This window comes from Choloepus didactylus, chromosome X (assembly GCF_015220235.1).
Source record: "Choloepus didactylus isolate mChoDid1 chromosome X, mChoDid1.pri, whole genome shotgun sequence".
Taxonomy (NCBI): Eukaryota; Metazoa; Chordata; class Mammalia; order Pilosa; family Megalonychidae; genus Choloepus; species Choloepus didactylus.
In genome coordinates, this window is record NC_051334.1 from 117,793,309 (window position 1) to 117,865,397 (window position 72,089).

Sequence of the window (72,089 nt, forward strand, 5' to 3'; positions counted from 1 at the left end):
CTGGGCCCTTCTTTTTCTTTTTCTTTTTTCTAAAATCTGTTTCTCCTTTTTTTAAATTACTATTCTAAGTAGCCCATTACAGAAATCCTCAAAGACTTGCAATTTGGGCCCAGGCAAGAGCAGAGCTAAGACAGCTCTGAGAGACAAAGCAATAAGTCTAGTGGGGGAGCCAATTAGCTGAAGACCATAAATTCCCCAAGAAAAGGGGGGTGTTGCACAGTTCCAGTGGCAGCCCTCTTTTGGGGAACTCAGACCCCAGGGGCTAGAATTCAGAAATCAGCTTCAGTCAGCCATGCCCCCAACAGGGGCAGGGTAACCGGGAGAACTAAAGGCTCCATACCTCCTCACACTGGTGGGGGAGCTGTGGGCTGGCAAGCACCACCTGCTGGACAGCATAGAAAAAGCACAAAGTCTAAAGGCCTCACAGCAATGTCTCATTCTCCAGGAAACTCCATACCCTCCTCCTGAGACCTGGGCCTCTCTAGACTGGGAAAACCTGACTGCGGTTGACCATATCTGAGGAAACCCTCACACAAAAAGGCTACATAGACACAGGGCAAGAAATTGAAAAACAAGAGGTGAAAAACTCTGATCAACTAAATAGAACCTAAGTTACAGGCCTAGAATAAGCTGAACTGAACACCAAAGTTTAGAGAACAAAGCCAACCAACAGGAAAATCCTAGGTAAAAGAGTTAAAAAGAGCTCCAGAATAAATTAATCAAGAAAGTCAGATGCCTAGACAGCTCAAGATAATGAGCCATACTAAGAAACATGAAAATATGGATCAGCCAAAGGAACAAACTAATAGCTCAACCGAGATACAGGAGTTGAGGCAACTAACACTAAATCAATTCAATGAACTGAAGGAAGAACTAATTAAAGATGTTCAAACAAATCTCCTAAATAAATTCAAAAATCAAGTCAATGAATTGAGGGAAGATAAAGCAAAAGACATGAAGGATATAAGGAAGACACTGGATGACCATACAGAAGAAGTCATAAATTTGAAAAAACAAATGGCAGAACTTATGGGAATGAAGGGCATAATGAGGGAGATGAAAAAGACAATGGAGGAATACAACAGTATATTTGAACAGGCAGAAGAAAGGATCAGTGAATTGGAAGGTCAGACATTTGGATTCATACAAACAAAAGATCAGATGATGAAAAGAGTGGAAAAATATGAGCAGGGTCTTAGGAAACTGAGTGACAATATGAAGCACACAAACACACATGTTATGGGTGTCCCAGAGGCAGAAGAGAGGGGAAAAGAGCAGAAAGAATAATAGAAGAAATAGTCACTGAAAATTTCCAAACTCATAAAAGACAGAAAATTACAAATTCAAGAAGAACAGCATACCCCAAAAAGAATAAATGCCAATAGACCTACTCCAAGACACTTACTGATCAGATTGTCCAATGTCAAAGACAAAGAGAGAAGTCTGAAAGCAGCAAGAGAAAAGAAATTCATCACACACAAGGGAAGCTTGATAAGACTAGGTACAGATTTCTCCACAGAAACCATGGAGGTGATAAGACAGTGGTTTGATATATTTAAGATACTGAAAGAGAAAAACTGCCAACCAAGAATTCTGTATCTGGCAAAACTGTCCTTCACAAATGAAGGAGAGATTAAAATATTTTCAGACAAACAGACACTGAGAGAGTTTGTGAATAAGAGACCAGTGCTACAAGAAATATTAAAGGGAGTGCTACAGCCTGATAGGAAAAGACAGGAGAGAGAGGTTTGGAGAAGAGTGTAGAAATGAAAACTATCAGGAAGGGGAAAAGGAGAGAGAGGGAAAAAATAAGACATGACATATAAAATCCAAAAGACAAAATGGTAGAAGAAAGTACTGCCCTTTTAGTAATAATACTAAATGTTAATGGATTAAACTTCCCCATAAAAAGACACATACTGGCAGAATGGATTAAAAAACAGGACCCATCTACATGCTGTCTACAAGGAACTCACTTTAGACACAAGACAAAAACAGGCTGAAAGTGAAAGGTTGGAAAAAGATATTTCATGCACACAGCAACCAGAAAAAAAGTGGGAGTAGCTATATTAATGTCAGACAAATTAGACTTCAAATGTAAAACAATTAAAAGAGACAAAGAAGGACACTATATATTAATAAAAGGGACAATTCATCAAGAAAACATAGCAATCATAAATATTTATGCACCAAGCCACAGTGCCCCAGAATTCATGAGGCAAACACTGAGAACACTGAAAGGAGAAATAGATACCTCTACAATAATAGTTGGGGAGTTCAATATACCACTCTCATCTATGGATACAACATCTAGACAGAGGATCAATAAGGAAACAGAGATGTTGAATTGTATGATAAATGAATTAGACTTGACAGACATTTATGGAACACTACACCCCACAACAGCAGGATACATGTTTTTCTCAAGTGCTCATGGGACATTCTCTATGACAGACAACATGTTGGGTCACAAATCAATGCTTAACACATTTAAAAATATTGAGATTATAAAAAACACTTTCTCATATCATAACAGAATGAAGTTGTAAACAAATAACAGGCAGTTGATTGGAAAATTCACAAATATATGGGGACTAAACAACACACTCTTAGAAAACCAGAGGGTAAAGAAAGAAATCACAAGAAAATTAGTAAATATCTCAAGGCAAATGACAATGAAAACACAACATATCAAAACTTATGGGATGCAGCAAAGGTGGTGCTGAGAGGGAAATTTATTGCCCCAAATGCCTATATTAAAAGAGAACAGAGAGCAAAAATTGAGGAATTAACTGTCCACGTGGTGGAACTACAGAAAGAACAGCAAACTAACCCCAAAGTCAACAGAAGGAAAGAAATAACAAAGATTGGTGAAAAAATAAATGAAGTTGTGTACAGGAAAACAATAGAGAGAATCAACAAAACCAGAAGTTGGTTCTTGAAGAGCATCAACATTGATGGACCCCTAGCTAGGCTAACAAAAAAAAAAAGAGAATGGATGCAAACAAATCCAATCAGAAATGGAAAAGGAAACATAACTACTCACCCTGCAGAAATAAAGGAGATAATGAGAAGACACTTTGAGCAACTATATGCTAATAAACTAGACAACTTACATGAAATGGACAACTTCCTAGAAAAGCGTAAACAACCAACATTGACTCGAGAAGAAATAGATGACCTCAACAAACCAATCACAAGTAAAGAGATTCAGTCATCAAAAAGTTCCCAAAATAGAAAAGCCCAAGACCAGATGGTTTCACATGTGAATTCTACAAAACACTCAAAAAAGAATTAGTACCAATTCTGCTGAAACTCTTCAAAAGAATTGAAGAGGTGGGAAAGCTATTCAACTCATTCTATGAAGCCAATATCACCCTAATACCAAAATCAGACAAAGATACTACAAAAAAAGAATATTATAGACCAATCTCTTTAATGAATACAGATGCAAAAATCCTCAACAAAATAATTGCAAATTGAATCCAGCAGCACATTAAAGAAACTATATACCATGACCAGGTGGGGTTTATTCCAGGTAGGAAATGCTGGGTCAACACAAGAAAATCAACTAATGTAATACACCACATCAATAAATCAAAGCAGAAGAAACACATGATCATCTCAATTGATGCAGAAGAGGCATTTGACAAAATTCAACATCCTTTCTTGTTTAAAACACTTCAAAGGACAGGAATAGAAGGGAATTTTCTCAATATGATAAAGGCGATATATGAAAAACCCACAGCTAACATAGTGCTCAATGGGGAGAGACTGAAAGCTTTCCCTCTAAGGTCAGGAACAAGACAGGGATGCCCACTGTCACCATTGTTATTCAACACTATGCTGGAAGTTCTAGCTAGAGTAATTAGGCAAGAAAAAGAAATAAAAGGCATCCAAATTGGAGAGGAAGAAGTAAAACTTTCACTCCTTGCAGATGACATGATTCTATACGTAGAAAATTCAGAAGAATCTACAGCAAAGCTCCTAGAACTAATCAAGGAATACAGCAAAGTGGCAGGCTACAAGATCAACATGCAGAAATCTGTAGTGTTCGTATACACAAGTAATGTGCAACAAGGGGAAGAAATCAATAAAAAACTTCCATTTACAATAGCAATCAAAAGAATCAAGTATTGGTTCACCAAGAATCAAGGAATACACTTAATGAAGTTTAAGAAAACTACAAAGTAAACTACCAGAAACTGCTAAAAGAAATCAAACAGGACCTGAAAAAATGGAAGAACATACCATGTTCATGTATTGGAAGAGAAAATATAATTAAGATGTCAATTCTACCTAAACTGATTTATAGATTCAATGTAATACCAATTAAAATCCCAACAACTTACTTTGCAGAAATAGAAAAACGTATAGCCAAATTTATTTTTAAGGCCAAGTAGCCCCGTATAGCCTAAAATATCTTGAAAAAGAGGAACAAATTAGAAGATCTCACACTACCTGATTTTGAAGCATATTACAAAGCTACAGTGCTCAAGACAGCATGGTTACTGGCATAAGGAAAGACATACTGACCAATGGAATCAAATTGAATGCTCAGAAATAGACTCTTGCATCTACTGACAATTGATCTTTCATAAGGCAGTCATGCCAAAGAAACTGGGACAGAGCAGCCTCTTCAATAAATGGTGTTTGGAGAACTGGATATCCATTTCCAAAAGAATGAAGGAGGATTCCTATCTCACACCTTATACAAAAATTAACTTGAAATGGATCAAGGCTCTAACCAATAGCACTAAGACCATAAGACTCTTAGAAGAAAATGAAGGGCATTTTCTTAAAGATCTTGTGATAGGAGGTGGTTTCCTAGACCTTATCCCCAAAGCATAAGCAACCAAAGAACAAACAGACAAATGGGATTGCCTCAAAATCAACCACTTTTGTATATGAAAGGACTTTGTTAAAAAATTAAAAAGGCAGCCTACACAGTGGGAGACAATATTTGGAAACCACATATCAGATAAGGGTTTAATATAGCAAATATATAAAGCAATCCTACAGCTCAACAACAGAAAGACAAACAACTCAATTAAAAAATGGACAAAAGACATGGACAGACACTTTTCTGAAGAGGAAAGACAAATGGCTCAAATACATATGAAAAAATGCTCAACTTCACTGGCTATTAGAGAAATGCAAATCAAAACCACAATGAGATGTCATCTCACACCTACAAGAGTGGCCATTATAAAAAAAACCCCAGAAAATTACGAATGATGGAGAAGATGTGGAGGGACAGGCACACTTATTCACTGTTGGTGGCAATGTAGAATGGTGCAACCACTCTGGAAGACAATGTGACAGTTCCTAAGGAAGCTAAGTATAGATTTGCCATATGACCCAGCTATTCCATTACTAGGTATATACTCAAAGGAACTGAAATTTAAGACATGAATGGACATTTGTAAACTGATGTTTATAATTGCATTATTCACAATAACCAAGAGATGGAAACAGTCCAAATGTCCGTCAACAGACGAGTGGATAAACAAACTGTGGTACATACACACAATGGAATATTATGCAGGTACAAGACAGAACAAAGACATGGAACATATAATAATGTGGATGAACCTTGAGGACGTTATGTTGAGTGCAGTTAGCCAGAAACAGAGGGACAAATATTGTATGGTCTCACTAATATGATCTAACATTAATGAGCAAACTTTGAGAATTAGAAGCTGATAACACAGGCTACCAGGAGACAGAAAGAGGGTAGAAATCAGGCATTTGATGCTGAAGTACTACAGAATATTCAGCAGGACTGATTGTATAGAAACAGAAGTAGCATAATACTGTGTGATAGTGGCACAATATTGTAAGTACACTGAACAAAGATGTCCATGAGTAAAGCTGAAAGAGTTGGGCTAGGGACATGAATGACACCTGAGGTAAAGATAGAAGATAAATACTGGCACTGTTTAACTTAGCAAAAACTGGAGTGGTCAATGATTGTGACTAAATGTACAAATATAAAACTGTTTTTGCATGTGGGAGAACAAATGAATGTCAATCATTCAGAGTGTAGGAAAGAGGATGGTAGTGGGCAAAAAGTATAATCAAAGCAAACTGGAATCTATGGTCAACAGTAACATTGTAATATGATTCCATTAAATGTAACAAAGGCAATATACCAAAGTTAAATGAGTATGAGAGGGGGATATAAGGAAGGGATATGGGATTTTTGGTAGTGGTGGTGTTGTTTGACCCTACTATTCTATTGTATTGTATCATATTTTATTTTTCTTTTTATTATCTTTTTTATTATTCATTAAAAAAACTTTTTTTTCATAGTAATCAATACATTCAAATGCTGCCATGGTGATAAATGCACAACTATATGATGATACAGTGAACAACTGTGGATAATTATATGGTATGTGAGTATAGCTTTATAAAATGTATGAAAAAATATAAACAGCGATAAAAGTGCTGGAGAAAACATGGAGAGAGGGATGTATGTATTTATTGTTGGTTAAGAGGCAGAATGGTGTAGCCTTTCTGGAGGACAGTGGGATGGTTCCACACAAAGCTAAATATGTGGGTGCTATAAGGTCCTGCAACCTCATTAGGGGGCATTTACTTGAAGGATCTGAGAGCAGGGACATGAATGGACATTTGCACACTGGTGTTTATGGAGACAGTATGCATGATTTGCAATGGATGGAGGTGGCCTTAGGGTACATCAACTGAGGAACAGAATGGTGAACTGTTGTGTGTGCATACAATGGAATATTGAGCTACTGCAAGGAGGAGTGAAGCTGTGAGACACGCAAGGAGGTGAATGGAACCTGTAGACAGTGTTTTGAGTGAAATACGCCAGAAACAAAGGCAAACACTATAATGCCTCACCAATATGGACTAACCACAATGTATAAACTCAGAATTGAATCTTAGAGCACAGCCTAACAGGGAAATGATTATTGTAATGGTCCCTAGATTGTAAGCTCTTATAGCAGTCGAATCTATTCCTGAATTGTAATGGCTATCTCCAAACTCTGAGATGCTGATCCCTTAGGGTATAACCTGATTGGTCTTTGGAACACTGGGTATCTGTGTTACACTGAAACTCAGAGCTAGAACTCAGCAAATGTGAATATCAGTATTAGCACATATAGCAACTGTTAAGAAAGCTGAAAAAGAGCCCGGACTTCAATTAGAGATATGAATGAAGATGTGGTTAGGACTAGGGCAAATTGAGCCAAAGGGTAAAGGACAATACTGACTGTGTTTTAAAACATTAAATTCCATGTGAGACCAAGGGAAGAGATGTTTAGTTGGTACAAGATCTATATTTCCTAAACAATTTATCTCATATAGTTTGTTCAAATACAATAATTACATAGAACTTTTAATAGGAAGTGAGACTTGGTAGGTTTGCATTGGTTAGGGTGAAATAAAGACACATCCCAAAGTAATTTGGACAGAGAATAAAAATACATATGAAGGGCCTCCCTGAGGAGCTGGGGGAAAATGCAGAAGTGTTGGACTTCCTCACCTGGATTGTTGCTGATTTTCTCACAAACACTGGGGACTGACAGCTTGACATGCTGAGCCCTCTGTCTTGGGGCTTGCCCCTATGAAGCTTGTTACTGCAAAGGAGAGGCTAAACCTGCTTATAATTGTGCCTAAGAGTCTGCCCGAGTGCCTCTTTGTTGCTCAGATGTGGCCCTCTCTCTCTAACTAAGCCACCTTGGCAAGTGATCTCATTGCCCTCCCCCCCCTACATGGGACCTGACTCCCAGGGGTGTTAAATCTCCCTGGCAACGCAGGATATGACTCCCAGGGATGAATTTGGACCCAGCATCATGGGACTGAGAACATCTTCTTGACCAAAAGGGGGATGTGAAATGAAACAAAATAAAGTTTCAGTGGCTGAGAGATTTCAAATGGAGTCAAGAGGTCACTCTGGTGGACATTCTTACGCACTATAGAGACAACACTTTTTAGGTTTTAATGCATTGAAATAGCTAGCAGTAAATACCTAAAACTATCAAACTACAACCCAGAACCCTTGAATCTTGAAGACAATTATATAACAATGTAGATTACAAGGGGTGACAGTGTGATTGTGAAAACCTTGTGGATCACACGCCCTTTATCCAGTGTATGGATGGGTGAGTAGAAAAATGGGGACAAAAAGCTAAATGAAAAATAGGGTGGGGGTGTGTTTTGGGTATTCTTCTTTACTTTTATTTTTTATTCTTATTTTCACTTTTTCTGGTACAAGGAAAATGTTCAAAAAATAGATTGTGGTGATGAATACACAATTAGATGACAGTACTGTGAACAATTGATGGTATACTTTGGATGATTGTATGGTATGTGAATATATCTCAGTAAAATTGAATTTAAAAAAAAAGAATGTGGCTACAGGAGATGGGTGGAAACTGGCTGGCAGATGGGAGTCCAAGGGATCTGGGTAAGAGAAACTAAAGGGAGTGTACCATTTCCAGACAGAGAGTATGGTTCAATTAATTGTAAATCCTTTCCCTCAATGTCTGCTTCCTACATTTAATGAAGATTTAGGGAAGTGAACATCAACTCAGTTTCACTCCTGTCAGTGATCCTGGTTCTACCTGCTTTGTGGACCAGTGACAGACGTGGGGGCATTTTCCTTCTTGCTAATGCCTGTGCCAATTCAGCGTGTAAAGGGGCTATTAACAGCCCTAGGAACAAATGTGGTCCTTCCCCAATCAGTACTAAACCTGGATGACCACAGACCCATGGAGTTTCCAATCGCTTTTCTCTCAGCTATATATTTATGTTTTATATAAATGTAGGTATATGTGAATGTTTTCAGTATAGCTCTATATAGCATATAAAATTGCATATATATTTATAGAATATATATAAATACCAATATATTTTTGTATGTTTGCATATATATATATGCAAAAAGCTGGAGGAAAATAATTGTTACCTGTATTGCAGACATGGGGTTTGGAGTTAATATCCTTGACATATAAAGATCACTTAGCAAATAGAGAAACTGGCCAAGGAATTACAACAGAGAATGCACATGAAAAGCCATGTAAATATCCAATAAAAATTTGATAATGTGCCCAACCACAAAACAAATGAAAATTCAGAGATATCATAATAAGACAAAGAGGTAAGGGACAATATAATATGTCAAGAGTGAACACAATTTTGTAAAAGAATTGTATTGTTCATATATATTTGAATATTTTGAATGTTTTGATATATGAGGGTGCATTAAAGGGAAACAATCTGTAAAATACATACCAAGTGATTAATGGTGAATGGAGAGTGAATTGCCTAAAGAGTTCTACTGAAAATTCATAAAATTTATTGGATCATTCGACTCTCAAACAACTCTCTGTGGTATATCAAGAGAAAGCGTTAAATCACATTTTTTATAGTATGTGTTTTGCTTTAACAACATAAATCAGTTTGAAACCTCCAAGGGTTTGCTGGATAAATGTTGAAGGCCAAGTAAAAGCCTCAGGGCAAAGACATTTTTTCTCCTTGACTCAACTTTCTGTTCTTAGTTGCCGACAAATGAGGAAAGGACAAGAGAGATGGTGCTAATAAAATACTTAGAATACTTTCTGATACACCCATTAAAGACACCTTTTCTCCTTTGGTTTTTTCAAATGTCTCTAAAATATTCTTAAGATAATTACATATGTCATAAAGCAGCAATTATTATGAAGACCAGTGATTATTTTTAAATAATACCAGTTGATGGAAGATAAGATCATAAGACATCAATAAGATCATTAAGCCCCCCAAAAGATGTACTGTATTCAGGTTGCATAAATTCAAATTGGAATATTACAGTATCCTAGCACTGTTCAAAGGTCTTTACATGGATGGTATCTCATTTAATCCTCATTATGAAAAGCCTATGAAGGAGGTACACTTCTTATCTCCCATTTTACACAAGTGGAAACTGAGGCAAACAGAAGTCAAGTTTACTTACCCACGGTACTAAATGCCTGTCATCTGTTCCCAGATGAAGAGATCTGAAAATAAGTGATTCCAAATAGTTTATTTTCTGAAGTCCCAAGGAAAATGTAATTTTTGTTATTATTTCTGTTTGCTTATTTTTTTTCCTTCAAAGATAGGGTCCCTATACTTCCCATTTTACACAAAAAGAGAATGAATTACTGAGTTGAAGTGAAAGATCTAAAGTCACCAACCTGGTGAGTGGAATTACTGGAATTAGAACCCATGAAGTCTGTTAAGAGGAAGAAATTATCATGTGTTAAATCACCTCAGCCCATGGGGGTAAGAGTTAGGGAAAGGCCCTGCAGGCCTTGCATCAGTGGCCATCACTCTGGTGGACATTCTTATGCACTATATAGATAACACCTCTTAGGTTTTAATGTATTGGAATAGCTAGAAGTAAATACCTGAAACTACCAAACTCCAACCCAGCAGTCTGGACTCCTGAAGACAATTATATAATAATGTAGATTACAAGGGGTGACAGTGTGATTGTGAAGACCTTGTGGATCACACCCCCTTTATCTAGTGTATGGATGAGTAGAAAAATGGGGATAAAAACTAAAGGACAAATGGGGTGGGATGGGGGGATGATTTGGGTGTTCTTTTTTCACTTTTATTTTTTATTCTTGTTCTGGTTCTTTCTGATGTAAGGAAAATGTTCAGAGATAGATTGTGGTGATGAACGCATAACTATGTTATCATACTGTGGAGAGCGGATTGTATACCATGGATGATTATATGGTGTGTGAATGTATTTCAATAAAACTGAATTTAATAAAAAAAAAAGCAATGATAATCACAATGTACGATTTATTACACATTATTTGTAAAGTCAGCAGTATTATTGGAATAAAAGAGAGGGCATGAAGACTTCATTCTGTAATTCTTTGGTGTCCTGGCCACCTGATCTAAGGCTTTCAGAACTGCAATTCTGAATTTGATCAGCAGGTAGCACCTTTCCTCTGCATCTCTCCTGTGCTCTGTTTTCTTTTTTAATTGAAAAGACGTAATTTTTTCAAAGAGAAAACAAATAGTAATTTAAAAATTAGTTTATGCAAAACGGCTGCTCCGCAACACGGCGACAGGGGTTTCCCCTCAGCCGCCGCCGCAGCTGCTGGCCAAGCTCCGCCGCGCCCGCGACCCGCGCCCACCATGCAGTTTATGTTGCTTTTTAGTCGTCAGGGAAAGCTTCGACTGCAGAAATGGTATGTCCCGCTGTCAGACAAAGAGAAGAAAAAAATCACAAGGGAACTTGTTCAAACTGTCTTAGCGCGTAAACCTAAAATGTGCAGCTTTCTTGAGTGGCGAGATCTAGTCTTTTGTATACAATGAACTAATTACCTTGGAAATAATTCATCGTTACGTGGAATTACTTGACAAATATTTTAGCAGTGTGTGTGAACTTGATATCATCTTTAATTTTGAGAAGGCTTATTTTATTTTGGATGAGTTTCTCTTGGGAGGGGAAATTCAGGAAACATCCAAGAAAAATGTCCTCAAGGCCATTGAGCAGGCAGATCTCCTGCAGGAGGAAGCTGAAACCCCACGTAGTGTTCTTGAAGAAATTGGACTGACATAACTCTCCTCCCTTGTTGATGACTTCTTGTGGCATTTCACACGCTGTAGCTGTTCACTGCCTTCATGTTCATGTTACCTAATGGTGTAAGATGTTTGTCAGTATTACTGTGTGCTAAGCTGCTTCGTTCAGACCTACACAAAAATACTTCTTTTAAAAAGGGAACTTTGGTTACTCAAGTAAGAAAATACGGGACTTAAATATGAATTGGAATGATACAGGAAAGAAAGATACCTTTTCTGGATAATTGAAAGTTTGAATGCCCGTTTCTCTTAATCTGATTCTGTGTATGAAAATGACACCAACAATCAATGCGCATTTATTACATTACTGTATTTGACAAAGGAAACTGTTAAACCATGAAACCTGGTTTTATGAAACCAAAGCGGTGAAATATTTCAGTATATATGAGAATAAAGGGAATTGACATGTTACATAACGAATGCAAATTTAACTCTATGTTGAGACTTTCTAAAACAAATTTATACCAAAGACTCCTGTTGGAAGCTACATACCTTAAAACACAAAGGGAATACAGATCTTAAATGACTTAATTAGAATGATGCTGTTTTACACAAAAAATTATTTCTTGGCATTCTGAACCTGGGATGAGAAACATAGAATCGACTGTTTCATAATAAAGAGCACATTCTTTTTTAAGGCCAACGCACATTTGACTACTGAGATGAATTTTTTGTGGTCATAATGATTTAGTCACTTAGTTGCATTGTTTTGATGCCCCAAATAAAGTGGGAATGTTGCTTTATCAGGACTTCTTCATAACAGTATCTTAACAGAAAACGTGTGGGTCTCTTCACAAAGCACTGCATAAGTCATTGTTTAACGCACGATTACTCTTTCTGTAGTGCTTGTTAAAGCCACATTTATTTTGCACCCCTATTGTTTCCCTCCACTTAGAACTACTGCAAATTTTATGGTTATCTTCCTTCCCTTCCATGGTACTGCCTGGCTATCAAGTCTTAGAGAAACAAAGACACCTTTCATAGAAAAATGAGAGTTAAATAAATGAAGTAAAATGGCATTAGCGGGCCCTATATTTTTAAAAGCTGTATAATTGTGTCAGTATCACTTTTATACATACTCATACGTATTTAAACATGTCTTCACAGTTTACACTTTCACTTGTATATGCCAGGCTAGATTAAGCTTTGTTGTAATCGTGACCAATATCCAGGCCACATGATCATTGTGTTATCACATCACCAACTAGTTTTAATAAATGTTAAATGTACACCAAAAAAAAAAAATTAGTTTATGTAACAGTATGTATAGTGTGATGCCAAGTCTGTATGAGAAGTTCCTCTGAATATTAAAAAACTAAAGGATATGTATTCCGTTTTCACATACTGTTAACCTCAGGTCTGTATTTCATTGGATTCTGCCTTCCCTCCTCTCCCTCTCCCGCCCCTGACCCATTTCTCATCAGCATGGGTGAGGTGTCTACACTGTAGAGAGGGCCCCTCAGAGAAGCAGGCTGTTCACCCTCCTTTATCTCACTCCCGTAAAGGCTTCCCGGACCTTGTCTGTTATCCCCTCTCCAGGCCACTATAGAAACAGCTGCCTAGCAACAGAGATTCAGAGTCAAGGTACTTCCAATTCCAAATCCCCTTTTATTTCCATGATACCACAATACCTAAGCCATAAATCTCACATTTAAGAAATTACATTTTCCTGATATCCAGAATCAAACTAAAAATGTTTATCTTAATTTCTGTGTGATCTTAGTAAAGCCATTGAACCTCTCTGGACCTCAATTTCCTCAACTCTGAAGATAAAGAAGTTAGACTTGGGCATCGAAATGCCTTTAACCTCTTTTTTTTTTTTTTTTTTTTTTTACATTCTAGGTATTTCAGAATCTATGACTCAAAAGCATTAGGCATAGTACTTCTTTCAATGTAATCCCTGCTATAAAATCTTAAAATACAAATTTAAAAATCTGCCCCAAATTCATCAATCTTTTCAATTTAGAATGTCACAGATAGAGCTAACATAGCACAGTTATGGAAAAAATGAAATATGATCAGGATGTAAAAAAGAAAATGATCAGGCAGTGGAATCATAGTTTTATTTTTTAAGCTGAGGAAAGACCCAATCAAAATCCTATTAAATATGGCAATTGTTCTAATTCCTCTCTTTTCTGTTTAACTTAGCTATCATATTTTTCATATCTTTTTTGCAAATTATGATTTTAATACATGGTGACACAATACAAACAATGTTGCAGTAATCACTGTTGGATGTATATCTTTGTAGACTGATGGTTTTGTTTCTATTTGACAGATTCCCTGGAGCAGGACTTCTGGATCAAAGTGTAAGTACATTACTAATTTAGCAGATATTGTCACATTGCTTTGGTGCTAGGAAGGCAATAATAATTTATGTTTCCACCAGCAATGTATGAGAGCACCCTTTTTCCTGCAGTTCTATAAGAAAAAGTATTTGCTCTTCTTAATTAAGGTCAGTCTGATGTGTATGTGATTGTTCCTGTTATTTTGCATTTTCTTTAGTACTAGGGAGTTTAAGCATCTTTTCATATGTTGGCCATTTGGATGTGCTCTTTGTGACTTGTCTATCCATGTCCTTATGCACATTTTTGCACTGAGTGATTTCATTAATTCTGATCAATCTATAATAGTTCTTTGTATATTATCAGTATCAGCCCTTAGCTTTCATCTGTGTGTTGCAAAAATTTTTTCATCTCTGTCATTGTCTATTGACTGTTTATGGTGTCTTTTTGCATGTAATTAATTATTTTTAATTTAGTTAAATACACCTATCTTCTTATTTTTCAGCTTTTTGGTCTCTTTTAATTTGGAATATCTCCCTCCCCCCTGTGTTGTAAATGATGTCTCCTAAGTTTTTACACAGATTTATATTGTTTCATTTTGTACAATTATGCCTTTAATACATCAGAAATATAATCTTTTTACCTTTATATTGTAGTAACATGTATACAACTCAAAGCTTCCCATTTTACCCACTTTCAAGTGTACAATTCATTGGTATTAATTACATTCACCATATTGTGCTACTATCACTAAACATCCATTACCCAAACTATTCATCATCTCAAACTGAAATTCTGCATCCATTAAGCAATAGTTCCCCCTTTCCCTCAACCACTGGCTCCTGGTAACCTCTAATCTCCTCTCTGTCTATATGAATTTGCTTATTCTAGGTATTTCAGGTAAGGGAGAGCATGTAGTATTTGACTTTTTGCGTCTGGCTTATTTCATTCAACATGATGTCTTTAAGGTTCATCCATGTTGTAGCATGTATCAGAACTTCATTTCTTTTTATTGCTGAATAATATGCCACTGTATGTATATACCACACTTTGTGTATCCATTCATCTGTTGATGGACCCTTGGTTGCTTCCACTTTTTGACTATTGTGTATAATGCTGCTATAAACATTGTTGCACAAATATCTGTTCGAGTCCCTGTTTTCAGTTCTTTTAAGTATACACCAAGAAGTGGGATTGTTGGACCACATACTAATTCTATGTTTGACTTTTCTGATAAACCAACTAACAGAAATTTACTTTATAATATGGTGTGAGGAACGGTCCAAATGTATTTCCTTCCAGATGGATATCCAGTTGTGTCAGCACCATATATTAAATAAACTACTCTAAACCACTTAATTAGAAGATTACTCTTGTCATATATCAAAATTTCATGTATACTGGGATCTATTTTTGGATTCTCTATTTCATTACCCAAACTTATTTTTCAATGCTTATGTCAATACCAGATAGATTTGCTTAATGAGACTTTATAGTATGTTTTCATAGGCTGATAGGTCAAGTATTCCCTCATTTTACCCTTTTTCATGTATTTATTTGCTCCTCTTAGATATTTGTTTTTCCATGTTAAAAGTAATATCTTTTAATTCATCTTGTTTCCCAGATATCTGTTAACTAGGAATTACATTAACTTTTCATTTTTTATATAATAGACATTTTTTAGGATATCAAGTTTTCCCATTCAAGAATGTCATCTTCCTCTTATGGGCTCAGATCAATCTTATTTGATGTTTTATAATTTTGTTCATATAAGTGCCTTTCTAATTAAATGCATTTCTAAGTATTTTATAGTATTGTTACTATAATAAATAGAATCCCTTTTTTCATTACTTCTAGACACTGTAACAAAGAGAAGAGCCAAAGGTTTTCTATATTTTTCTGATATTCAGTCAATTTACTAAATACTTCTAGGTATAAAATTATGCAACCAATAAATAGAAATTATAATACTACTATCAATAATTATATCTTTTGTTTTCCAATGTTTTGAATATAACATTTTCCTGCCTTATTATGTTTGCTACAACCTCCAACAAAATATTGAAGATAATGTTAAAGAATAATGGCTATTACAGGCATATTACTACATGGTGCCCCATTTTATCAGTAACAGGGATGCTAACTGGAGTTCAAAGCAGTGAATACAATGTTCAAAAGAATAAGAGAGGCTTTCTAGACAAGGCAGTTGAGGAGGAGGGAGCAACCGGAGGGGGACTGGGCTGCACTCCTCACCTTGGGAACATTATTGTTCATGGAATCGCTGCTTTTGGAAGACTGTTGCCCAGAAGAAAAGATGTTTGGTTTTTACAAGCCAAAGATCTACCGAAGTATGTTGTATTTGCAGGGCTAAGTCCTCTAGTTCTCAATTAACTTATAGTAAAAGCTATGAAAAGGACTTCCAGAGTTGTTTTGGGTTGCATGAGACTCTTTCAGGAGACATCTGCAATGCATGTGTCCTGTTTATGAAAAGATGGAAGAAGCTGCCAGCAGGATCAAAACCAAAAACCAAAAACCTGGAATCATGTGGTAGATGCAAGGGCAGGACCCAGTCTAAAGACTACATTGAAACCAAAGAAGGTGAAAACTCTGAAATAATTTAAATTTCACAATTCTGATGCGCACAGTACCACCTCAAGGCCTCCTCAGCCCAGTCCCCTTGTTACAGTAACCAGTCAGATGATGGCTCAGATACCAAAACATTAGCCTTTTCCTTTTTAGATCTCACATATTGGAAAAGATGGAAAATTTGTTGTGGGACTTTTTATAAAGGCCATCATTGACACACATCTATTCAAGCCTTACTGCAGCAATAAGAAAGCAACTGCTGAGAAGCCCGGGTAGAAGCCTAAACTGGGCCAGAGCCTCTACCCATCTCCACTCAGGAGTGGTGACTGAAGTTTATGTAGAAAGGGGAACAAAAACTTTTAATTTTGGAAAGACAACAAAGCAACAAAGTGACCCTCCTATTTTTAACTTGGATACTTGCTATTCTGCCATAAGACAATTTCTAGAATGGTTTTGAATGTGTTATTCCACCCCACCCAGTCCCAGTTCCACGAACTCTAAAGCCAGTGTCTGACTTACTAAAAGATAAAGAAAAGTGCATATAATATTTAAGATGCTGAGTATTTCATAGGAAAGCTGAATGCTTCTGTGACGTGCTCTTTAAGTGTTTTTTTTTAAATCCCCTTCTCATGAATGACATTAGGGGAATATCAAAGAACAGAGATGGGATTTGCTGTATGATAAACCATATGTAGTTTTTGTGTTTTCTATATTGAGAAGCAGTGGTTGGGGCATTTTTAAAAATGACTGGCCACACTTATTTTCCCTCGTGATAGTAAATTTGTCATAACTCAATAATATGGACTTGCCCTAGAGGTATTAGTTAATAATTTTGAAATGTTAAGGTCTTGCCAAGGTTCTGATGATTCAAACCTGTGCTACTGAAATATTAAACAGGACAGACTAAGCTTTCTGGTGCAAATACCTTGAAAGAGAAAGTAATTGCTAAATACACAGAGAGGTAACTTGACTGTATATGTTGCATCCTGTGTCACCTCCCTCCATATTAATATGTGATAAAGATTTTAATTTATATGAAACATCTAAAGCAGAAACAAAGCTCATTTTGTGGAAATGGTAAGGCTTCAGGATAAGCAATCCTATAGGAATAGTACCAAAGCATTACCACATGGTAGAGAATATGTACTATTAAAAATCTTAAACTATCTGAAAAATAAAGTGTGCAAGTCTTCAAGAAGGCACAAAACAAATGTTAATGCTTCTTGGGGCACGTTTCTTAGAGCACTTGCTGAGTGTGTATATAATTGACTTGTGTTTGTGTTACATGACTGTTTGGTGACTCCATTGAAAATCATTGACCTTTGTGAATGTTTTGTCTGTGTAGAGTGGGCATTTGACTTGTTTTAACCTATTAGGGTTTTTTTCTTTTCTTTTCCCTATACATAAAGCAAAATGTGACTAGAAGAAAAGAGGTGTGTGTTAATGCTGAGTGGCTTGGCTTTTGGTTTGGCTTCTTTTAGTCAGGCTTTCTGAACTTTGACATGTTAGATGATTAATAAATCCTGAACATGGAGCTCTTCAATCCTAAAAGCTCCATTGAAAAGCCTCTCACTTGAATCCAAACCAAAGTACTCCCACTTCCTCATTTTTAAAATTTCAGGGAACAATATCACCAGTTCACACTTTTCATGAGGGTGGAACATTTTTGCCTACCTTACAATAATATGACTCAGTAATTATCTTTAAAATGGAATTTTAAAAATTGGATAGTATAAATAACAATTAGGAGTCAGTCACTTTTTATAGGCACCTTAATCTAAACTTAAGATTCTGTATTTCTTCCTTTTGGGAAAAGTCTATATGCTACATGCCACCAAATACACAGACTACACAGTGGGTTGTCAGCTCTCCCTCAGCCTCTGAGGTGTATTACAAGAGTCCCAGAATCTTCCTCCTGAGTTATATTTGAAATGGGCACTTTTTTGTACATTTTGACTGCAGTATTGGTCATAGAATATGCTATAATATGGATAATCTCTACTGTATTTATTTATTTATTGCTAGGTCTGAACCACAGTCTTATTTTTCCCCTCCCACCTTTCTTTGTCTGTAGGGTGTACTGTATGTAGTCATGTTCTTTGTATTAATATATTAGAAATCTTCAAATCTGTTTTATGCTTTTTATGCTATTGGATACTTATAATCAAAACTTTTACTAGGGTATTGAATAAATTTAGTCTCAATAGAAGAAAAAAGAATAAGGGAGGATATACAGAAATATGTTCAAGAAAATAACATGAAAATTTTAAAAATACCAGTTTACAAATATTTTTGAGCTATTATTCATATACCATAAAATTCACCATTTTAAAGTGTAAAATTCAATGGTTTTTAGTATATTAACAAGACTGTACAACTATCACAACTATCTAATCCCATAAGGTTTTCATCACTCTCAAAAGAAATCTTGGACCCATTAGCAGTCAGTCCCTATTCCCTCTGCCCCCAGGCCCCTGCTACCACTAATTACCTTCTGTCTCTATGGATTTGCCTATTCTTGACCATACAAAAAGGACTCATACAATATGTGGTCTTTTATGATTGCCATCTTTTAATCAGCATAGTGTTTCCAAGGTTCATCCATGTTGTTAACATGTATCAAAACTTCCTTCTTTTCATGGGTGAATAATATTCTGTTGTGTGGATATACCACATTTTGTTTCATTCATCAGTTGACAGATGATCAATTCTTTTCTTGAAACTCTAGGATTCACCAAAGCATTTTACTGAGGGACAAATCAAGACAATTTTATATGACCCCATTCAACTTACACATATAACTCACTCCTTGCAAAAGTAAAAGACTATAAGAATGTGCACAGAGTATTGGATATATCAGAGATATTATAGAAACAAACTTAATATCCATACAAGAACATTTGTTAAATTAATTAAGGCACATCCATATAAATAATGGGATGCCATTAAATCATTTAAAACTTAAAACAGGAAATTACTTTTCACTTATCAGATTGGCAAATTTTTTTTTAGTTAATGATACCTAGTGTTTTTCAGGGTGTAAAGAAAGAGGTATTCTCATACACAGTTAGTGTCAATACAAATTAGTGCAATAATTTGGAAAACAAGCAATAATTATTAAAATGTAATGGTTTAAGTACTTGAAAATACAATTACACTTCTAGAAAATTTTCATACAGAAATAGTCCCACATGTCCTTAAAGAGATATGTAATCAGCTTGAATTTAATAGCAAAAGAATGGGAAAGAAATGCCCATGATGTTATAACTGGCTAAATGGGACTATCCATACAATGGATTGTCATGATCCTGCCCAAACGAAGATCTGTGTGTACTGAAATAGAAAGCTATCAAAGATAAATTGTGAAATTAAAAAAAGAAGGTTGCAGAATCATTTATGGTCATGTAATATAAATGCATATGTATGTGCCTGGACTGAACTTGGGTTGGACGAAGGCCCTTTCTGTAAGGAGGTTTGAGGTAGTGAAGGTGGATGGCTATCCAAGTAGTGTTTTCCCTTCTAGGTGAACTTCCAGGAAGAGTCTGTGTCCAGTGTGTCATGGCTGTGGCCCCACCCTCACTCCCTCCACATTTGAGTCATTCCAAGCAGAAGTTCTGGCTGTGGTAGAGAGCTGGCACTTATCTCTAATCTCTAAATCAACTTTATTTCCTTGCTATTAAAAGCATGCTCTGCGTGTAAGGAGGGGGAACCCATATGGAGCTAAGCAGCCTCACTGAGTTGAGGAGACAGAGCTCAGAGTTCAGGAAGACCAAGGCAGCTAGAATTCACAAGGCAGTAGGGAGGGCTAACACAAAGAGAGAACTCTGGAGCTCTATAGAGGAACCCTCATGGAAACTTAGTAGAGCATTGATCACTGCCTGTGTTTGAGAAAGCTCCTTAAGAGCTGGGAAATAATCATCTTAAAATATTAGAGTGAACAGTACTTGGTATTCACACAGGGCCATGAATAGTGCCTATCCACCAGTAAGAATTCAAAATCTTAACTTTCATGGAACATTGGGTAGATTACTCAAAGGGTCTTGCCTCAGTAGTGGGTAATAATTAGTACTAAACTAAACATGGTTCTTGTTCCACCTTTGAAAAAAGGCCTGAAAGGATCGAATTGTTGCCAGGTAATTTAACTGAATCCCAAGGCTTGAGATTATTTATGGGAATGCAAAAATATTCAGCAGCTAAAAATGCAAAACTCACAATGTCTGGTAGCCCCCCAAAATTACCAGGCATGCCCCAATCATATATTGACAACAGATCATTGACAAAAATGCAAAGGCTATTCAATGCAGAAAGGATAGTCTTTTCAACAAATGATGCTGGAAGAAAAATTGGATGTGCATAAATAAATAAATAAATAAAAATTAAAAACTTCAATCCTTACCTCACACCACATACAAAAATTAATTAAAAGTGAATCATACTTAAATATAAAACCTGAAACTATACTCCTTGTATAAGAAACATATTTGAGAATCTTTGTGGCCTTGGGTTAGACAAAGATTTCTTAGATAGTCCCTAAAAGAACAAATGGATAAATTGGACTGCATCAAAAGTTAAAACCTTTTCTCTGTGAAAGACATTGTTAAGATGATGAAAAGAAAAGCCGTATACTGGGAAATTTTTCTTCATAAAGCATATATATGATACAGGACCTGTATCCAATAAAGAATTCTCAAAACTCAATAATAAGAAAACAGCCCCCCCCCCCCACAAAATATGCACAAAAGATACGAACAGGCACTTCCCCAAAAAAGATATACAGATTGTTAAAGAGCACAGGAAAAGATGCTTAACATCATTATTCACTGGGGAAATGCAAATTAAAGCCACAGTGTTATATCTGTAAATATTAAATTATTATTGTACACATTAAATTAAAATGGCTAAAATTAAAAAGACTCACTATACCAAGGTTGGCAAAGATGTGGAAAAACTGGAAATCTCACACACTGCTTGTGGGAATGTAAAATAGTGAAACTATTCTGGAAAACATTTTAACACTTTTTTTAAGAAAAGTTAAATGCATGCTTATCATATTGAAAAACCCCTGCAACTAGGTCTCACAATTCCAATCTTTGACAATGGGAACACTGCAATATTCTTTGTTATTCCTGCAACTAGGTTCTCAGTTCCCATCCTTGATAAAGGGAGCACAGTGTTAAAACTTTGTTATTCATTGTAAAACCCCTTGCAATTAAGTTTCTTAGTTCCCAGCTATCTTGATAAAACCGAGTTAAATCTTACTCTTTCCCAGTCATGCCACTCTTTCTGACAAAGGGAGGGTCAATCAACCTGAACAACGAACAGGCTTTCAAACCTTGACCAAATGTTTCCCTGACCAAATGACCAAATAGTCTCTGGACCAAATGTTTACATTTTAGTCACATCTGAGCAATTTTGTTAGCCCAAAATATATTATTTTTGTTAGCCCAATATATAAGTATTGTTTGTACTCCCTAACTTTTCTCATTAGCCGAAGAATCCATCAACATCATCTCCCTGAATTTCCTTCTGTTCCTCCCTAATTTTCTTTGATCCCAATGATGTATATAAGCCTATTTCTCACAACCCTTTGGGGAGTCAGGTTTGTTTGAGACCAAGATGTCCCTGTCTCTGCCAATTATTAAATCACTTTCCTTTGCGACCAAACCTGGGCAATAACACCATTCTTGCCACAATGGGCAAGGACCCAAGATTCGCAGTGTCCCCTTCAATATGATCCATCCTTTACTCGCCTAGAGAAATGAAAGCATATGTCCATGCCAACACTGGTACATGAATTCTTACAGCAGTTTTATTTATAATAGCCTATAAACTAAATGCCCAACCACAGATGAATGGATAAACAAACTGTGGTATAGCCATATTACTAAATACCACTTTACAATAGAAAAGAATGAGCTATTGATACACCCAGAAATATGGATGAATTTTATAAAACAATTATGCTGAGTGAAAGAAGCCAGACCAAAAACAAGGGGGGGGAGGTACATGCTGTATGATTCCATTGATACAAAATTACAGAAAATAAAAACTGATGATCTATATTGACAGAAAGCAGATCAGTGGTTGCCTGGGTAAAGGGGTGGGCACAGGGAGGGGTAGGAAGAAAGGTTACTAAAGGGGTAGAAGGAAACTTTTGAAGATAATGGATATGTGCATTGTCTTGATATTGGTGATGATTTTATGTGTGTAAACATACGTCAAAATTTATCAAATTGTGCATTTTAAATATGTGCAGATTATTATATGTCTGTTATATCTCAATAAAGCTGTTGTTAAAATGGATGTTCCATGGACAAGCAGTACTGTCATCACCTAGGAGCTTGTTATAAATGCAGAATCTCAAGTTCTATTTACTGAATCAAGATCTACAATTTAGTACAATCCCCAGGTGATTCATATGCAAAATAAAGCTTCAGAAACACTGCTTTAATGAACATGCATTATATTTTGCAGAGAGAAATACAAGAAATTATTTTTGGAAAGTGGGTTATGAAACCACAGTATAATCTGATTCTTTCTGAAAAATCTAATACATATGCATAGGACAAGACTGGTAGGATAAACAGTTTTATTTGCTGATGGCTCCCAACTTATTTTTTTCCCAAAGTTATTTTAAAATAAATTAAAATATTCCATTTTTTCTACTTTATTTTATAATATGGTAATCATCAATCAATATAACCCACATAAAAAAAGGTTCTTTGCAGTCCTCATTAATTTTTATTTCATAAAGGAAACATTTTATTGAAGGATAACATCCATACAAAAATATGCACCATATGTATTAGGTTTTTTTTTATTCAGTTTTATTGAGATATATTCACATACCATACAATAATCCATGGTGTACAATCAACTGTTCAGAGTACTATCATGTACTTGTGCATTCATCACTCCAATCTATTTTTGAACATTTTCCTTAACCAGAAAGAATAAAAATAGGAATAAAAAATAAAAGTAAAAAAAAACACCCAAATCATTCCCCCATCCCACCCTATTTTTCATTTAGTTTTTATCCCCATTTTATTACTCATCCATCCATACACTGGATAAAGGGAGTGTGATCCACAAGGTTTTCACAATGACACTGTCACCCCGTGTAGGCTACATAGCTACACAATCACTGCAGTTTGATAATTTCAGGTATTTACTTCTAGCTATTCCAATACACTAAAACCTAAAAAGGGATGTGTAAATACTGCATAAGAAGGCCCACCAGAGTGACCTCTCAACTCCATTTGAAATCTCTCAGCAAATGAAACTTTATTTTGCTTCATTTTGCTTCCCCCTTTTGGTCAAGAGGATGTTCTCATTCCCACAATACCAGGTCCAGGCTCATCCCTGTGAGTTATATCCTGTGATGCCAGGGAGAGTCATACCCCTGGGAGACAGATCCCATGTGGTGGGGAGGGCAGTGAGTTCACCTGCCAAGTTGGCTTAGCTAGAGAGAGAAGGCCACATCTGAGCAACAAAGGGGCACTCAGGGGGAGACTCTTAGCCAGAGTTATAAGCAAGTTTAGCCTCTCCTTTGCAGCAAGGAGCCTCACGAGTGCAAGCCCCAAGATAGAGGACTCAGCATACCAAACCATCAGTCCTCAATGTTTATGAAAACATCAGCAACAACCCAGGTGAGGAAGTCCAACACTTCTGCATTTTCCCCCAGCTCCTCAGGGGGGCACTGCATATATATTTTTATTCTCTGTGTGAATTACTCCGGGATTTGTCATTATTTCACACTAACTTGTGCAAACCTACCAGAATTCACTTCCTGTTCAAAGTTCCACATAATCGTGGTGTTTGAATAAACTGACTGTACAAGTGAAATTATTTAGTGTACTACAGAAAATATAGATCCTGCACCAAATAAACATCTCTTCCCTTGGTCTAACATGGAAGTTGAAGTTTTAAAACACAGTCAGTATCATCCTTTACCTTTTGGCCTGATTTGCCTTAGCCGTAACCAGAGCTGCTTCATTCATATATCAATTTGAAGTCTGGACCCTTTTTCAGCTTTTTTTAACAGTTGCTGTATGCACTGATACTGACATTCATAGCTGCTGAGCTCTAGCTCTGAGTTTCAGGTGTCGCACAGATACCCAAAGTTCCAGAGACCAATCAGGTTATACGCAAAGGGATCAACATCTCAGAGTTTGGAAATAGCCGTTATAATTCAGGAATAGATTTGACTGCTGTAAGAGCTTACAATCTAGGGACCATTACAATAATCATTTCCCTGTTAGGCTGTGCTCTAAGATTCAATTCTAAGTTAACACATTGTGGTTAGTCCATACTGGTGAGGTATTATAGTGCTTGCCTTTGTTTCCGGCGTAGTTCAAAATACTGTCTACAGGTTCCATTCACCTTGTTGCATGTCTCAGCTTCACTCCTTCTCATAGTTGCTCAATATTCCATTGTATACATACACCACAGTTCACCATTCTCTTCATCAGTCTATGTATGCTTAAGCCACCTCCACCCATTGCAAAACATGAATACTGCCTCCATAAACACCAGTGTGTAAATGTCCATTTTTGTCCCTCCTCTCAGATCTTCCAAGTATATACCCCATAATGGGGTTGCAGGACCTTATGGCCCCCATGTACTTAGCTTCTTGTAGAACCACCACAGTGTCCTCCAGATAGGCTACACCATACTACCTCTCCACCAACAGTAAATAGGTACATCCCTCTCTCCATGTTTTCTCCAGTACTTTTATCCCTATTTATATTTTTTCTACAATTTTATAGAGATATATTCACATACCATACAATCATCCAGTCTACAATCAATTTTTTGTGGTATCATCATATAGTTGTGCATTTATCACCAAAATCAGCACTTGAACATATTACTACAAAAAAATTTTTTTAAGAATAATAAAAAAGGTAATAAAAAGAAAAATAAAGTATCATACAATACAATATAAGGTTAGACAACAAAACAGCTACCAAAAGTCCCATATCACTCACTTATATCCCCCTCTCATACACATTTACCTTTGGTATATTGCCTTTGTTACATTTAATGGAAGCATATTACAATGTTATTGTTGACCATAGAATCCAGTTTGCTTTGATTATATTTTCTCCCCAATACCATCTGCCTGTTTGACATTCATTTGTTCTCCCACAGTAAAAACAGTTTTATATTTGTACATTTAGTCACAATCATTGACCACTCCAGTTTTTGCTAAGCTAAACACACACACACAGTCTTTATCGTCTATCTTTACCTCAGGCATCATACGTGCCCCTAGTCCTCTTTCAGCTTTACTCAGACATTTGTTCAGCGTATTTGCAATATTGTGCTACCATCACACAGTATTATGCTATCTATTTCTGAATTTATACAATCAATCCTGCTGAACATTCTGTAGTCCTTCAGCCTCAAACGCCCAATCTCTACCCTCTTTCTATCTCCTGATAACCTGTGTTATCAGCTTTTAACTCTCAAAGTTTGCGCATTAATGTTAGTTCATATTAGTGAGACCACAGAGTATTTGTCCTTTTCTTTCTGGCTAACATCTCTCAAAATAATGTTCCCAAGTTTCATCCACATTATTATATGTTCTGTGCCTTTGTTCTGTCTTACAGCTGTGTAATATTCCATCATGTGTATGTACCACAGTTTGTTTATCCACTCTTCAGTTGATGGACATCTGGGCTGTTTCCATCTCTAGGCAATTTTGAATAATGCTGCTATTTACATCATTTTACAAATGTCCATTTGTGTCTTAACTTTTGGTTCCTCTGAGTATATACCTAGTAATGGAATAGCTGGGCATATGGCAAATCCATACTTAGCTTCCTGAGGAACTGCCACACTGCCTTCCAGAGTGGCTGCACCAATCTACATTCACACCAACAATGAATAAGTGTGCCTCTTTCTCCACATCCTCTCCAGCACTTGTAATTTTCTGTTTTTTGGATAAAGGCCATTCTGGTAAGCGTCAGGTGAAATCTCACTGTGGTTTTGATTTGAATTTCTCTAATAGCCAGTGAACTTGAGCATTTATTAATGTTTTTCAGCCACTTGTATTTCCTCTTCAGAAAAGTCTCTGTCCATGTCTTTTGCCCATTATTTAATTGGGTTATTCGTCTTTTTGTTGTTGAGTTGTAGGATCCCTTTATATATTAGGGATATTAAAACGTTATCTGATATGTGGTTTCCAAATACTGTCTCCCATTGTGTAGGCTGCCTTTTTACTTTTCTGATAGAGTTCTTTGATCTACAAAAGTGTTTAATTTTGAGGAGATCCCATTTATCTACTTCTTCTTTGGTTGCTCATGCTTTGGGTGTAAGGTCTAGGAAACCACCTCCTATCACAAGATCTTATGATATTGCCCTACATTTTCTTCTAAGAGTCTTAATGTCTTAGCATTAATATTTAGGTCTTTGATCCATTTTGAGTTAATTTTTGTCTAAGGTGTGAGATAGGAATCCTCCTTCATTCTTTTGGAAGTGGATATCCAGTTCTCCAAACACCATTTATTGAAGAGGCTGCTCTGTCCCAGTTACTTTGGCTTGACTGCCTTATCAGAGATCAATTGTCTGTAGATGTGAGGGTCTACTTCTGAATACTCAATTTGATTCCATTGGTCAGTATATCTATCCTTATGCTAGTACCATGCTGTTTTGAGCACTGTAGCTTTGTAATACACTTCAAAGTCAGGTAGTGTGAGACCTCCCACTTCCTTCCTCTTCTCAAGATATTTTTGGCTATTTGGGGCACCTTGCCCTTCCAAATAAATTTGGTTATTGGTTTTTCTATTTCTGCAAAGTATGTTGTTGTGATTTTAATTGGCATTGCATTGAATCTATAAATCAGTTTATGTAGAATTGTCATCTTGACTATATTTAGTCTTCCAATTGATTGACACAGCATATTCTTCCATTTTTTACATCCTGTTTGATTTGTTTTAGCAGTTTCTTGTAGTTTTCTCTATATAGGTCTTTTGTGGCATTGGTTAAGTTTATTCCTAAATACTTGATTCTTTTGGTTGCTATTGTAAATGGAATTTTTTTTCTTTATTTCCTCCTCTTGTTGCCCATTACTTGTGTAAAGGAACACTATGGATTTTTGCATGTTGATCTCATAGCCTGCAACTTTGCTGTATTCATTGATTAGTTCTAGTAGCTTTGCTGCAGATTCTCCTGGATTTTCTACATTTAGAACCAAGTCATGTGCAAAAAGTGAAAGTTTTACTTCTTCCCCACCAATTTGAATGCCTTTTGTTTCTATTTCTTGCCTAATTGCTATAGCTAGAACTTCCTGCACAATGTTGACTATCAGTGGTGACAGTGGGTATCCCTTTTGCCTGATCTTAGAGGGAAAGATTCCATTCTTTCCCCCATTGAGTATGATATTAGCTGTGGTTTTTCATGTATTGCCTTTATCATAGTAAGAAAATTCCCTTCTATTCCTATCCTTTGAAGTGTTTTCATCAAGAAAGGATGTTGGGTCTTGTCAAATGCCTTTTCTTCATTGATCAAGATGATCATGTGATTCTTCCACTTTGATATATTGACATGATGTATTACATTAATTGATTTTCTTGTGTTGAACCAGCCTTGTACACCTGGAATAAATCCCACCTGGTCGTGGGGTTTAATTCTTTTAATGTGCTGCTGGATTTTATTTGTGAGTATTTTGTTGAGGATTTTTGCATCTATATTTATTAAAGAGGTTTGTCTATAATTTTCTTTTTTGTGGTATCTTTGTCTGAGTTTGGTATTAATGTGATGTTGGTTTCATAGAATTAGTTAGGTAACTTTCCCTCCTCTTCAATTTCTTTGAAGAGTTTGAGCAGGATTGGTACTAATTCTTTCTTGAATGCTTGGTAGAATTCACATGTGATGCCATCTGGGCTTTTCCTTTCTGGGAGCTTTTTGATGACTGACTCAATCTCTTTACTTGTGATTGGTTTGTTGAGATTGTTTATTTATTCTCGAGTCAATGTTGGTTGTTTATGCTTTTCTAGGAAGTTGTCCATTTCATCTAAATTGACTAGTTTCTTAGCATACAGTTGCTCATAATATCTTCTCTTTATCTCCTTTATTTCTGCAGGGTCAGAATTTATGTCTCCTTTCCCATTTCTGATTGTATTTATTTGCATCTGCTCTCATTTTTTGGTTGTTGTAACCTAGCAAAGGGTCCTTCAATTTTATTGATTTGTCAAAGAACCAACTTCGGGTTTTGTTGATTCTCTCCATTGTTTTCTCATTCTCAATTTCTTTTACTTCTGCTCTAATCTTTATTTCTTTCTTTCTGTTTGCTTTGGGGTTGGTTTGCTGTTCTTTCTCTAGTTCCTCAAGGTGAACCATTAATTCCTCAATTTTTGCTCTCTCTTCTTTTTTAATATGGGCATTTATGGTAATAAATTTCTCTGTCAGCACTGCCTTTCCTGCATCCCATAAATTTTTTATGTAATTTTATTGAGATATATTCACATAACATACAATCATTCAAGGTGTACAATCAGTTGTTCACAGTATCATCAAATAGTTGTGCATTCATCACCACAGTCAATCTTTGAACATTTTCATTACTCAAAAAATAAAATTAAAATTAAAATAAAAAGGTTATCCAAAACATCCCCTTCTCCCCCCCCCCACTGTTCATTTACTTTTTAAAATACAGTTTTATTGAGATATATTCACCCACCCTAAGTTATACACAGTGGACAATAGATTATTCACAGCACCATAATACATTTGTGTGTTCATCACCAGAATCAAGTTTTGAAATTTTTCCTTACTCCAAAGTAAAAATAAGAGCAAAAATGTACACTGAGATCCTTCCATCCCCTCCATCCCACTCTATTCTTCATCTAATTTTTCCCCATTTTTCTACTCATCTGTCCACTGGATAAAGGGAGTGCAAGCCACAAGGTTTTCACAATCACACAGTCACAAGTTGCAAGCTACATAGTTATACAATCTTTTTCAAGAATCAAGGTCACTGGGTTGCAGTTCAACAGGTTCAGGTATTTCCCTCTAGCCATTCCAATATGATAAAAACTAAAAGGTGATATTTATATAGCACATAAGAATACCCTCCAGAGTGAAGTCTCAACTCCATTTGAGATCTCTTAGCCACTGGAACCTTATATTGTTTCATCTCTCTTCCCCCTTTTGGTCAAGAAGATCCTCTCAATCCCACAGTGCTGGGTCCAGGCTCTTGCCTGGGAATTATTTCCCACATTGCCAGGGGGATTCACACCCCTGGGAGTCATGTTCCACATAGGGGGGGAGGTAGTGAGTTCACCTGCTGAGTGAGCTTAGAGAGAGAGGGGGCACATCTGAGCAACAAAGAGGCTCTTGGGGGTGTGGGGGATCCTAGGCACAATTTTAAGTAGGCTTAGCCTCTCCCTTGCAGCAACCAGCCTCACAAGGGAGAGCCCCCAGATCGAGGGCTCAGCCCACTAAATTGGCAGTCCTCAATGTTTGCAGTAAAACCAGCAAAAATCCAGGAGGGGAAGTCCAAAACCTCTGCACTTCTCCCCAGTATTGGGACTTCACCCCAGCCTGTACAAACTCATCAAGTCCCACTTCCTTTTCACAACTCCATGTACCTACAGTGTTCAAACAAACTGATCACACAGATTAAATTATCTAGTATGCTACAGAAAGTATAGATCCTGCACCAAATAAACTTCTCTTCCCTTGGTCTTGCCAAAAGTTGTAGTTTTAAAACCTAGTCAGTATCATCCTTTACCCGTCCCCTATGCCCCCTCCCACCAGATGCATTTAACTTTGGTATATTGCCTTTGCTATATTAAAGGAAGCATAATACAATGTTTCCATTAATTATAGTCTCTAGTTTGCATTGATTGTATTTCCCCCCCAATCCCAGCCTATTTTTAACACCTTGCAGTGTTGACATTCATTTGTTCTACCTCATGTAAAACCATATTTGTACCTTTTATTACAATTATTGAGCACCCTAGGTTCCCCTGAGTTACACAGTCCCAGTCTTTATCCTTTGTCTTTTTTTCTGGTGTCCCACATGGTCCCAACCTTCCTCTTTCAACCATACTCACAGTCATCTTTGTTCAGTGTACTTACATTGCTGTGCTACTATCTCCCAAAATTGTGTTCCAAACTACTTACTCCTGTCTTTTCCTTTCTGTCTGCAGTGCTTCCTTTAGTGTTTCCTGTAGAGCAGGCATCATGTTCACAAACTCTCATTGTCTGTTTGTCTGAGAATATTTTAAACTCTCCCTCATATTTGAAGGACAGTTTTGCTGGATATAAAATTCTTGGTTGGTGGTTTTTCTCTTTCAGTATCTTAAATATATCATACCACTACCTTCTTGCCTCCATGGTTTATACTGAGAAATCTGCACATAGTCTTATTGATCTTCCCTTGTATGTGATGGATAACTTTTCCCTTGCTGCTTCCAGAATTCTCTTTGTCTTTAACATTTGATAATCTGATTATTAAGTATCTTGGCATAAGTCTATTCAGATCTATTCTGTTTGGAGTTTGCTGTGTTTCTTGGATCTGTAATTTTATGTCTTTCATAAGGGATGGTAAATTTTCAGTTACTATTTCCTCCATTATTGCCTCTGCCCCTTTTCCCTTCTCTTTGCCTTCCGGGACACCCATGACACATACATTCATGCATTTCATGTTGTCATTCAGTTCCCAGAGAGGTCACTCATATCTCATCATCCTTTTCCCCATCTGTTCTTTTGTGTGTAGGCTTTCAAATATCCTGTTCTCCAGTTCATGAGTCTTTTCTTCTGCTTCTTGACATCTGTTTCTGTATGTCATCACTGTGCCCTTCATCTCTCGTGTTGTGCTTTTCATTCCCATAATTTCTGCCAATTGTTTTTTCAAACTTTCAATTTCTTCCTTGTGTTTGTGCAATGTCTTCTTTATATCCTTCATCTCTTTTGCCATATTTTCCCTCAACTCATTGAACTGATTTTTGGATTCATTTTTTATAATTGATTTAGGAGATTTGTTTGATTAATAATTAGTTGTTTCAATTTCTGTATTTCAGTTGAAGTGTAAGTTTGTTCCTTTGACTGGGCCATATCTTCATTTTTCCTAGTGTGATTTTTCACTTTCTGTTGTCTTGGCATCTGAGTTCCTTGAATGCCCCAATCAGATTTTCCCAGACCAGAGGGACTCAGGTCTCAGGTGTAGGCTGTGTATTCAGTATTAGGTTTCCCTGAGGGTGGGTCCTAGAAGATTGACACACTTTCCTGTGAGGTCTTTAGACTCTATGCTTTCCCTATCCAGCCCAGAAGGTGGCACTTGTCAGCCTGCAGCTCCCCGCCAGCATAAAGAGGTGCAGTCTCTTTAGTTCACAGTGGACCCTGACCTATTGAGGGGCAAAGAGTGTCAGAAGCCAAGTTTAAATTGTTTCTGGTTCTTTTGCTTGTTTACCCCCAGCCCTGTGTCTGAGGTCTCTGAGGGAGGGCAGTCCCTTGAGTTGGTCCCACCCCTGTTTTCTTAGGGAAGATACCCCCCAAGGGAGTTGTCTTCTCCATTTGAATTCCTCCTTTGTCTTTCTGGCTCTGAGTCAGCATGGAATTGAAGATGCTTGAGGCTTTCTCTAATGGGCTACTTAGAATGAGAGAAAGAAAAAATGGAAAAAGAGCAAACCCCCCTTTTCAGAGTCAGTCCCGAGTCCCTCAGTTATCTTGGGACACAGCCCAGTCTTCCAGTATTCTGAGGTGAGCTGTCTCCAACAGTCTCTGTTTTTATTAATTTATGTATTTTTTCCCCACCAGCCCTGACTCCTCCCTGGTGGAAGGAGTCTGCTTCCCTTCCTACTCCATGCTTGTGTCTTGTATTCAGTAGTCCAAATGTGTTAATTAAAACCACAATTGGAGCTTGGTTGAATTACTTTCCCTGTAACCTGTTTCAAAACAGCAGTCTTTCAGCTCAGCCTTCCCTGTCTGAGGGGATAAGGGTGCCAGCTCTGGGTTTGCAGAGCTTTACTTGTGATTCTGTGCTACAATCTCAGCCACTCCACCCATTCCAGGCAGGTGTACAATGTGTGTGCATTCATGGATGTCTCCCAGCAGTTGTTCCAGATTATTTACTAATTGTTCCTGGCTGTTTATTAGTTGCTCTAGGGGACTAACTAAATTCCACACCTCTCTATGCCACCATCTTGCATCAACTCCCTCCACATAAGTTTTGATATGTTGTGTTTTTATTGTCATTTACCTTGAGGTATTTACTAATTTCTTTTGTAATTTCTTCCTTTACCCAGATTTGAGACTTGCCAACTACTACAATTGTGTGTGGTAATTCCTTAAATAAATCTTCTATATATCATATATATCTTTATATATATACACACACACAACACACACACACATATCACATCTCTCCTCACACACACACATACATATATTATATACTAAAATTCTGTCTTAGTTGTATATTTGTTTTCAAATTAAAATTTCAACCCAAGAAATCAATAATTGGAGAATATGAAAAAAGAGTAATCCCACTGGACACTATGCCCAGGAGTGGTTGTGATGGGAAAGTTTATGTTGCATGTAAGCTACATGCAGCCTGTTAACTGATCAATTTTCTAAAATAAGGTTTCAGGACAGACAGTAAGATCAAAGATAGAAGAAACATGGCAATAAGGGAAGAAAACTTTTACAGATCATTTACAAACAAAACAAGGCATATTTGAGTGTCATCATTTATACAAGCTCTACATAATTTACTTGACCATCACCATTAATATCTGCTTCCATGATTATTTCATCAACTTCTTCATGTGTTAGCCTCTCCAAGATTTGTTCTCATAAGTTTCCACTGCATTAATATAGACAATGCTATCTTTACCAAACACAAGAAATATTTTTCTAATTTCTTCACTGTGTCTTTCATTTTTCTTGCCATAATTGTTTAATATTCTGGGAAGTCAACCTTTGCTATTGTTATTGGTCTCTACTATATTAATCTTATCCTATAATTCTGCTTCCATGGGACTCTGCCTGAGAGATGCCAATACAGTTCCTAATTCCTTTATTGTGTTGGTTCCATCATCATTCCTGTCACATAGTTTAAAAAGTTTTTGTTTTCTTTGTTCAGCTGGTGAGCTATGTTGCAAGGGCTCCTACTCTCAAAAGGTAATCAATCACATAACCACTCAGCTCAATAGGTCCACCCAGACTTGTAGTGGTTTAGAGATAATATCATAAATCTATATCTTGTTCTTTATACTAATTTTTTTCAAAAACTAAAGTTTAATTTTTCAATTATAAAGGCAAAATATTTGATATAAATACTTGATATTGATATACAGTAATTTTAAATATATTCATTTTAATGAATTTTTAGTGTTCTTGTACTATGGCTTGTTTCATACCTTAATTTTTTTAAATTCTCATATACATTTTCTCCTTTTATTAAAAATCTCAAACAGTATTTTAAAGTCTGTGAACATCTTACAATGTGAATGTAACACAATATACTTCCTCATATCCCTATTGGTAGACATTTAAGATGGCTAGAGTGTCTATTATAATATTATAAACAATCCTTTGATGACCATCCTTGTACATATTTTTTCCTATATTTTAGGCTTATTTAAGGCAGAATTTCAAAAGAAAAATTAGTACAATGGGCAAATATTTTTAATGTTAATGCTACAATCATCGAACTGTTTTCTCAAAGTCATGCAGATGTGCATTTTTATCAGTATAAAGGAAAGTTTCATCTCTAGCACTCATAATTTTTTGTGATCTTTGCTAATTTGATATTTCATTTTATGATTCTTTGGTTTCTACTGTGGTTGAATATTTTTCCATGTTTGCTAATCATATATAATCCCTCTTTTGTGAACTGTCAATTCAGCCCTTTGTCCATCCATGAATTGGAGTATTACTATTTTAATAGATTTTTGATATGTATATAATTTGCATAGATATTTTAAATGAACCCTTGTAGTTTTTATAATTTGATTTTTACATATATAAAATATCAACATGTACTTATCTCTAAAAGAACATTAAAGTTGTTATATATATGAGATTGTTTATATATTTATATGCAAATAACTACTACTCTTCTAGATATAAGTATATTGATATAACATGAGTCAGTATATTCATCTATGAAATGGGGATAACAGGACTGATTTCAGGGTTGTGGTAATGATAAAAGGATATAATGTGTGAGGAAGTACCTTGAAAACTTTAAAAATGCCTGAATAAATAGAAGGTCTTGCAATGAACTGTGCTTATAAATGTAGACTGGCTGGAGTTAGTTATGGGAGCCCCCTCTTTTCAGAGGTGGGGCTTTAAACTTGGACAGGAAGAGTGTGGATGGGAGAAGTGGGATGAGCATTCAGGGAGTTTCAAGAGACAGAGAACATGAATTTGGAGGATGGTACCCCAACTGGGAAAAAAGCATGAGAGGCAAGTATAGATTGAAATTAATAGGAAGCAAATAGATTAGCTTAACCATAACCTCCAACAAAAAGAAAGTAAAGATACTAACCAAATCTATTAGCATCCTAAAGACTTCTTGAGGATTATCCTGGTCTTCAGTCTTCTTAGAACTCTTTTCTGAAGGAAGCATACCCAACAGTTACTGCCCTAAGCTCTTCTTATTCCCTTATGATGGAAGACCATCCTATTTAAGATGCTTCTAATTTATCCATTTTGTTGTTTTTTACACATTTTATCCATTTGTGTCAATCTTAGTGCCTAATCATTTTTCCTCATTAATTGTTGCTCAAATGCAATTCTGAACACATTTGCCATTATGTAAGCTTATTCTTTACTCTCTTGCAAGAGTTCCAACTCCTGTTTGAGCTGAAGAAGCAGTTTCTGAGTGGATGCTGCTCTTTTGGCACAGGAACAGGGGCTCCCTCCAGGACCAAGACAAAGGCAGGCTCCAAGGACTGCAAGCTTAGGATCTGAAATCTCTTTAAAGAAGCTACTTTTATTATGGCACATGTTTTCCTGAGCCATCTTCTGCTGTTTCATATCAAGCATTGCAAGGGCCTCCAAATACTGTTGGTTCCAAATTGCATTTCCAGACTTCAGCATTTAAATTTCTTCTGTTTTCAGTTTCAAAATTTCTTTGAGGACTGCATTTTCACAATTTAGTCTGTCTAACTTTTGGGTACAAGCTTCCTCTATATTTTTAATCTATTTTGATCAAATTCTGTTTCCCACTGCAAGACATTTATTTCCTTCTCCAAAGGTCTCTTTGGTTCCACAGTTTTTTTTTTAAGGACTGCCTAGGTATGACTTGCTGCTTTGCCAAGTTTTGTCATGCTTTGAAGAATTTTCAATGCTTCCTCTTTACCTTCAAGTTGTCTGTGAGAGCTCAGTTTTTAAAATTTCTACCTCCTCTAAAGTTATCTGAAGACATTGATTTAATTCTACATTTGACAATCCTGAGTTAGAATTGCTGCCTTCTTATATATCTGTTAATTTCTAGGTTTATTTTCTGTGTTCTCTACCAGAACATAAACTCTGTGACATTAGTGCCTTTGACTATATTCTTCACCGATGCCATTTTCAGTTCCTAGAACAATGACTGGTACTAGTGCTACATTGTCATCTGTAATTGGAAATTCTGGATCCTTGAAGATATGAATCTTGCAAGCTCTTAGCTTGGAATACTGAAAAATTCCACCTTTACTTTCTTCCCCCTGTCTTGGAAGTGTGGGAGGGCTAAAGTTCTTTCCATCTAATCTTTCTCTTGATGTAAATAAATGTGAAACTTCCACTTCATAAATGATACCTGATCTTCTTCCAAGGACATATCATAAATCACCTTCTGTCATGTAATCATCTTCTATTTCCCAGATTTGGACTTCTGATTCACTCGATGATCTGACAACCTTGCTCATTAGCCAAATGCCATCTTTATTATAAGGAAAAACAGGATGTCTGGCATGGGTAGTTCTTGTCACAAATTACATGTTTATACATTGAGTTCAAAACCAATGACTTATTATATTTTATGCATTTCTCTTTTAGGTCCTGTAGGAAGTAAAAGTGGAATTAAAAAAAAATGCTAGTACAACGGTACTAGCATTTATATTTACCCATGTAATTACCCTTACCAGAGATACTTATTTCTCTATGTGGTTTCCATCTATTGTCTAGTGTCCTTTTCCTTGCAACCTGTATTACTCTCTTTAGCATCTCTTGTAGGATAAGTCTAGTGATAGACTCCCTCAGCTTTTGTTTATCTGGGAGTGTCCTAATTTCCATCATTTTTTGAAAGAAACTTTTGCAGATATAAAACTCTTGGCTGGAAATCTTTCATTTTCAGCACTTTGAATATGCCATTGCACTGCAATCTTGCCTCTATGGTTTCCACTGACAAACTGGCACAATCTTATTGAAGCTCCCTTGCATATGATACAATGCTTCTCTCTTGTGGCTTTCAGAATTCTCTCTTTATGTTTGACATTTGACAGTTTGATTATAATTTGTCACAGTGGGGATCTTTTTGGGTTTATTTTGTTTGGAGTTCGTGAGCATCTTGGATGTGTATGTTCATGTCTTTCATTTAATTTGGGAACTTTTCATCCATTATTTCTTTGAATATTCTGTTCCTTTCTTTCTTCTCCTTCTAGAATTCCCACAATGTGTATATTGGTACACTTTATGGTATCCCACAAGCTCCTCAGATTCTGTTCACTTTTCTTCATTCCTTATTCTTTCTGCTCCTCAGACTGAATGGTTTCAATTCTGTTATCTTCATATTCACTGATTCTTTATTCTGCCTGCTACAATCTTCTGTTTAACCCCTCAAGGGAATTTTTAATTTCTGTTACTGTGATCTTCATGTCTGCTGGGTTCCTTCTATAATTTCCATCTCTTTATTATATTCTGCTTGTGTTCATCTATTGTTTTTCTGATTTCCCTTAGTTTGTTTTCATTGAAGAAGTTGTAGGTTTTCCAAAAACTCATGCACAAAATACAGAGTTCCCACATACAACCCTTTTATTAACAACTTGGATTAGTGTGGTACATTCATTAAAACTGATGACAGAACATCTTTATAATTCTACTACTAACTCTAGTCCATGGTTTGCATTAGATTTCACTGTATTGTACAGTCCTGTGTTGTTGTTCTTTTTAAAATTTTTCTAGTTACATACATACAACCTAAATTTTCCCTTTATAACCACATTCAAATATATAATTCAGTGCTGTTAATTACATTCACAATGTTTTGCTACCATCAGCACCCATTACCAAAATTTTCCATCACCTCAAATAGAAACTCTATACAATATAAGCATTAACTTCCCATATGCTACCCCACCCTGGCCCTGATAACCTATATTCTAGTTTATAGAATAATAGATAAACTAACAGTAGAATGTACTGATCCTAATTATTTCAAATCAGTGAGATTACAGGCTATTTGTCTTTTCTGTCTGGCTTATTTCGCACAATATGATGTATTCAAAGTTTATCCATATTGCCACATGTATCAGAATATCATTCTTTTTATGGCTGAATAATATTTTAGTGTATGTATATACTACATTTTTTTCCATTGTTGCTTCCATCCTTTGGCTGTTGTGAATAATGCCACCATGAACATTGGCATGCAATATCTGTTCAAGTCCTTGCCTTCAATTCTTTTGGGTATATACCTAGAAGTGGGATTGCCAGGTCATAATTCTATCTTAATTATCTGCAGAACTGCCAGACTGTTTTCCACAATGGCTGTACCATTTTATATTCCCACCAACAATAAACGAATGTCCCAATTAATCCATGTCCTCTCCAATACTTGTTATTTTCCTTTTTGTAAATAATAGTGTGCTGGTTTGGATCTGTTATGTACCCCAGAAAAGAATACATTCTTTCAATCCAATCTTGTGGGGGCAGACCTATTTTGGGTGGGAACTTTTGATTAGATTGTTTCCATGTAGATGTGACCCTGTGCATTCAAGGTGGGTCTTAATCCCCTTGCTGGAGCCCTCTATGAGAGGATAAAAGGCAGAGCCATTTTGAAGCGAGTCAGAGAAGTTAAGAAAGACACACCCCAGGAGAAGCAAGAAAGACCCACAAGAGAAGCTAAGACAGAAGCCCAGAGACTTTTTGGAGAAAGCCACATAAACCAGAAACTAAACCTGGGAGAGGACCAGCAGACTCCAGCCATGTGCCTTCCCATGTGACAGAAGAACCCGAGATGCCATTGGCTTTTCTTCAGAGAAGTCCTGTTGATGCCTTAATTGGGACATTTTCATGGCCTTAGAACTATAAATCTGTGAAATAATAAACCCCTACTGTAAAAGCTAATCCATTTCTAGTATTTTGCATTCTGGCAGCTTTAGCAAACTGGAACAAGTAGCCATTCTAGTGGGTATGAGGTTGTATCTCATTGTGGTTTTGATTTGCATGTCCCTATTGGCCAATGTTGAGTTTCTTGTCATTTGCCTTTTGGCCATTTGGATATCTTCTTTGGAAAAATGAATATTCAAATATTTGGCCCATTTTAAAATTTGGTTGTTTGTCTTGCTGTTGTTGAGTTGTAGGATTTCTGGATATATTCTGGATAGTAAACCATTTTCAGATATGTGGTTTCCAAATATTTTCTCCCATTTTGTAGTCTGTCATTTTACTTTCATGATAAAGTCCTTTGATGTCCAAAAGTTTTTAATTTTGATGAAGTCCCATTTATATATTTTTTCTTTTGATGCTTGTGCTTCAGATTTAAAATCTAAGAAGCCACTGCCTAACAAAAAGTCCTGAAGGTGCTTCCCTATATTTTTTTCTAGAAGTTTTATAGTTCTGCTTCTTATATTTAGGTCTTTAATCCATTTTCAATTGAATTTTTGTATATGCTGTGAGGTAGGGGTCCATCTTAATTCTTTTGCATATGACATCCAGTTTTCCCAGCACCATTTGTTGAAGGGGTTATTCTATCCCAACTGAGTGGACTTGGCACCCTGTCAAAAATCTGTTGGCCATAAATGTAAGGGATCATTTCTGAACTCTCAATTCAAATCCATTGGTCTATATGTCTGTCTTTGTGTAACTACCATGCTGTTTTGATTATTGTGGCTTTGTAATAAGTATGAAGAATGGGAAGTGTGAGTCCTCCAAATTCATTTTTCTTTTTCAAGATCGCTTTGGCTATTTGGGGTCCCTTACCCTTCTATATAAATCTGATGATTGGTCTTTCCATTTCAGCAAAGAAGGTTGTTGGAATTTTGATCAGGATTGCATTGAATCTGTAAATCACATTGGGTATAATTGACATCTTAAAAATATTTAGTCTTCCAATCCATGATCATGGAATGTCCTTCCACTTATCTAGGTCTTCTTTGATTTCTTTTAGCAATATCTTATAGTTTTCTGTATACAAGTCATTTATATCCTTGGATAGATTTATTCCTAGATATTTGATTCCCTTAGTTGTTAGGGAAGTCAAATAGAATTTTTCCCTTTCATGGGCTCTACTGTAGGACTCAATGCAGGTAATATTTTGTCCCAGGTGTCTGACTTAATTGTTTCTTACACTGCTTTAGCTTTCACAATTTGTTTTTGCCTGGAGGGCAAATTCCAGGATTGGTGGCAGTGGCAAGCTTGAGAGGCATTTCCTACATCAGTTTTTCCCAGCCAGAGCAAGGCCAGGGGCCCCCATTGGGAGCATGGCAGGCTCCACACTGCCCTGAGGAGGGGGTGCAGAAGGGTGTCAGGGGTTTGTCCTATGGCTTTTTAAAGGTGCATTTTCTTGATTCAGCATTTGCCTTGGAGATGAAGTCCTTTAACTGTTTTCTGTAGTTTTGAGGAAAGATTCTTTAAGACTCTTCTGCTGCTTTTGTCTGAGGTGGTTTGGTACAAAAGCCACCTCAGAGCTGGGCCCCCAGCAATCTGAAGCAGCAGATAAAAAGCAGTCATCAGTGATTGGACCATGAACCTCTGGATCTTGTGGAACTAGATCTTTATATCCCACCCTGGTATCAACAAAGTACACCAGGAGCCATGAGGCTAGGGGATAGGGGATGGTAGCTACTGCATGGAAAGTGAAATTCATTGGTAATTACAGCACTTTACCAGCCTCTTCCTCCTGCTCTTCCATGGATGCAACACAGTGTTCTACTAGATTCCAGAGTTTTCAAAATAATTGATTCAGACAATTCCTGACAGTTCAAAAGCTGTTGTGGTAGAAGGACTGATTCCTGGAGCTTCCTTCTCCACCATCCTCCCACAATGCTCTCTACTTTCTTTCTCCTTTAGTTCTTTGTGCTTCCCTTTAACTCTTTGAACATTTTTAGTACCATTTTTTAAAAAGTCTTTGGTATGTTCTAGGACTGGTCCTCCTCACTGATAGTTTCTAATACTTTAATTTTCTACTTAGCCTTGGCTATCACTTCCTGTTTCTTTTTAGTTTTGTAATCTTTTGTTAAAACCTAGTCATTTTGATATATTAATATGTTATTGCTGAAATTTAGACTCTGAGGCATCTATTACTTATTGCTTATAGCCAGCTAGTATTATGATAGAGCTTTCCATGAATGCCAGGAACTAACAAGAAATGAAGAAGGAGAAAAAGGAAAACACCTTTCCCAGTCTTTGCATATTTACCTGTTGTTCTAGTTTGCTAATGCTGCAGAATGCAAAACACCAGAGATGGATAGGCTTTTATAAAATGGGGGTTTATTTCGCTACACAGTTACAGTCTTAAGGCCACAAAGTGTCCAAGGCAACACATCAGCAGTCAGGTACCTTCACCGGAGGATAGCCAATGGCGTCCGGAAAACCTTAGCTAGGAAGGCAGCTGGCGTCTGCTCCAAAGTTCCAGCCTCAAAACGGCTTTCTCCCAGGACGTTCCTCTCTAGCAAGCTTTCTCCTCTTCAAAACATCACTTCCAGCTCCACTCAGTGAGTTCCCTCTCTCTGAGTCAGCTCATTTATATAGCTCCACTGATCAAGGCCCACCCTGAATGGGCGGGGCCATGCCTCCATGGGAACATCTCATCAGAATCATCTCCCACAGCTGGGTGGGGCACACTCCAAGCAAATCCAACCAACACCAAAACGTCTGTCCCACAAGACCACAAAGATAATGGCATTTGGGGGACACAATACATTCAAACCGGCACATTCCACCCCCTGGACCCCAAAATGACATAATCTTTCCAAATACAAAATACATTCATTCCATCACAATATCACAAAAAACTTACATCATTTCAGTAACAATAGTTAAGCACAAAATCCCATCAAAATCAATTTAGGCGTGGTCAGTCCCAAGGCACAATCTTTCTTTAGCTGTGGATCTGTGAACTTAGAACAAGTTATGTGCTCCCAATATAAAAAGGAGAGACATTCATAGGATAAACATTTCCATTGCCATAAGGAGAAACAGTAAGGAAAACAGGGTTAACAGGACCAAAACAGTTCCTAAAACCCGCAGGACAAACTCCATTAGATTTCAAAGTCTGAGAGTCATTAACAGAACGATGTTGCATCTGTGGGGCTTGAGAGAGCGGGAGCCTAACCCTTCCCAAGGGCCTTTTCGGCAGCCCTTTCCTTTCCAAATGCTTAGGTGAGTGCTCCAACATATCCACACATTGGGAAGACCACCTTCTCGGCCCCACCCTCCTCAAACATCGGGGCAGCTCCCAGATTCCCTTCCATCTCCGGGGCACACACTCAACCCCTTCAGAACAGTGTGGTGGCAGCCAGGCTCTCCCCAATTCCCTGGGAATGTGCTCCGCCCTCTTTGGGACCTCAGATGGCAAAACTCTTCCAGAGCATCGAGGCGGAAAGCCCGCCCTCGACCTCCAGGGCAAACTCACCCTTTCCATGCATGTGGGCTGCTCTGCTCTCCCAGCCCGAGACCTCTTGACTCCAGACCTCAACCTCCATGGCTCTGTCTTTGAAGAGATTTTTCCTTTAATTTTTTCCTTGTCTGTCTCCTCCAGTCCAGGCTGGCAATGGCTCTGTCTATAAAGATCTCACAAAAATTCTGTTGGCTTTACATGAAGCACACAGGGGTCAAAGCCATTAGACAATAGGACTTTCCACAAATCCTTTCTGCTTAACTCCTTTTTCAATCTTGGCTTGTACTGAAATGGCGGCGGGGTTCCATGTTTGGTTATATCCTCACACTGGGCTGTAGCTTCTGGGATTCCACCCCCTGGAAGCTCGTAATTTTCCAAGCCATCAGCTTCTGGTTTCTTTGAACCCAAGAGTTCAGTTCTAAGTTTATCTCTCTCCGCTCGCATTTTACTATAAGCTGCAAGGAGAAGCCAGGGTATATCCTCCACATGTAGTCTGGAGATCTCCTCAGCTAAGTATTCCAGGTTGTCACTTTCAAATTCTTCCTTCCATCTGACACCAGGACTCAATTTTGCCAAATTCTCTGCCACTTTAAAACAAGGATCGCCTTTCTTCCAGCCTGCAACAACACTTTCATCATTTCTGTTCAAGGCCTCGTCAGAAGGATCTTTGGAGTCCACATTTCCATAAACAGTCTCTTTAAAGCAGTTTTGGCCTTTTCTATCAAGCTCCTCACAATTCTTACAGAATCTTCCCCTTATCCATTTAAAAAGCCATTCCAACATGTTTGGTATTTGCAAACTCAGCAGCAAAAGCACCCCACTTCTCTGGTACCAAAATCTGTCCTAGTTTGCTAATGCTGCAGAATGCAAAACACCAGAGATGGATAAGCTTTTATAAAACAGGGGTTTATTTTGCTACACAGTTACAGTCTTAAGGCCACAAAGCGTCCAAGGCAACACATCAGCAATCGGGTACCTTCACCGGAGGATAGCCAATGGCGTCCGGAAAACCTTAGCTAGGAAGGCAGCTGGCATCTGCTCCAAAGTTCCGGCCTCAAAACAGCTTTCTCCCAGGACGTTCCTCTCCAGCAAGCTTGCTCCTCTTCAAAACATCACTCCCAGCTCCACTCAGTGAGTTCCCTCTCTCTGAGTCAGCTCATTTATATAGCTCCACTGATCAAGGCCCACCCTGAATGGGCGGGGCCACGCCTCCATGGGAACATCTCATCAGAATCATCTCCCACAGCTGGGTGGGGCACACTCCAAGCAAATCCAACCAACACCAAAACGTCTGTCCCACAAGACCACAAAGATAATGGCATTTGGGGGACACAATACATTCAAACCGGCACACCTGTGTTGAGCACTCTCTTTTGGAGTTTAACCATACAATGAGTTTAGAAAGGAACTTCACATCAAAATGTAGGGGTGCCCTGATTGTTTCTGCATATGTGTCTTTTCTTGGGCATGCATCCATGACCCTTGGAATTACTCCATTTACACATATGTGAATGATCCCTCTTTCCAAGAAAACAATTTTCTTAGTGTCCTGGGCCCTGTACTGTGTATCCTACATCCAGAAATCTCTTGAGAGCAAATTGACTGTTCTCCCACAATGTTCTGTAGATGAGCTTTGTGAACTGTCTTTGACACACAGGGCAAGTTCTGGGGCATATGAGTCCCTCAGGACACCACCAGACAGATTGGGTCAGGCATAGAGGCTCTGATATGGGCATGGGGGTTATTCTGCTCCCTCCAGAATCAGGACAAGGGATCTGCCCTGGGAGCATGGGCCAGCTTCATTCTGAGTCTATGAGGGATCAGGTGTGGGCCAGCCAGGGTGCCACAAGATCCTACCACTTTTTAAAAATAGTTTAATTGAGATACATTCACATATGCTACAGTCATCCACAGTGTACAATCGTCTATTCATAGTACCATCATATAGTTGTGCATTCATCACCAGAATCAACTTTTGAATATTTTCCTTACCACCCCACAAAATAAATAAATAAAAGTAAAAAAGGACACCCAAAACATTCCATACTCCCCCATCACATCCTATTTTTCATTTAGTTTTTATCACCATTTTTCTACTCATCTGTCCATACATGGATAAAGGGAGTGTGAGGAATGAGGTTTTCACAATCACACAGTCACACCATGTAAGCTACATAGTTATGCAATTGTCTTCAAGAATCAAGGCTACTGGGTTGCAGTTTGGCAGTTTCAGTTATTTTCTTCTAGCTATGCTGATACACAAAAACTAAAAAGAGATATCTATATAGCACAAAAGAATGTGTTGCAGAGTGATCTCTCAACTCTATTTGAAATCTGTCAGCCACTGAAAATTTATTTTTTCTCATTTCTCTTTCCCATTTTGGTCAAGATTTTCTCAATCTCATGATTCCAGGTCCAGTCTCATCACCAGGAGTCATGTCCCACGTAACCAGAGAGATTAATACCCCTGGGAGTCAGGTCCCATGTACAGGGGAGGGCAGTGAGTTCACGTCCTGCATGGGCTTAGAGATAGAGGGCCTTATCTGAGAAACAAAGATGTTCTCAGGAGGAGAGCCTTAGGTACAATTATATGTAGGCTCAGCCTCTCCTTTGCAGCAAGCTTCACAAGGGCAGGCCCCAAGAATGACAGCTCATCCTATCAAACTATCAGCCCTCAACATTTGTGAGAACACCAGTAACAACCCAGATTGGGAAGTCAAAAATTTCAGCATATTTCCCCAGGTCCCCAGGGAGGGCCTGCAAATACATCCTCATTCACTGCCCACATTACTTTGGGATGTATTGGGATTTCACACTAACCTGTACAAACCTAACAAATCTCATTTCCTATTAAAAGTTCTATGTAATTATGGTGTTTGAATAAACTGACCATACAAGTTAAATTATATAGTGTGCTGAAGAAAATATAGATCCTCCACCAAATAAACATCTCTTCCCTTGGTCTCACACAGAAATTGAAGTTTTAAAACACATCAGTATCTTCCTTTACGCTTTGGCCTGATTTGTGTTAGTCCTAACCAGATCTGCTTCATTCATATCTCTAATTGAACTCTGAAGTCTTTTCAACTTTTCTAAGAGTTGCTGTATGATGTAATACTGATATTCATAGTTGTCAAGCTCTAGCTCTGAGTTTCAGGTGTCACACATATACCCAAAGTTCCAGAGATCGACTAGCTTATACACAAAGAACTCAACATTTCAGAATTTAGAGATAGCCATTACAACTGCTGTAAGAGCTTACCATCTAGGGACCATTGCAATAAGCATTCCCCTGATAAGCTGTGCCCTAAGATTCAATTCTCAAAGTTTACACATTATACCTAGTACATGTTCATAAGGCATTATATATGTCTTTTCATTTCTGTCATACTTCACTCAAAATGCTGTCCTCAGTGTACAATGTGAGCATGTCTCACAGCTTCATTCCTTCTTGCAATTGTTCAATATTCTATTGTATGCATACACCACAGTTCACCATTCTATTAATCAGTCAATGCACCCTTAGGCCACCACCATCCATTGAAAATCATGAAAACTGCTGCCATAAACACCAGTGTGCCAATGTCTAATCAAGTCTCTGCTCTCAGATCTTCCAAGTATATTCCCCATACTGAGGTTGGAGGACCTTATGGCACACACATACTTAGCTTCTTGTGGAACCACCACACTGTGCTCCAGATAGGCTACACCATTCTACCTCCCCACCAACAGTAAATAGGTACATCCCTCTCTCCATGATTTCTCCAGCACTTGTACCCCTCTGTTTATATTTTTCCCTGCAATTTTATAGAGATATATTCACATACCATACAATCATCCACAGTGTATGATCAATTGTTCATAGTATGAGCATATAGTTATGCATTCATCACCACAATCAGCACTTGGACATATTCAATATTTCAAAAAATATTTTTAAGAAGAATAAAACAGGTAAAAAATTAATATACCATACAATACAATATAATAACAAGGAAAGACAACACCACTACAAAGAATCCCATAACCCCCTGTTATATCCCCCTCTCATAGACATTTAGCTTTGGTATATTGCCGTTGTTACATTTCATGGAACCATATTACATTGTTATTGTTAACCTTAGACTCCAGTTTGCTTTAATTATATTTTTCCCAATGCCATCCCTTTTTCAACACATTTCAAGGTTGACATTCACTTTTTCTCCCACATATAAAAACATTTTTATATTTGTACATTTATTCACCATCATTGACCACTCTAGGTTTCACTAAGTTTTACAGTCCCTGTCTTTATTATCTTTCTTTCCTTCTGGTGTCATACTGCAGCTAGCACTCCTCTTTCAGCTTTACTTACAGACATCTTTGTTCAGTGTACTTACAACATTATGCTATCACCATACAGTACTGTGCTATCCATTTCTGGATCTATACAATCAATCCTGTATAGATCATTCATTCTATATTCCTTCAGCATCAAATGCCCAATCTCTACTCTCTTTCTATCTCCTGATAACCTGTGTTCTCAGGTTTTGACTCTCAGTTTGCTCATTAATGTTAGTATTAGTGAGTCCATACAATATTTGTCTTTTTGTTTCTGGCTAACTTCACTCAACATAACATCCTCAAGGTACATCCACATTATTATACATTACATAAATTTGTTTGATCTTACAGCTGCATAATATTCCATCATGTGTACATACCACAGTTTGTTTATCCACTCATCTGTTGATGGACAATTGAGCTGTTTCCATCTCTTGACAATTGTAAATAATTTTGAATAATGCTGCTGTAAACATTAGTTTAGAAAAGTAAAAAGACAACCTACACAAAGGAGAAAATATTTGGAAGCCACAAATCATATAAGGGTTTATTATCCAGAATATTAGTTTTCATTTCCTCTGAGTATATACTTAGCAGTGGAATTGCTGGATCACATGGTAATTCCATACTTAGCTTCCTGAGGAATGGCCACAGTGCCTTCCAGAGTGGTTGCACCATTATACATTTCCTCCAACAATGAATAAGTGTGCCTCTTTCTCCACATCCTCATCAGCACTTGCAATTTTCTGTTTTATTGGTAATGGCCATTCTTTTAGGTGTGAGATATCTCACTGTGGTTTTGATTTGCATTTCCTTAATAGCCAGTGAGGACAAGCATCTTTTCATATGTTTTTGAGCCATTTTTATTTCCTCTTCAGAAAAGTGTCTGTCCATGTATTTTGCCCATATTTAGTTGGGTTGTTTGTCTTTCTGTTGTTGAGTTGTAGGACCTTTTTTTATATTCTGGATATTAAACCCTTATATGATCTGTGGCTTCCAAATATTTTCTCCCTTTGTGCAGGCTGTCTTTTTAGTTTTCTGACAAAGTCCTTGGATGTACAAACGTTTTAACTTTGAGGAGATCTCATTTATCTGTTTGCTCTTTGGTTGCTCACACTTTGGGTGTAAGGTCTAGGAAACCACCTGTTATCAAATGATCTTTAAGATATTTCCCTACATTTTCTTCTAAAAGTCTTATGGCCTTAACACTAATGTTTAGCTCTTTGATCTATTTCAAGTTAATTTTTGTATAAAGAGTGAGTTAGGAGTCCTCTTTCATTCTTTTAGATATGGATATACAGTTCTCAAAACACCATTTATTGAAGAAGCTGCTCTATTCCTTCGACTTGACTGCCTTATCAAAGATCAATTGTCAACATGAAGAAGAGCATGGCACAGGATATAAAGGACATGAAGAAGACCCTAGAAGAGCATAAAGAAGAAATTGCAAGAGTAAATAAAAAAAAATAGAAGATATTATGGAAATAAAAGAAACTGTTGACCAAATTAAAAAGATTCTGGATACTCATAGTGCAAGACTAGAGGAAGCTGAACAATGAATCAGCAACCTCAAGGGCCACAGAATGGAAAATGAAAGAACAAAAGAAAGAATGCAGAAAAAAATTGAAAAAAATGAAATGGACCTCAGGGATATGATAGATAAAATAAAACATCCAAATATTAGACTCATTGGTGTCCCAGAAGGGGAAGAGAAGGGTAAAGGTCTAGAAAGAGTATTCAAAGAAATTGTTGGGGAAAACTTCCCAAACCTTCTACACAATATAAATACACAAAGCATAAATTCCCAGCAAGCTCCAAATAGAATAAATCCAAATAAACCCACTCCAAGACATATTCTGATCAGACTGTCAAATACTGAAGAGAAGGAGCAAGTTCTGAAAGCAGCAAGAGAAAAGCAATTCAACACATACAAAGGAAACAACAGAAGACTAAGTAGTGACTACTCAGTGGCCACCATGGAGGTGAGAAGGCAGTGGCATAACATATTTAAAATTCTGAGAGAGAAAAATTTCCAACCAAGAATACTTTATCCAGCAAAGCTCTCCTTCAAATTTAAGGGAGAGTTTAAATTTTTCACAGACAAACAAATGCTGAGAGATTTTGTTAATAAAAGACCTGCCCTACTTCAGATACTAAAGGAGTCCTACCAACAGAGAAACAAAGAAAGGAGAGACAGAGATGGAGAAAGGTTCAGTACTAAAAAGATTCAAAATTGGTTCATTAAAGGACAATAAGAGAGAGAGGGAAAAATATATCTGACAAACATAAACCAAACATAAACTCATCATATGATGGCTGATTCAAGAAATGCCTTCACAGTAATAACATTGAATGTAAATGGATTAAACTCCCCAATTAAAAGACATAGATTGGCAGAATGGATCAAAAAATATGAACCATCAATATGTTGCATACAAGAGACTCATCTTAGACACAGGGACACAAAGAAATTGAAAGTGAAAGGATGGAAAAAATATTTCATGCAAGCTATAGCCAAAAAAAAGCATGAGTAGCAATATTAATCTCAGATAAAATAGACTTTAAATGCAAGGATGTTAGGAGAGACAAAGAAGGCCACTACATACTAATAAAAGGGGCAATTCAACAAGAAGAAATAACAATCATAAATGTTTATGCACGCAATCAAGGTGCCACAAAATACATGAGACAAACACTGGCAAAACTAAGGGAAGCAATGGATGTTTCCACAATAATTGTTGGCGACTTCTACACATCACTCTCTCCTATAGATAGATCAACCAGACAGACGACCAATAAGGAAATTGAAAACCTAAACAATCTGATAAATGAATTTGATTTAACAGACATATATAGAACATTACATCCCAAATCACCAGGATACACACTCTTCTCTAGTGATCATGGAACTTTCTCCAGAATAGACCATATCCTGGGACATAAAACAAGCCTCAGTAAATTTAAAAAAAAAAATGAAATTATTCAAAGCACATTCTCTGACCACAGTGGAATACAATTAGAAGTCAATAACCATCAGAGACTTAGAAAATCCACAAACTTAGAAAATTCACCTGGAAGTTAAACAACACACTCCTAAAGCAAATAGATTATAATGTAGAATGTAGGGGAACTAGTGATAGAGAGCAATTAATGAAGGGGGAACAATAACTCAATAAGAACAGATAAGCTATCGTGGGTAAGTTTAACATTCTGGGAATGCCCAGGAATGACTATGGTTTGCTAATTTCTGATGGGTATGGTAGGAACAAGTTCACAGACATGTTGCTATATTAGGTTATTTTCTTGGGGCAGAGTAGGGACATGTTGGACTCCCTTGTTATGGTTTGTTTGAAATGTTTTTTTATATTGTATGTTTTTTAAATTTTTTTGATATAGTTGATTAAAAAAAAGTTAATTAAAAAAATAACAATGAAAAAAATATGCAGAGCCCCCTTGAGGAGCTGGTGGAGAATGCAGGGGTGTTGGGCTACCCCACCTCAATGGTTGCTGATGTGCTCACAGACATAGGGAACTGGTGGTTTGATGGGCTGACCCCTCTACCACAGGATTGCCCTTGGGAAGACTGTTGCTGCAAAGGAGAGGCTAGGCCTCCCTATAATTGTGCCTAACAGCCTCCTCCTGAATGTCTTTTTGTTGCTCAGATGTGGCCCTCTCTCTCTAGCTAAGCCAACTTGGCAGGTGAAATCACTGCCCTCCCCTCTATGTGGGATCTGACACCCAGGGGAGTGAATCCCCCTGGCAATGTGGAATATGACTCCCAGGGAAGAATCTAGACCTAGCATCATGGGATGGAGAACATCTTCTTGACCAAAAGGGGGATGTGAAAGGAAATGAAATAAGCTTCAATGGCAAAGAGATTCCAAAAGGAGCCAAGAGGTCACTCTGGTGGGCATTCTTATGCACAATATATACACCCCTTTTTAGGTTCTAATGACTTGGAATAGCTAGCAGCAAATACCTGAAAGTATCAAACTACAACCCAGAACCCATTAATCTTGAAGACAATTGTATAAAAATTTAGCGTATGAGGGGTGACAGTGTGATTGGGAAAGCCATATGGACCACACTCCCCTTTGTCTCATTTATGGATGGATGAGTAGAAAAATGGGGGAAGAAAAAACAAAAGGCACCCAGTGTTCTTTTTTACTTTAATTGTTCTTTTTCACTTTAATTTTTATTCTTATTATTTTTGTGTGTGTGGTAATGAATTTTGGTGATGATTGCACAACTATATAATGGTACTGTAAATAATTGAATGTACACTTTGTTTTGTATGACTGCATGCTATGTGAATATATCTCAATAAATATGAGTAAAAAAGATGAATTGTCTGCAGATGAGAGGGTCTATCTCTGAACACTCAGTTTGATTCCATTGGTTGGTATATCTACCTTTATGTCAGTACCATTCTGTTATGACCATGATAGTTTCCAGTATGCTTTAAGGTAGTGTGAGACTTCCCACTTCATTCCTCTTTCTCAAGATATTTTTGGCTATTCAGGGCACTATGCCCTTCCAAATAAATTTGGTTATTGGTTTTTCTATTTCTGCAAAGTGAGTTGTGGGATTTTAACTGGTATTTTATTGAATCTATAAATCATTTTAGGTGGAATTGACATTTTAACTACATTTAGCCTTCCAATCCATGAACATGGTATGGTCTTCAAATTTTTAAGATCCTGTTTGATTTCTTTTAGCAGTTTCTTGTAGTTTTCTCTGTATAGGTCTTTTGTGGCCTTGGTTAAGTTTATTCCTAAATATGTGATTCTTTTGGATGCCATTGTAAATGGAATTTTTCTCTTGATTTCCTCCTTCTGTTGCTCATTACTTGTGTACAGGAACACTACTTACTTGTGCATGTTGATCTTGTAGCCTTCCACTTTGCTGTATTCATTTATTAGCTCTAGTAGCTTTGCTATAGATTTTTCTGGATTTTCTACATATAGGATCCTGTCATCTTCAAACAGTTAAAATTTTACTTCTTCCTCTCCAAGTTGGGTGCATCTTATTCTTTTTCTTGTCTAATTGCTTTAGCTAGAATTTCCAACACAATGTTGAATAACAGTGGTGACAGTGGGCATCTCTGTCTTGTTCCTGATATTAGAGGGAAGGCTTTCAGTCTTTCCCCATTGAGTATGATGTTCACTGTGTTTTTTTCATATATTGCCTTTATCACATTGAGAAAGTTCCTTTCTACTCTTATCTTTTGAAGTGTTTTCATCAAGAAAAATGGTGTTGAATTTTGTCAAATGCCTTTTCTGCATTGATCAAGAGGATCGTGTGTTTTTTTCTACTTTGATTCACTGATGTGGTGTATTACATTAATTGATTTTCCTGTGTGGAACCAGCCTTGCATACCTGGAATGAATCCCACTTGGTCATAGGATAAATTCCTCTTTTTATATGCTGCTGGATTTGATATGTGGGTATTTTGTTGAGGATTTTTGCATCTATCTTCATGAAAGAGATTGGTCTATAATTTTCTTTTTTTGTGGTATCTTTGCTTCATAGAATGAGTTAGGTAGCTTTTTTCTCACTTAAATTTTGAACTGTTTGAGCAGGACTGGTATTAATTCTTTCTTGAGTGCTTGGTAGAATTCACAAGTGAAGCCATCTGGTCCTGGGATTTTCTTTTTTGGGATCTGTTTTTGATGACTGACTCTTTTGTTTTGTCTTGATTCAAGAAGTACAGTTTACCCCAAATAGACCTACTCTCTTTTCTTTTTCTTAGCCTACATAAGCTTCCAATTCTTTTATTGATTTTCTTAAAGAGCCAATTTATTTAAGAAAGAACCAATCTCTTTATTCTAGATGTGAATAATACAATCAGAAATGGAAAGGGAGACATAACTACTGACCATGCAGAAATAAAGGAGATAATGAGAGGATACTATGAGCAGCTATATGCTAATGCACTAGACAACAAATCACAAGAAAAGAGGAGACACAGAACTTGGAGCAATAAATCAAAGAAGTATGCACAAACATCAATGTCATGGATAAGGATATAAAGGACATCAAGAAGACTCTAGAAAAGCATAAAGAAGAATTTACAAGAGTAAGTTAAAAATAGCACATTTATGGAAATAAAAGATACTGTTGATCAAATTAGGAGATTTGAAGACACAGAGGAAAGAATTAGGGAACTTGAGGGAAAAAACACTGGAATGTGAAAGCACAAAAGAACAAATGGTGAAAAAACTGCAAAATTTGAAATGGATCTCAGGGAAATGATGGACAACAAGAAGTGCACAAATATAAGAATCATTGGTGTTCCAGGAGGTGAAGAGAAGAGTAAAGGCTAGGGACAATATTTGAAGACATTGTTGGGGAAAACTTCCCAACCCCTCTAAATGACATAAATATGCAAATCAAAGCTACCCAATGAACTACACATAGAATAATTCCAAATAAACCCACCCAGAGACATATTCTGCTCAGATTGTTAAATGCTGAAGAGAAGGAGAAAGTTCTGAAAGCAGCAAGAGAGAAGCAGTTCACCACATACAAGCAAAACAACACAAAACTAAGTACTGACTACTCAGCTGGCACCATGGGGTGAGAAGGCAGTGGTGTGACATATTTAAAATTTTGAAAGAGAAAAATTGCCAGCCAAGAATTCTTTCTCCAGCAAAGCTCTCCTTCAAAATTGAGGGAGAACTTAAAATTCTCACAAACAAATGCTGAGAGAATTTATTAACAAGAGACCTGCCCTACAAGAAATAATAAGGAGAGTGCTACTGGCTGAGAAAAAAAGACAGGAGAGAGAGACATGGAGAAGGGCACAGAACTGAAGAGTATTAGTAAGTGTAACTTAAAGGAAATAGAGCGAGGGAAAAATAGATCTCATAAATAAAAACCAAAGGATATGTTGGCTGATTCAAGAACTACCTTCATGGTAATAAAATTGAATGTGAATGGATTAAGCCACCCAATTAAAAGATATAGATTGGCAGAATGGATTAAAAAATATGAACCATCAATATGATGATTACAAAGGACTCATCTAAGACACAGAGACACAAAGAGCTTGAAAGTGAAAGGATGGAAAAAAATATTCCACACAAGCTACAGCTAAAAGAAAGCAGGGATAGCAACACTAATTTGAGATAAAATAGACTTTAAATGCAATGATGTAATAAGAGACAAAGAAGAACACTGTATACTAATAAAAGGTACAATGCACCAAGAAGAAATAATAATCATAAATGTTTATGCACCCAATCAAGGTGCTCCAAAGTACGTGAGACAAACATTGGCAAAAATGAAGGGAGCAATAGATGTTTCCATAATAATTGTGGGAGACTTCAATACACAACTCTCTCCTAAAGATAGACCAACCAGAGAGAAGACCAATAAGGAAATTGAGAACATAAACAGTGTGATAAATGAATTCAACTTAGACATATATAGAGCATTACATCCCAAATTAGCAGGATATACATTCTTCTCTAGTGCTCATGGAACTTTCTCCAGGATACATCATATTCTGGGGCATAAAACTAGCATCAATAAATTTTAAAAGACTGAAATTATTCAAAGCACATTCTCTGATCACAATGAAATGCAACTAGAAGTCAATAATCGTCAAAGATCTAGAACACTCACAAATATCTGGAGGTTAAACAATACACTTCTAAACTATCAGTGAGTCAAAGAAGAAATTGCAAGAGAAATTGGTAAACATCTAGAAATGAATGAAAATGAGAACACAACATATTGAAGCTTATGGGATGCAGCAAAGATGGTGTTGAGGAGAAATTTATAGCTCTAAATGCATACACTAAAAAGGAAGAAATAGCTAAAATCAAAGAACAGAACATCTGAAAAAGCTAGGGAATGGTCAGCAAACTAATCCTAAAGCAAGTAGAAGAAAACAAATAACAAGGATAAATGATATGGAGAACAAAAATACAATAGAGAGAACAAATAAAACCAAAAGTTGGATCTTTGATAAGATCAACAAGATTGACAAACCCTTAGCTAGAGTGACAAAGTCAAAAAGAGAGAAGATCCAAATAAACAGAATAAATGAAAGGGGGGACATTACTGCAGATCCCAAAGAAATTTTAAAAAATCATAAGGAGATACTATGAACAACTGTACACCAACAAAGTAGACAATTTAGAGGAAATGGATAATTTCCTGGAAACATGTGAACAACCTAGACTGACCAGAGAAGTAGAAGACCTCAACAAACCAATCACAAGTAAACAGCTCCAATCAGTCATCAAAAAGCTTCCTACAAATAAAAGTCTAGGGCCAGATCACCTCACAGGGGAATTTTACCAAATTTTTGAAAAATAACTGACATCATTTCTATTCAAACTCTTTTTCAAAAAATTGAAGAAAATGGAACACTACTTCACTCATTTTATGAATCCAACATAGCTCTAATACCAAAACTAGATAAAGATGCTACAAGAAAAGAAAACTACAGGCCAATCTCCCTCATGAATATAGATGCAAAAATTTTCAACAAAATACTTGCAAATCTTCTCCAAAGACACATTAAAAAAAATCATACAGCATGACCAAGTGGGGTTCATCCCAGGAATGCAAGGGTGGTTCAACATAAGAAAATCAGTGTAAGAAAACACATTAAGAAATCAAAAGGAAAAAATGAAATGATCATCTCAATAGATGCTGGAAAAGAACTTGACAAAATTCAGCATCCATTTTTGATAAACACACTTCAAAAGATAGGAATTGAAGAAAACTTCCTCAATATGATAAAGGACATTTATGAAAAACCCACAGCCAGCATAGTACTCAATGATGAGAGACTGAAAGCCTTTCTTCTAAGATCAGGAATGAGACAAGGATGCCCACTGTTACCAGTATTATTCAACATTGTACTAAAAATTCTAGACAGAGCACTCCAGCAAGACAAAGAAATAAACGGCATCCAAATGGGAAAGAAAGAAGTAAAACTGTCATTATTTGGAGATGATATGATCTTTTATTTGGAAAATCCTGAGAAATTGATGACACAGCCACTTGAGCTAGTAAACAAATTCAACAAAGTGGTGGGATACAAGACTAATGCACATAAATTAGTAATGTTCCTATACACTAGAAATGACTTAATTGAAGAGACACTCAGGAAAAAAGATTTCATTCACAATATCAACAGAAAAAACTCAGGTACCTAGGAATGAACTTAACCAAGGATGAAAAAAGCCTCTACAAAGAAAATTATATAACTTTACTAAAAGAAATAAAAGGGGACCTAAAGATATGGAAAGATATTCCATATTCATGGATAGGGAGGCTAAATGACATTAAGATGTCAATCCTACCCAAACTGATTCAGTGCAATTCCAATCAAAATTCCAAAAACCTACTTTGAGGACTTGCAAAAACTAGTTATCAAATTTATTTGTAAGGGAAAGGGGACTTGAATTGCTAAAAACTTTCTAAAAAATAAAAATGAAGTGGGAGGACTTACATTTCCTGACTTTGAAGCCTACTGTATAGCCACAGTAGACAAAACAGGATGGTATTGGCAGAAAGATAGATGTATTGATCAATGGAATTGAATTGAGAATTTGGAAATAAACTCCCAGATCAACTGATTTTTGACAAGGCACACAATCCACTGAACTGGGACAAAACAGTTCTTCAACAAATGGGGCTGGGAGAACTGGATATCCATATCCAAAAGAATGAAAGAGGACCCATACCTCACACCCTATACAAAAACTAACTCAAAGTGCATCAAATACCTCAACATTAGAGGCAGTACCATAAAATTCCTAGAAGATAATGTAGGGAAACATCTTCAAGACCTAGTATTAGGAAGTAGCTCCTTAGACCTTACAACCAAAGCAAAAGCAATGAAAGAAAAAATAGATAAAACGGGAGCTACTCAAAATGAAAAGCTTCAAAGGAATTTGTCAAAAAGGTGAAGAGGCAGTCAACACAATGGGAGAAAATATTTGGAAACCATATACCTGATAATCTACTGTTATCTTCCATATATAAAGAAATCCTACAACTCAATAGCAATAGTACAAACAGCCCAATTATAAAATAGGCAAAAGATATGAAGACACTTCTCTGAATAGGAAATACAAATCACTAAAAAACACATGAAAAAATGCTCATCTTCATAACTATTATGGAAATGCAAATAAAACCACAATGAGATATTGTCTCACACCAATTGGAATGGCTGCCATTAAACAGGAAACTACAAATGCTGGAAAGGATATGGAGAAATTGGAACTCTTATTCATTGCTGGTGGGACTGTATAATGGTATAGCCACTGTGGAAGGAAGTTCATTGGTTCCTCAGAAAACTAGATATTGAGTTACCCTACGATCCAGCAATTTCACTTCTCTGCATATACCCAGAAGATCTGAAAGCAGTGACATGAACAGATATTTGCACACCAATGTTCATAACACCATTGTTCTCAAATGCCAAGAGGTGGAAACATTCCAAATGTCCTTCAACAGATGAGTGGATAAACAAAATGTGGTATATACACAAGATGGAATGCTACACAGCAGTAAGAAGGAATTATGTCATGAAACACATGACAACATGGATGAACCTTGAAGACATAATGCTGAGCAAAATAAGCCAGGCACAATAAGAAAAATATTATATGCCTCCACTAATGTGAATATTGAAAAATATAAAATAAAATGATTTATAATGTAGAATGTAGGGGACCTAATGATAGAGAGCAATTAGTGAAGGGGGAATAATAACGTAATAAGAACAGATAAGCTGTCGTGGGTAAATTTAACATTCTGGGAATGCCCAGGAATGACTTTGGTTTGTTAATGGAATTATAATTATCAGTGACACATTGAAGGTGAAAAGGTTTGTAAATGGCTGTTTAAAAGCATGTAACCCACAGAGTATCATCACAAATCTAAATAAGTGTTAGCATGATATACATATAAGTTTTGACACTGATGCAGAGGGTTAACAAAAGAGTGGTATATGCAAAAATTACCCATTACAGACTATATTTAATAGGAATACCTTACCAACACTAACTACACTAATACTAGGGATGAATAACTAGCAACTGATAAGAGCTCTGTGATGTTTTATGCTATGATAATTGTTTAAAGTTGAGAGTGATGATGACTGTACAACTAAGTGAAGATAATGTAAGAAACTGAGCATTTATCTTGGGATAAAATATATATTAAGTGAAATTAGGAACCCACTACTTAATAAATCAAGCCCTCAACTTGAGGCTTGCTCTTGTGAAACTCAGGGCTGTAAACAGGAGGAGAAGCCTTCCTATAATTATGCCTAAGAGGCACATACAGGAATCCTCTTTTGTTACTCAGATGTGGCCTTTCTCTTTATAAGCCAAATTTGGTAAATAAATTCATTAACCCCCCCTTCATGACGGACATGACTCCCAGAGGAATTAGTCTCTCTAGTGACATGGGACATGCCTCCCAGGAATGAGCCTGGCTCTAGCAGTGAGTGATTGAAAATGCCTACTTGACCAAAAGGGGGAAAAGAAAGGTAACAAGCTGGAATTACAGTAGCTGAGAGATCCCAAATAGAGTTGAGAGTCTATCCTGGATGTTTCTCTTATGCAAGCTCCAGCTAGATATCCCAAATGGCCATAGTATGCCATGCTCTTACCAAAAGTAGTCCCCAAATACCTAGGTCCCTACCTGAGGTTCTATAAAAGATTAACTCACTAAGTTTTGTCTCTCAGAAACTAAAATCCACCAGTGTTCCTATGTCAGATGGGTCCTAAAACCCAGAGGCAACAACCTCTTTAAGAACAACAATCACAGGCAGCTCCCTTTCCCAAACTGTTGACACCCACTTTCAATATGAACAAGTTATAGTGCTCACTGCCTAAATACCCCTGAAGATGGAAAGGGATTAAATGAGAGGAGGGGGTAGCAAAAAACAGGATAAGATTTAACAAAGGTCTATGAATACTGAAACATATACATGTATATATATATATGTATATACATATATATATGTATATATATATATATATATATATATATATTAAATGCTGGGATGTTGGAATAGCTGGAAGAAGGTAAATGACATGGTGGAACTGTAACCTATAATGTTCTTTGAAATTTGCTCTATAGCTACTCACTGAATTGTACTTTGAAAGTCTTAACCTTTCTGTATAGACCATATATATCATAATAAGGAAAGAGCTGAAACTTTGGAACTGTAATCCATAACAATTTTTGAAATTACCCATGTAAATGCTTACTGAGCTGTACATCAAAAGTTAACATGTATAAATGTTATATTTTACAATAATGGCAATAGTTGAAGTTGTGGAACTGTGACCTATGACATTCTATGAAATTTGCTAAATACTTATTAAATTGTACTTTTAAAGTTACCACTGTTATCTATATATGTTAAAGTTCACAACTAAAAATGCATTAAGGGTGGGGCAAGATGGTGGATTGGTGAGGTGTATGTTTTAGTTACTCCTCCAGGAAAGTAGGTAGAAAGCCAGGAACTGCGTGGACTGGACACCACAGAGCAATCTGACTTTGGGCATACTTTATACAACACTCATGAACACATCGAACTGCTGAGATCAGTGAAATCTGTAAGTTTTTGTGGCCAGGGTACCCATGCCCCTCCCTGCCAGGCTCAGTCCCGTGGGAGGAAGGGCCGTCAGCGCTGGGAAGGAGAAGGGAGAACTGCAGTGGCAGCTCTTATCGGAAACTCATTCTACTGATCCAAACTCCAACCATAGATAGACTGAGACCAGACATCAGAGAATCTGAGAGCAGCCAGCCCAGCAGAGAGGAGACAGGCATAGCAAAAAACAGCAAGAAAAACTCCAAAATAAAAGCATAGGATTTTTGGAGTTCTGGTGAACATAGAAAGGGGAAGGGCAGAGCTCAGGCTCTGAGGCTCATATGCAAATCCTGAAGAAAAACTGATCTCTCTGCCCTGTGGACCTTTCCTTAATGGCCCTAAATGCTTTGTCTCTTAGCATTTCAATAACCCATTAGATCTGTGAGGAGGGCCCTTTTTTTTTTAAATCTTTTTTTCTTTTTCTAAAACAATTACTCTAAGAAGCCCAATACAGAAAGCCTCAAAGACTTGCAATTTGGGCAGGTCAAGACAAGAGCAGAACTAAGAGAGCTCTGAGACAAAAGGCAATAATCAAGTGGCTGAGTATATTCACTAAACACCACAACTTCCCAAGAAAAGGGGAGCGTCCTCTCACAGCCATCATCCCGGTGGACAGAGAACACTCCTGCCCGTCGCTGGCCCCGTAGCCCAGAGCTGCCCTAGACAACCCAGTGTGATGGGAAGTGCTTCCAATAACACATGCACACACCACAAAATCGGGCATGGACATTAGCCTTCCCTGCACTGTCAGCAGGTTGTCCCAGAGTTGGGACGGTGGAGAAGTGTGAATTAACAAAGCCCCATTCAGCCATTACTTCAGCAGACTGGGAGCCTCCCTACACAGCCCAGCAGCCCAGAAACGCCCTGGGGGGATGGCAATCACCTGTGACATAACACAGTCATCCCTCAACAGAGGACCAGGGGGTGCACGGCCTGGAAGAGGGACCCACTCGCAAGTCTGAGGAGCCATACGCCAATACCAAGGACTTGTGGGTCAGTGCAGTGGCAAACTGTGGCAGGACTTAACTGAAGGATAAGACTATTGCAGCAGCTTTAAAACTCCAGGAACACCAGGGAGATTTGATTGTTAGGGCCACCCCCTCTCCCTGACCGCCCAGACACATGCCCCATATACAGGGCGGGCAACACCAACTACACACGCAAGCTTGGTACACCAATTGGACCCCACAAGACTCACTCCCTCACTCACCACAAAGGCAAAGCAGGGGAGAACTGGCTTGTGGAGAACAGGTGGCTCGTGGACGCCACCTGCTGGGTAGTTAGAGAAAGTGTACTCCACGAAGCTGTAGCTCTGATAAATTAGAGATAAGGACTTCAATTGGTCTACAAATTCTAAAAGAACCCTATCAAGTTAAGCAAATGCCAAGAGGCCAAAAACAACAGAAAATTATAAAGCATATGAAAAAACCAGACGATATGGATAACCCAAGCCCAAACACCCAAATCAAAAGACCAGGAGAGACACAGCACCTAGAGCAGCTACTCAAAGAACTAAAGATGAACAATGAGACCATAGTATGGGATATAAAGGATATCAAGAAGACCCTAGAAGAGCATAAAGAAGACATTGTAAGACTAAATAAAAAAATAGAAGACCTTATGGAAATTAAAGAAACTGTTGACCAAATTAAAAAGATTCTGGATACTCATAGTACAAGACTACAGGAAGTTGAACAACGAATCAGTGACCTGGAAGATGACAGAATGGAAAATGAAAGCACAAAAGAAAGAATGGGGAAAAAAATCAAAAAAATCAAAACGGACCTCAGGGATATGATAGATAATATAAAACCTCCGAATATAAGACTCATTGGTGTTCCAGAAGGGGAAGAAAAGGGTAAAGGTCTAAGAAGAGTATTCAAAGAAATTGTTGGGGAAAACTTCCCAAATCTTCTAAACACCATAAATACACAAATCATAAATGCCCAGCAAACTCCAAATAGAATAAATCCAAATAAACCCACTCTGAGACATATTCTGATCACACTGTCAAACATGGAAGAGAAGGAGCAAGTTCTGAAAGCAACAAGAGAAAAGCAATTCACCACATACAAAGGAAACAGCATAAGACTAAGTAGTGACTACTCAGCAGCCACCATGGAGGCAAGAAGGCAGTGGCATGATACATTTAAAATTCTGAGTGAGAAAAATTTCCAACCAAGAATACTTTATCCAGCAAAGCTCTTCTTCAAGTTTGAGGGAGAGCTTAAGTTTTCAACAGACAAACAAATGCTGAGAGAATTTGCTAACAAGAGACCTGCCCTACTGGAGATACTAAAGGGAGCCCTACAGACAGAGAAACAAAGAAAGGAGAGAGAGACTTGGAGAAAGGTTCAGTACTAAAGAGATTCAGTATGGGTACATTAAAGGATATTAATAGAGAGAGGGGAAAATATATATGACAAACATAAACCAAAGGATAAGATGGCTGATTCAAGAAATGCCTTCACGGTTATAACATTGTATGTAAATGGATTAAACTCCCTAATTAAAAGATATAGATTCGCAGAATGGATTAAAAAAAAATGAACCATCAATATGTTGCATACAGGGGACTCATCTTAGACACAGGGACACAAAGAAACTGAAAGTGAAAGGATGGAAAAAAATATTTCATGCAAGCTACAGCCAAAAGAAAGCAGGTGTAGCAATATTAATCTCAGATAAAATAGACTTTAAATGCAGGGATGTTTTGAGAGACAAAGAAGGCCACTACATACTACTAAAAGGGGCAATTCAACAAGAAGAAATAACAATCATAAATGTCTATGCACCCAATCAAGGTGCCACAAAATACGTGAGAGAAACACTGGCAAAACTAAAGGAAGCAACTGATGTTTCCACAATAATTGTGGGAGACTTCAACACATCACTCTCTCCTATAGATAGATCAACCAGACAGAAGACCAATAACGAAATTGAAAACCTAAACAATCTGATAGATGAATTAGGTTTAACAGACATATATAGAACATTACATCCCAAATCACAAGGATACACGTTCTTCTCTAGTGCTCACGGAACTTTCCCCCGAATAGATCATATGCTGGGACATAAAACAAGGCTGAATAAATTTAAAAAGATTGAAGTTATTCAAAGCACATTCTCTGACCAGAATGGAATACAATAAGAAGTCAATAACCATCAGAGACTTAGAAAATTCACAAATACCTGGAGGTTAAAAAACACACTCCTAAACAATCAGTGGGTTAAAGAAGAAATAGCAAGAGAAATTGTGAAATATATAGAGATGAATGAAAATGAGAACACAACATACCAAAACCTATGGGATGCAGCAAAAGCAGTACTGAGGGGGAAATTTATGGCACTAAACACATATATTAAAAAGGAAGAAAGAGCCAAAATCAAAGAACTAATGGATCAACTGAAGAAGCTAGAAAATGAACAGCAAACCAATCCTAAACCAAGTAGAAGAAAAGAAATAACAAGGATTAAAGCAGAAATAAATGACATAGAGAACAAAAAAACAATAGAGAGGATAAATATCACCAAAAGTTGGTTCTTTGAGAAGATCAACAACATTGACAAGCCCCTAGCTAGACTGACAAAATCAAAAAGAGAGAAGACCCATATAAACAAAATGATGAATGAAAAAGGTGACATAACTGCAGATCCCGAAGAAATTAAAAGATTTATAAAAGGATACTATGAACAACTGTATGGCAACAAACTGGATAATGTAGAGGAAATGGACAATTTCCTGGAAACATATGAACAACCTAGACTGACCAGAAAAGAAATAGAAGACCTCAACCAACCCATCACAAGCAAAGAGATCCAATCAGTCATCAAAAATCTTCCTGCAAATAAATGCCCAGGGCCAGATGGCTTCACAGGGGAATTCTACCAAACTTTCCAAAAAGAACTGACACCAATCTTACTTAAACTCTTTCAAAACATTGAAGAAAATGGAACACTACCTAACTCATTTTATGAAGCTAACATCAATCTAATACCAAAACCAGGCAAAGATGCTACAAAAAGGGAAAACTACTGGCCAATCTCCCTAATGAATATAGATGCAAAATTCCTCAACAAAATACTTGCAAATCGAATCCAAAGACACATTAAAAAAATCATACACCATGACCAAGTGGGGTTCATTCCGGGCATGCAAGGATGGTTCAACATAAGAAAATCAATCAATGTATTACAACACATTAACAATTCGAAAGGGAAAAATCAAATGATCATCACAATAGATGCAGAAAAAGCATCTGACAAAATCCAACATCTGTTTCTGATAAAAACACTTCGAAAGGTAGGAACTGAAGGAAATTCCTCAATATGATAAAGAGCATACATGAAAAACCCACAGCCAGCATAGTACTCAATGGTGAGAGACTGAAAGCCTTCCCTCTAAGATCAGGAACAAGACAAGGATGCCCACTATCACCACTGTTATTCAACATTGTGCTGGAAGTGCTAGCCAGGGCAATCCAGCAAGACAAAGAAATAAAAGGCATCCAAATTGGAAAAGAAGAAGTAAAACTGTCATTGTTTGCAGATGATATGATCTTATATCTGGAAAACCCTGAGAAATCGACGATACAGCTACTAGAGCTAATAAACAAATTTAGCAAAGTAGCGGGATACAAGATTAATGCACATAAGTCAGTAATGTTTCTATATGCTAGAAATGAACAAACTGAAGAGACACTCAAGAAAAAGATACCATTTTCAATAGCAACTAAAAAAATCAAGTACCTAGGAATAAACTTAACCAAAGATGTAAAAGACCTATACAAAGAAAACGACATAACTCTACTAAAAGAAATAGAAGGGGACCTTAAAACATGGAAAAATATTCCATGTTCATGGATAAGAAGGCTAAATGTCATTAAGATGTCAATTCTACCCAAACTCATCTACAGATTCAATGCAATCCCAATCAAAACTCCAACAACCTACTTTGCAGACTTGGAAAAGCTAGTTATCAAATTTATTTGGAAAGGGAAGATGCCTCGAATTGCTAAAGACACTCTAAAAGAGAAAAACGAAGAGGGAGGACTTAAACTCCCTGACTTTGAAGCTTATTAGTAAGCCACAGTTGTCAAAACAGCATGGCACTGGCACAAAGATAGACATATAGATCAATGGAATCAGATTGAGAACTCGGAGATAAACCCCCAGATCTATGGCCGACTGATCTTTGATAAGGCCCCCAAAGTCACTGAACTGGGTCATAATGGTCTTTTCAACAAATGGGGCTGGGAGAGTTGGATATCCATATCCAAAAGAATGAAAGAGGACTCCTACCTCACACCCTACACAAAAATTAACTCGAAATGGACCAAAGATCTCAATATAAAAGAAAGTACCATAAAATTCCTAGAAGATAATGTAGGAAAACATCTTCAAGACCTTGTATTAGGCGGACACTTCCTAGACTTTACACCCAAAGCACAAGCAACAAAAGAAAAAATAGATAAATGGGAACTCCTCAAGCTTACAAGTTCCTGTACCTCAAAGGAATTTCTCAAAATGGTAAAGAGGCAGCCAACTCAATGGGAAAAAATTTTTGGAAACCATGTATCTGACAAAAGACTGATATCTTGCATATATAAAGAAACCCTAAACTCAATGACAATAGTACAGACAGCCCAATTATAAAATGGGCAAAAGATATGAAAAGACAGTTCTCTGAAGAGGAAATACAAATGGCCAAGACACACATGAAAAAGTGTTCAGCTTCACTAGCTATTAGAGAGATGCAAATTAAGACCACAATGAGATACCATCTCACACCGATTAGAATGGTTGCCATTAAACAAACAGGAAACTACAAATGCTGGAGGGGATGTGGAGAAATTGGAACACTTATTCATTGTTGGTGGGACTGTATAATGGTTCAGCCACTCTGGAAGTCAGTCTGGCAGTTCCTTAGAAAACTAGATATAGAGTTACTGTTCGATCCAGCGATTGCACTTCTCGGTATATACCCGGAAGATCAGAAAGCAGTGACACGAACAGATATCTTCACGCCAATGTTCATAGCAGCATTATTCAGAATTGCCAAGAGAGGGAAACAACCCAAATGTCCTTCAACAGATGAGTGAATTAATAAAATGTGGTATATACACATGATGGAATACTACACGGCAGTAAGAAGGAACGATCTCGTGAAACATATGACAACATGGATGAACCTTGAAGACATAATGCTGAGCGAAATAAGCCAGGCACAAAAAGAGAAATATTATATGCTACCACTAATGTGAACTATGAAAAATGTAAAACAAATGGTTTATAATGTAGAATGTAGGGGAACTAGCAATAGAGAGCAATTAAGGAAGGGGGAACAATAATCCAAGAAGAACAGATAAGCTATTTAATGTTCTGGGAATGCCCAGGAATGACTATGGTCTGTTAATTTCTGATGGGTATAGTAGGAACAAGTTCACAGAAATGTTGCTATATTAGGTAACTTTCTTGGGTAGAGTAGGAACATGTTGGAAGTAAAGCAGTTATCTTAGGTTATTTGTCTTTTTCTTACTCCCTTGTTATGGTCTCTTTGAAATGTTCTTTTATTGTATGTTTTTTGTTAATTATTTATTTTATTTTTTATTTTTCATAAAGTTGATTTAAAAAAGGAAAAAAAAGTTAAAAAAAAAAACAAGGAAAAAAATATGTAGAGCCCCCTTGAGGAGCCTGTGGAGAATGCAGGGATATTGGCTTACCCCACCTCGATGGTTGCTAACATGACCACAGACATAGGGGACTGGTGGTTTGATGGGTTGAACCCTCTACCACAGGATTTACCCTTTGGAAGACTGTTGCTGCAAAGGAGAGGCTAGGCCTCCCTATAATCGTGCCTAAGAGCCTCCTCCCGAATGCCTCTTTGTTGCTCAGATGTGGCCCTCTCTCTCTATCTAAGCCAATTTGAAAAGTGAAATCACTGCCCCCCCCCACGTGGGATCAGACACCCAGGGGAGTGAATCTCCCTGGCAACGTGGAATATGACTCCCAGGGAGGAATGTAGACCCAGCATCATGGGATGGAGAATATCTTCTTGACCTAAAGGGGGATGTGAAAGGAAATGAAATAAGCTTCAGTGGCAGAGAGATTCCTAAAGGAGCCGAGAGGTCACTCTGGTGGGCACTCTTATGCACAATTTAGACAACCCCTTTTATTTATTTATTTATTTTTTTTTTATAATAGCTTATCTGTTCTTCTTGGATTATTGTTCCCCCTTCCTTAATTGCTCTCTACTGCTAGTTCCCCTACATTCTACATTATAAACCATTTGTTTTACATTTTTCAAAGTTCACATTAGTGGTAGCATATAATATTTCTCTTTTTGTGCCTGGCTTATTTCGCTCAGCATTATGTCTTCAAGGTTCATCCATGTTGTCATGTGTTTCACCAGATCGTTCCTTCTTACTGCCGCATAGTATTCCATCGTGTGTATATACCACATTTTATTTATCCACTCATCTGTTGAAGGACATTTGGGTTGTTTCCATCTCTTGGCAATTGTGAATAATGCTGCTATGAACATTGGCGTGCAGATATCTGTTCGTGTCACTGCTTTCCGATCTTCCGGGTATATACCGAGAAGTGCAATCGCTGGATCGAATGGTAGCTCTATATCTAGTTTTCTAAGGAACTGCCAGACTGACTTCCAGAGTGGCTGAACCATTATACAGTCCCACCAACAATGAATAAGAGTTCCAATTTCTCCACATCCCCTCCAGCATTTGTAGTTTCCTGTTTGTTTAATGGCAGCCACTCTAATCGGTGTTAGATGGTATCTCATTGTGGTCTTAATTTGCATCTCTCTAATAGCTAGTGAAGCTGAACATTTTTTCATGTGTTTCTTGGCCATTTGTATTTCCTCTTCAGAGAACTGTCTTTTCATATCTTTTGCCCATTTTATAATTGGGCTGTCTGTACTATTGTCATTGAGTTGTAGGATTTCTTTCTATATCCAAGATATCAGTTTTTTGTCAGATACATGGTTTCCAAAAATTTTTTCCCATTGAGTTGGCTGCCTCTTTACCTTTTTGAGAAATTCCTTTGAGGTGCAGAAACTTCTAAGCTTGAGGAGTTCCCATTTATCTATTTTCTCTTTTGTTGCTTGTGCTTTGGGTGTAAAGTCTAGGAAGTGGCCGCCTAATACAAGGTCTTGAAGATGTTTTCCTACATTATCTTCTAGGAGTTTTATGGTGCTTTCTTTTATATTGAGATCTTTGGTCCATTTCGAGTTAATTTTTGTGTAGGGTGTGAGGTAGGAGTCCTCTTTCATTCTTTTGGATATGGATATCCAACTCTCCCAGCCCCATTTGTTGAAAAGACCATTATGACCCAGTTCAGTGACTTTGGGGGCCTTATCAAAGATCAGTCGGCCATAGATCTGGGGTTTTATCTCCGAGTTCTCAATCTGATTCCATTGATCTATATGTCTATCTTTGTGCCAGTACCATGCTGTTTTGACAACTGTGGCTTACTAATAAGCTTCAAAGTCAGGGAGTTTAAGTCCTCCCTCTTCGTTTTTCTTTTTTAGAGTGTCTTTACCAATTTGAGGCATCTTCCCTTTCCAAATAAATTTGATAACTAGCTTTTCCAAGTCTGCAAAGTAGGTTGTTGGAATTTTGATTGGGATTGCATTGAATCTGTAGATGAGTTTGGGTAGAATTGACATCTTAATGACATTTAGCCTTCCTATCCATGAACATGGAATATTTTTCCATCTTTTAAGGTCCCCTTCTATTTCTTTTAGTAGAGTTATGTCGTTTTCTTTGTATAGGTCTTTTACATCTTTGGTTAAGTTTATTCCTAAGTACTTGATTTTTTTAGTTGCTATTGAAAATGGTATCTTTTTCTTGAGTGTCTCTTCAGTTGGTTCATTTCTAGCATATAGAAACATTACTGACTTATGTGCATTAATCTTGTATCCGACTACTTTGGTAAATTTGTTTATTAGCTCTAGTAGGTGTATTGTTGATTTCTCAGGGTTTTCTAGATATAAGATCATATCATCTGCAAACAATGACAGTTTTACTTCTTCTTTTCCAATTTGGATGCCTTTTATTTCTTTGTCTTGCCGGATTGCCCTGGCTAGCACTTCCAGCACAATGTTGAATAACAGTGGTGACAGCGGGCATCCTTGTCTTGTTCCTGATCTTAGAGGGAAGGCTTTCAGTCTCTCACCATTGAGTACTATGCTGGCTGTGGGTTTTTCATATATGCTCTTTATCATGTTGAGGAAGTTTCCTTCAATTCCTACCTTTTGAAGTGTTTTTATCAAAAAGGGATGTTGGATTTTGTCAAATGCTTTTTCAGCATCTATTGAGATGATCAATTGATTTTTCCCTTTCAAGTTTTTAATGTGTTGTAATACATTGATTGTTTTTCTTATGTTGAACCATCCTTGCATGCCTGGAATGAACCCCACTTGGTCATGGTGTATGATTTTTTTAATGTCTCTTTGGATTCGATTTGCAAGTATTTTGTTGAGGATTTTTGCATCTATATTCATTAGGGAGATTGGCCAGTAGTTTTCCTTTTTTGTAGCATCTTTGCCTGGTTTTGGTATTAGATTGATGTTAGCTTCATAAAATGAGTTAGGTAGTGTTCCATTTTTTTCAATGTTTTGAAAGAGTTTGAGTAAGATTGGTGTCAGTTCTTTCTGGAAAGCTTGGTAGAATTCCCCTGTGAAGCCATCTGGCCCTGGGCATTTATTTGCAGGAAGATTTTTGATGACTGATTGGATCTCTTTGCTTGTGATGGGTTGGTTGAGGTCTTCTATTTCTTCTCTGGTCAGTCTAGGTTGTTCATATGTTTCCAGGAAATTGTCCATTTCCTCTACATTATCCAGTTTGTTGCCATACAGTTGTTCATAGTATCCTCTTATAATTTTTTTAATTTCTTCAGAATCTGCAGTTATGTCACCTTTTTCATTCATTATTTGGATTTATTCTATTTGGAGTTCGCTGAGCATTTATGATTTGTGTATTTATGTTGTTTTGAAGATTTGGGAAGTTTTCCCCAACAATTTCTTTGAATACTCTTCCTAGACCTTTACCCTTTTCTTCCCCTTCTGGGACACCAATGAGTCTTACATTTGGACGTTTCATATTATCTATCATATCCCTGAGGTCCATTTCGAGTTTTTCAATTTTTTTCCCCATTCTTTCTTTTATGCTTTCATTTTCCATTCTGTCATCTTCCAGGTCACTGATTCGTTGTTCAACTTCCTCTAGTCTTGTACTATGAGTTTCCAGAATCTTTTTAATTTGGTCAACAGTTTCTTTAATTTCCATAAGATCATCCATTTTTTTATTTAGTCTTGCAATGTCTTCTTTATGCTCTTCTAGAGTCTTCTTGATTTCCTTCATATCCCGTACTATGGTCTCATTGTTCATCTTTATTTCTTTGAGTAGCTGCTCTAGGTGCTGTGTCTCTTCTGGTCTTTTGATTTGGGTGCTTGGGCTTGGGTTATCCATATCGTCTGGTTTTTTCATATGCTTTATAATTTTCTGTTGTTTTTGGCCTCGTGGCATTTGCTGAACTTGATAGGGTTCTTTTAGGGTTTGTAGACCTATTGAAGTCCTTATCTCTAATTTATCAGATCTACAGCTTCGTGGAGTACACTTTCTCTAACTAACCAGCAGGTGGCGTCCACGAGCCACCTGTTCTCCACAAGCCAGTTCTCCCCTGCTTAGCCTTTTTGGTGAGTGGGGGAGTGAGTCCTGTGGGGCCCAATTGGTGTACCAAGCTTGCGTGTGTAGTTGGTGTTGCCTGCCCTGTATGTGGGGCGTGTTTCTGGGCAGTCGGGGAGGGGGGGTGGCCCTAACAATCAAATCTCCCTGATGATCCTAGAGTTTTAAAGCTGCTGCAATAGTCTAATCCTTCAGTTCAGTCCTGCCACAGTTTGTCTCTGCCACTGACCCACAAGTCTTTGGTATTGGCGTATGGCTCCTGAGACTTGCAAGTGGGCCCCTCTTCCAGGCTGTGCACCCCGGGTCCTCTGTTGAGGGATGACTGTGCTATGTCACAGGTGAGTGCCGTCCCCCCAGGGCAGTTCTGGGCTGCTGGGCTGTGTAGGGAGGCTCCCAGTCTGCTCAAATGATGGCTGAATGGGGCTTTGTTAATTCACACTGCTCCACCTTCCCAGCTCTGGGACAATCAGCTGAGGTTGCAGGGAAGGCTAATGTCCACGCCCAGTTTTGTGGTGTGTGCCTGTTATTTGAAGCACTTCCGTCACACTGGGTTGTCTGGGGCAGCTCTGGGCTATCGGGCTGGCGATGGGCAGGAGTGTTTCCTGTTCACCAGGATGGTGGCTGTGAGCGGACACCCCCCTTTTCTTGGGAAGTTGTGGTGTTTAGTGAATTTTCTCAGCCACTGGATTATTGCCTTTTGTCTCAGAGCTCTCTTAGTTCTGCTCTTGACTTGACGTGCCCAAATTGCAATTCTTTGAAGCTTTCTGTTTTGGGCTTCTTAGAGTAATTGTTTTAGAAAAAGAAAAAAGGATTAAAAAAAAAAAAAAAAAAAAAGGGCCCTCCTCAGAGATCTAATGGGTTATTGAAATGCTAATAGACAAAGCAACCAGGGCCATTAAGGAAAGGTCCACAGGGCAGAGAGATCAGCTTTTCTTCGGGATTTGCATATGTACCTCAAGGCCTGAGCTCCGCCCTTCCCCTTTCTTTGTTCACCAGAACTCCAAAAATCCTCTGCTTTTATTTTGGAGTTTTTCGTGTTATTTTTTTTTTCTATGCCTGTCTCCTCTCTGCTGGGCTGGCAGCTCTCAGATTCTCTGGTGTCTGGTCTCAGTCTATCTATGGTTGGAGTATGGATCAATAGAATGTGTTTCCGAGAAGGGCTACCACTGCAGTTCTCCCTTCTCCTTCCCGGAGCTGGCAGCCCCTCCGACAACCCCTTTTAGGTTCTAAAGAATTGGTGTAGCTGGTGGTAGATACCTGAAACTATCAAACTACAACCCAGAACCCATGAATCTCGAAGACAATTGTATAAAAATGTAGCTTATGAGGGGTGACAATGGGATTGGGAAAGCCATAAGGACCACACTCCCCTTTGTCTAGTTTATGGATGGATGAGTAGAAAAATAGGGGAAGGAAACAAACAAACAAACAGACAGACAAAGGTACCCAGTGTTCTTTCTTACTTCAATTGCTCTTTTTCACTTTAATTTTTATTCTTGTTATTTGTGTGTGTGTGCTAATGAAGGTGTCAGGGATTGATTTCGGTGATGAATGTACAACTATGTAATGGTACTGTGAACAATCGAATGTATGATTTGTTTTGTATGACTGCGTGGTATGCGAATATATCTCAATAAAATGATTTAAAAAAAGCATTAAAAAGCACATATCATATAAACTACTACAATCCCAACATCCTACATGGTAGGGGCTCCATAAATATTTGTTGAATAAAATTGCATCCTTTCAAAAAAAAAAAAAGCATGTGGCAGACATATAATACTGATTTGGAAAAATAATTGTTAAAAGAATAGGGGGGCATGGCAAGATGGCAGACTGGTGAGGTGTGGAATTTAGTCACTTCTCTAGGAGAGCTGGTAATTAGCCAGAAACTGTATAAAAAAGCATTTTCAGGGTCTCCAGTAACCAGTCACGCATTATACACAAGTCCGGAGTGGATGGAAAAGCTGAGATTGCAGTGCAATTTGTATGTTCCACTGAGCAGGGGTTTGGCGCCCCTCCCTGCCCAGAACCCACAGACTGTCTTACTGCTGGCTCCCAGAGGGAAAAAAAAAATGCTGGGAGCAAGAAGGGGGGCTTAACTCAGCTTCAACTGCAAAATTAATCAACAAATTAATTAACTTTTAGAGTTGGGGGTGCTATGTAGAGAA

General features: G+C 37.4%; 2 pseudogenes; one reads left to right on the forward strand and one right to left on the reverse strand.

Moving 5' to 3' along the window:
* The first annotated feature begins 11,122 nt into the window (after positions 1–11,122).
* Positions 11,123–11,860, forward strand: LOC119523105 (annotated as a pseudogene).
* A 23,269-nt stretch (positions 11,861–35,129) lies between these two features.
* Positions 35,130–36,340, reverse strand: LOC119522316 (annotated as a pseudogene).
* Positions 36,341–72,089: the final 35,749 nt, after the last annotated feature.